The sequence below is a fragment of the Nicotiana tomentosiformis genome, chromosome 7 (genome assembly GCF_000390325.3).
Source record: "Nicotiana tomentosiformis chromosome 7, ASM39032v3, whole genome shotgun sequence".
Taxonomy (NCBI): Eukaryota; Viridiplantae; Streptophyta; class Magnoliopsida; order Solanales; family Solanaceae; genus Nicotiana; species Nicotiana tomentosiformis.
Genome location: NC_090818.1, coordinates 39,301,473 through 39,373,561, shown reverse-complemented (window position 1 = coordinate 39,373,561; position 72,089 = coordinate 39,301,473). Strand labels below are relative to the sequence as shown.

At 38.6% G+C, this 72,089-nt stretch overlaps 3 protein-coding genes across 4 annotated transcripts; 2 read left to right on the top strand and 1 right to left on the bottom strand.

Moving 5' to 3' along the window:
• The first annotated feature begins 26,978 nt into the window (after positions 1-26,978).
• Positions 26,979-40,058, top strand: LOC104111689 (increased DNA methylation 1). Of its 2 annotated transcripts, none has more exons than XM_033660133.2 (9): positions 26,979-27,269; positions 28,499-31,244; positions 34,173-34,296; positions 34,597-34,679; positions 35,568-35,809; positions 36,286-36,372; positions 38,245-38,344; positions 39,196-39,397; positions 39,513-40,058. In XM_033660133.2, the coding sequence occupies exons 2-9, from the start codon at positions 28,602-28,604 to the stop codon at positions 40,040-40,042; spliced, it is 4,011 nt and encodes a 1,336-aa protein (XP_033516024.2). In that variant the 5' UTR covers positions 26,979-27,269; positions 28,499-28,601; the 3' UTR covers positions 40,043-40,058. The 2 variants fall into 2 exon arrangements, with proteins under 2 accessions (XP_033516024.2, XP_009619736.2); XM_009621441.4 differs by having other exon boundaries at positions 28,433-31,244.
• Positions 40,059-40,623: 565 nt separating this feature from the next.
• Positions 40,624-62,380, top strand: LOC104111688 (probable beta-1,3-galactosyltransferase 14). Its single transcript, XM_070181460.1, has 7 exons — positions 40,624-41,445; positions 42,231-42,383; positions 42,458-42,540; positions 42,659-42,758; positions 55,866-55,979; positions 56,342-56,484; positions 61,839-62,380. Exons 1-7 carry the CDS (start codon positions 41,075-41,077, stop codon positions 61,928-61,930), a joined length of 1,056 nt encoding a protein of 351 aa, XP_070037561.1. The 5' UTR covers positions 40,624-41,074; the 3' UTR covers positions 61,931-62,380.
• A 3,505-nt stretch (positions 62,381-65,885) lies between these two features.
• Positions 65,886-71,136, bottom strand: LOC104094701 (ubiquitin-conjugating enzyme E2 35). Its single transcript, XM_009600675.4, has 8 exons — positions 70,939-71,136; positions 70,784-70,811; positions 70,469-70,555; positions 69,431-69,489; positions 66,815-66,856; positions 66,662-66,735; positions 66,411-66,508; positions 65,886-66,280 (listed from the first exon to the last, which is right to left on the bottom strand). The coding sequence occupies exons 1-8, from the start codon at positions 70,972-70,974 to the stop codon at positions 66,243-66,245; spliced, it is 462 nt and encodes a 153-aa protein (XP_009598970.1). The 5' UTR covers positions 70,975-71,136; the 3' UTR covers positions 65,886-66,242.
• Positions 71,137-72,089: the final 953 nt, after the last annotated feature.

The following is a 72,089-nucleotide window of genomic DNA, read 5'->3' as shown; positions in this document are numbered from 1 at the left end:
ACACCCAAGAATTACTTGGATTATTACTTATTTACAATTAAAATTACGAAATTGAGGGCTATGGAGTAGAACCTTACCTCTAGGATGGAGACCTAGTGAATTCTCCTTGCAAATTCTTCAACTTGAGCAAGAATTAATGGACTATGAGCTTAGCAACTTCCTCTCTCCATCTATGTCGCTCCCTCCATTTCCCCCCTTTAAAATGATCCCTAAGGATATTTTATAAGAATGAGGTCGAGTTCAAAAATTAGAAAAATAGGAGCCATGTCACAGGTATGTTGTCGCATATGCAACCGCATAACGCTTCTGCGGTCCTCACAATGGGCCGCATAAAGGTCCTGGAACTGGGCACTTCTTCCCCACTCTGCGACCGGCCTGCGGTCCGTAGACCCATTTTGCGGTTGCATAATGCCCCACAGAACCTCCCTCCGAAAATTTTTGAGCTGGGTGTGCGATAGGTTATGCGGCCTACACAATGAATATGCGGCTGCATAATAGACCACATAATGGTCCAAAAAATTTTCCCAGATTTCTGCCTCAGTCTGCGGCAGATCTGCGATCCGCAGAGCAGTTTTGCGACCGTATAATGGATGGGAGAAAATTCCCTCTATTTCTAAAAAGTATGAACTGAATCTCTACAATCGCCAATACACCACGAAACCCCGGGTTTTAGGTAAAATTTTGCGGGGCCTTACAAGTTAGTGGAAGTACAAGATTTTATGTTAGTATGGTCGAGAGTGTTTGAATTGTTTCGGACACCTGCTCCTTCAACTGTTTTTGCTTCGGAATAAATGAATGGTTTCGACCACATCTCCCATGCATTCAAATCTTGATTAAAATATGATAAGTGCAAAATAATATAAAAACTGTATTAAATACTACCACTCGGATCTGGAGTCACAATTCACGAGCATTCTAGAATTTACTACAAGTAACAGTCTGAAAGAAATACAACTATTTGGATGAAAGAAACATTAAAATAGAAAAGATAGACGGGGACTTCAAGGTCTGTGAATGCCGACATATCTACCTTGAGTCTCCGGATAGCGGGTCCAACATCTAAAATCTCGATCAACTCGAGCCGGCACCAAAATCTACACAGAAAGTGCAGAGTGCAGTATCAGTACAACCGACCCCATGTACTAGTAATTGTCGAGCCTAACCTCGACGAAGTAGTGACGAGGCTAAGGCAAGGCACCTACAAATCAATCTGTAGAATTTAACAATGTATATACAAATAACAGTAATTAAGAACTAGACAAGAATTATCGGGAGGGAATACATGCTCGGGGGAAATACGAAGTAAAGAGCTACAACAGAATGAGAACTGAAACAACCAATATACTATAAATAAACAAGTCCATAAATACAGTAAAGGAAAAATGCACGGCATACACCTTTGTGCTTTTACTCTCAATCTCACCATAAAATTAATAGAAATGGCACGGAATCACCCTTCGTGCATTAACTCTCATATCATGGCACGACATCACCCTTCGTGCATTAACTCTCATATCATGGCACGACATCACCCTTCGTGCATTAACACTCTCCCTTACCATAATGCAATGCATAAATAATAACATGGAGATAAAATAACAAGTTCAAACCTTACTTCAACATTCAGTTCCACAATATCAATCTCAACTTTGAAATAAATACTCAATTATCACCAGAAAATCCGTAAACATGATAAGAACGATAAATTGAACAACACTAGTATAACACATGGCAATTAGGCATAGGAAAGAGACAACATAAGAAAAATAAAGAAACATGGAAAACAAGTAAATTGGCGGCGAATAAGTACTCGGCATCTCACATATACGCCGCTCACATGAATTTCACATAGCAAATAGTCTAAGGTTCCTAATTCCCTCAAATCAGAGTTAGACACAACACTTACCTCGCTCCGAAGGACACTTAATTCTCAATCACAGCTTTCCCTTTAGAATTCACCTCCAAACCACTCATATCTATTCAAAAATGACTCAATAATATCAAATATCGCTAAAGGAATTAATTATATTGCATAAATTAAATTCCCCAACTTTTCATCTAAAAGGTCAAAAAATTGACCCCGGGCCCTCTTGGTAAAAACTCGAGGTACGGACCAAAATTCTTTTACCCATTCAGACCAAAATCCCTATTTTCTACCCTAACCCCTAATTCTACCATGAAAACTCTAGCTTTTAGGTTGATAATTCATGAAATGTAATGGGTAATTGAAAGGAAATGGTTTAGAATCACTTACCAACACTTTGGGGAAGAAATGTCTCTTGAAATATCACCTCTCACAGTTTGGTTTTTGAGAAAAAATATTTTTTTGGCTAAATCCCTTGTTTGGATTCTGTTAAGTGCTGGGCGACAGTGTTCATCGCGTTCGCGAGAGCACCGTTGCATTCGCGAGACAGTATTTGCGTTAGGCTACCCCCTGGCCTTCGCGTTCGCGAGGCATTGCTCGTGTTTGCGAAGAAGGAAAGGCTGACCCCTCCCCCCCATTGCCTAACACTACGCATTCGCGAAGGGTCATGCCCCCATCGCTTCGCGTTCGCGACCAACCCTTCACGTTCGCGAAGAAGAAAATTTTGGCCTCATCAGTTTACTTTTCGCGTTCGCGAGAGGACCTTCGCGAACGCGAAGAAGGACATGCTAGAACACCAGAATCTGCAGAAAACCAGATTTTCAAAGTCCAAAACATCCCGTGGCCTATCCGAAACTCACCCGAGCCGTCGGGGCTCCAAACCAAACATGTACACAAGTCTAAAAATATCATAAGAACATCCTTGCATGATCAAATCGCTAAAATAACACCTAAAACTACGAATTTAGCACCAAATCACATGAAATTCTCAAGAACATTTTAAAATTTCTATCTTCTCAACTGGACGTCCGAATCATGTCAAATCAACTCCGTTTCTCACCAAATTTCACAGACAAGTCTTAAATATAATAATGAACCTGTACCGGGCTCCGAAACCAAAACACGGACTCGATACTCACAATGCCAAACATCAATCAATTCTTAAAATTAATTAATTTTCAGACTTTTAATTTTCATCAAAAATTCATAACTTGAGCTAGGGACCTCCGAATTCGATTTCGGGCATACGTCCAGGTCCCATAATTTGATACGGACCCACCGGGACCGTCAAAATATGGATCCGGACCCATTTACCAAAAATATTGGCCGGAATCAATTAAAATCTACTTGTAAAGCAAAAATTCTTATTTTCATTAGCTTTCAACATAAAAACTTTTCGGAAACATGCCCGGACTGCGCACTCAAACCGAGGAGGGTAAAAATGATATTTTTAAGGCTTAAGAGCGCAAATTCGAGTTCTAAATCATAAGTTGACCTTTTGGGTTATCACATTCTTCACCTCTAAAATAATTGTTCGTCCTCGAACGGACGTAGAAAAGTACCTGGGATGGTGAAAAGGTGGGGATATCTACTCCGCATATCGGACTCGGACTCCCAAGTAGCTTCCTCAATAGGCTGACCTCTCCACTGCACTCGAACTGAAGGGTCACTCTTTAATCTCAACTGGCGAACTTACCGGGCTAGAATAGCCACCGGCTCCTCCTCGTAAGTCAAATCCTTGTCCAACTGGACAGAGCTGAAATCTAATACATGGTACGGATCGCCGTGATACTTTCGAAGCATGGACACATGGAATATTGGATGAACAGCTGCTAAACTAGGTGGCAACGTAAGCCTGTAAGCCACCTCTCCCACTCTTTCTATAATCTCAAAAGGTCTGATATACCTAGGGCTCAACTTGACCTTCTTTCCGAACCTCATTACACCCTTCATGGGTGATACCCGAAGCAACACTCTCTCTCCGACAATGAATGCAACATCATGAACTCTGCGGCCGGCATAACTCTTCTGCCTGGACTGAGCTGTGCGAAGTCGATCCTAAATAATCTTGATCTTATCCAAGGTATCCTATACTAAGTATGTGCCCAACAACCGAGCCTCTCCCGGCTCGAACCACCCAACTAGGGACCGACACCGCCTACCATATAATGCCTCATAGGGAGCCATCTGAATGCTCGACTGGTAGCTGTTGTTGTAGGCAAACTCTGCAAGGGGCAAGAACTGATCCCACGATCTTCCGAAGTCTATAACACATGCTCGGAGCATATCCTCCAAGATCTGAATAGTTCGCTCGGACTGCCTGTCCGTCTGAGGATGAAATGTTGTGCTCAACTCAACCCGCGTACCCAACTCACGATGTACCGCCCTCCAAAAGTGCGAGGTGAACTGCGTACCTCGATCGGAAATGATAGACATGAGCACACCGTGAAGACGGACGATCTGACGAATGTAAAATCTTTGCCAACCGCTCCGAAGAGTAGGTAACTGTCACATGAATGAAGTGCGCTGACTTGGTCAGCCTGTCCACAATGACCCAAACAGCATCGAACTTCCTCTGAGTCCGTGGGAGTCCAACAACAAAATCCATAGTGATACGCTCCCACTTCCACTCAGGAATCTCTAACCTCTGAAGTAAACCACCAGATCTCTGATGCTCACAATTTACCTAGTGTCAATTTAGGCACCGAGCTACATATGCAACTATGTCTTTCTTCATCCTTTTCAACCAATAATGTTGCCGCAAGTCCTGATACATCTTGGCGGCTCCCGAATGAATAGAATACCGGGAACTGTGGGCCTCCTCAAGAATCAACTCACGAAGTCCATCCATATTAGGCACACAAATACGACCCTGCATCCTCAAAACTCCATCATCTCCAACAGTAACCTGCTTGGTACCACCGTGCCGCATTGTGTCTCTAAGGACAAGTAAATGAGGATTGTCATCATGCCGATCTCTGGTGCGCTCAAACAAAGAAGATCGAGCAACTGTACAAGCTAGAACACGGCTGGGCTCGGAAACATCCAACCTCATAAACTGATTGACCAAGGCCTGAACATCCAATGCAAGCGGTCTCGCACCAACTGGAACATATGCAAGGCTACCCATACTAGCTAATTTTCTACTCAAAGCATCGGCCACCACATTGGCCTTCCCGGGATGATACAATATAGTGATATCATAGTCTTTCAATAGTTCCAACCACCTTTTCTGCTTCAAATTGAGTTCCTTCTTCTTGAACAAATACTGCAAGCTCCGATGATCCATGAATACCTCGCATGGCACGCCGTAAAGATAGTGCCTCCAAATCTCCAACGCATGAACAATGGCTTCCAGCTCTAGATTATGATCAAGGTAATTCTTCTCGTGAACCTTCAGCTGCCGCAAAGCATATGCAATAACCTTGCCACCCTGCATCAATACCGCACCCAGACCAATACGGGATGCGTCACAATATATTGTATAAGATCCTGAACCTGTGGGTAACACCAATACCGGTGCCGTAGTCAAAGCTGTCTTGAGCTTCTGAAAGCTCGCCTCACACTCGTCTGACCACCTGAACGGGGCACCCTTCTGGGTCAACCTGGTCAACAAAGCTATTATGGATGAAAACCCTTCCACAAACCGACGGTAATAACTGCCAATCCCAAGAAACTACGAATCTCTGTAGCTGATGTGGGTCTAGGCCAGTTTTGAACTGCCTCAATCTTCTTAGGATCCACCTAAATACCCTATGCTCATACAACGTGACCCAATAAAGCAATTGAACTCAACCAAAACTCGCATTTTGAGAACTTAGCATATAACTGGTTGTCTCTCAGAGTCTGGAGTACGATCCGAAGGTGCTGCTCATGCTCCTCTCGGTTGTGGGAGTAGACCAAGATATCATCAATAAACACAATCACAAAGGAATCTAAGTAGGGCTTGAATACCCGATTTATCAAATCCATGAATGCTGCTGGGGCATTTGTCAGCCCAAATGACATCACTAGAAACTCATAATGCCCATACCGAGTCCGAAAAGTTGTCTTAGGGACATCAGATGCCCTAATCCTCAACTGATGGTAACCAGATCTCAAATAAACATTCGAAAACACCTTGGCACCCTGAATCTGGTCAAATAAATCATCAATCCTCGGCAATGGATACTTGTTCTTGATGGTGACATTGTTCAAGTGCCAAAAATCTATACGCATCCTCATCGATCCATCTTTCTTCTTCACGAACAACGCAGGTGCACCCCAGGGCGAGACACTAGGTCTAATGAAGCACTTATCAAGTAAATCTTGCAACTGTCCCTTCAATTCTTTCAACTATGGCCGGGCCATGCGGTATGGTGGAATGGAAATGGGCTGAGTGCCCGGGGCCAAATCAATACAGAAATCAATATCCCTGTCGGGTGGCATCCCCGGTAGGTCTGCAAGAAACACCTTTGGAAACTCACGAACAACTGGCACTAAATCCATGGAAGGAACCTCCGTACTAGAATCGTGGACATAAGCTAAATAAGCTAGACACCCCTTCTCGACCATATGCCTAGCCTTCACATAAGAGATAACCCTACTGGTAGAATGTCCAAGAGTCCCTTTCCACTCTAATCGAGGCAATCCCTGCAATGCTAAGGTAACCGTCTTGGCGTGACAATTTAATATAGCATGATAAAGTGACAATCAATCCATACCCAGTATGACATCAAAATCAATCATATCGAGAAATAGAAGATCTACACGAGTCTCAAGACTCCCAATGGTGACCACACACGAACGATAAACACGATCTACCACAATAGCATCTCCCACTGGTGTGGACACATACACAGAAGCACTCAAAGAATCAAAGGGCAGAACCAAATAGGAAGCAAAATAGGATGACACATAGGAATAAGTAGACCTCGGGTCAAATAGAACTGAAGCATCTCTACTACAAACTGAAACAGTACCTGTGATAACAATGTCAGATGACTCGGCCTCAGGCCTGGCTGGGGAAGCATAACACTGGGGCTGGGCCCCACCACCCTGAACTACATCTATGGGACGACCTCTAACTAGCTGGTCTCCACCTCTAACTGCCTGACCTCCACCTCTAACAGTCTAAACTCTACCTCTGGCTGTCTGACCCCTGCCTCTGGTTGGATGAGCAGGTGGTGCAACAACTGGTGCCGAAACCATGGCACGAGAACTCTGATGCTGTGAGCTGCCCGTTTCCCGAGGGAAAAATCTAGTAATGTGCTTCGGATCACCACAAGTATAACATAACCTCGACTGTTATGACTGCTGACCCTGAAACTGACCATGCCGACCTGAATAACTGCCCCGATAGCTCTGGAGTGGAGGTGCACTAATAGGAGCTGGTGGTGCATTGTAGGCTAGCTGGTCGGAATAAGGCATATGAGGACCACAACCAGCTGAGGCACCGCAGGATGCCTAGAGTGATAAATGAAACGACCTGGGAGGATGGATTCTACCAAAAGTACCCATGCCTCTAGATGGGGAACCGCTGAACTCACCGGAATAACGAGGTTTCTTGTCAGACCCCTGACCTCCCTCAGTAAGAACCATCTCGACTCGTCTGGCGACATAAGCAGCTGCCTGAAAAGAAATCTCACTCCCAGTATCCTTAGCCATCTGCAATCTGATAGGCTAAGCAAGTCCATTAATAAACCTACTCACCCTCTCTCTCTCTCTCTCTCTCTCTCTCTCTCGGTGGGAAGCAGAAGAATAGCATGACGGGCCAAATCTACAAAACGGGTCTCATACTGAGTTATAGTCATACTGCTCTGTTGGAGATGCTCAAACTGACATCGACGCTCCTCTCTCAATGTGATAGGCAGAAACTTCTCTATGAAGAGCTGAGAGAACTTGTCCCAAGTAAGAGCAGGTGACCCAACTGGTCTAGTCAACAAATAATCTCTCCACCATTTCTTGGCGAAACAAGTCATCTGAAATGCAGCAAAGTCGACCCCATTGGTCTCCATTATTCCCATATTCCGTAGAACCTCATGACTGCTGTCAAGATACTCTTGGGGATCCTATGAAGTAGCACCACTGAAGTGAACTGGGAAGAGCGTGGTAAACATAGCTGACTCATCACTGGTATGTGCCGCAACAACCGGCTCAACTACTCCGACTCACTGAGCTGCTGGAGCCTGATACTGGGGAGCTATCTGCTCCAGAGCAGGAGTAGTGGGAGTCTGGGCTCGTCCTCCAGCATGAGAGACTGTTGGTGCTATGGGAAATGCGTCAGTCTGGGCCACACTCTCTATAAGGCCCACCAAACAGACCAAAGCATCCTGAAGTACTGGGGTGGAAATGAACCCCTCCGGAACCTGAGATGGTCTGGCAGGAACAATCTTGGTTGGAAGCTCCTCATCAAGATCTATCTGAGGCTCAACTGCTAGGGCTGCTGCTCGGGTCTGGGTTGAGCCATACCCCTGCCTCGGCCTCTGGCATGGCATCGGCCTTGACCTCTACCCCTCGTATGAGCTGCCACTGAAGGCTCTGGCTGCTGCTCAGCTGAGGAAGTGGTACGTGTTCTCGCCATCTACGAGAGAATAAGAGTAGAAGAGTTCAATCAGTATTGAGAAAACAACATCGCACGACATAAGAGAATAAAAGTGAAATTTGTTCCTAAACTTCATAGCCTCTGGAAGATAAGCACAGACATCTCCGTACCGATCCTCCAGACTCTACTAAGTTTGCTCGTGAATCATGAGACCTAGGCAACCTAGTGCTCTCATACCAACTATCACGACCCGGAATTCCCATCGACGGGGCTGTGATGGCGCCTAACATTTCACTTGCTAGGCAAGCCAATGTTAGAAAATCATTAAACCAATTCCTTATTTCCATTCAGTAAATAACAATAATTAACTAAGATAAAATATGATAAGTGCGAAATAATATCAAAACTGTATTAATTACTACTACCCGGATCTGGAGTCACAATTCACGAGCATTCGAGAATTTACTACAAGTAATAGTCTGAAAGAAATACAACTGTTTGGATGAAAGAAACAGTAAAACAGAAAAGATAGACGGGGACTTCAAGGTCTGTGAACGCCGACAAATCTACCTTGAGTCTCCGGATAGTGGGTCCAACAGCTAAAATCTTGATCAACCCGAGCCGGCACCAAAATCTACACAGAAAGTGCAGAGTGCAGTATCAGTACAACCGACCCACCCCATGTATTGGTAAGTGTCGAGCCTAACCTCGACAAAGTAGTGACGAGGCTAAGGCAAGGCACCTACAAATCAACCTGTACAATTTAACAATGTATATACAAATAACAGTAATGAAGAACTAGACAAGAATTATCAAGAGGGAATACATGCTAGGGGGAAATATGAAGTAAATAGCTATAACATAATGAGAACTGAAACAACCAATATACTATAAATCAACAGGACCACAAATACAGCAAAGGAAAAATGCACGACATCACCCTTCGTGCTTTTACTCTCGATCTCACCGCAAAATCAATAGAAATAGTACGACCTCACCCTTCGTGCATTAACTCTCATATCATGGCACGGCATCACCCTTCGTGCATTAACACTCACAATATGGCACAAAATCACCCTTTGTGCATTAACACTCACAATATGGCACGACATCACTCTTCGTGCATTAACACTCACAATATGGAACGGCATCACCCTTCGTGCATTAACACTCTCCCTTACCATAATGCAATGCATATATAACAACAGAGAGATAGAATAACAAGTACAAACCTTACTTCAACATTCAGCTCCACAATATCAATCTCAACTTTGAAATAAATACTCAATTATCACCAGAAAATCCGTAAACATGATAAGAACGATAAATTGAACAACACTAGTATAACACGTAGCAATTAGGCATAGGAAAGAGACAATATAAGAAAAACAGAGAAACATGAAAAATAGGTAAATTGGCAGCGCATAAGTACTCGTCACCTCACATATATGCCGCTCACATGAATTTCACATAGCAAATAGTCTAAGGTTCCTAATTCCCTCAAGTCAGGGTTGGACACAACACTTACCTTGCTCCGAAGGATACTTAATTCTCAATCACAACTTTTCCTTTAGAATTCACCTCCAAACCACTCCTATCTATTCAAAAATGACTCAATAATATCAAATATTGCTAAAGGAATCAATTATATTGCATAAATTAAATTTTCCAACTTTTCATCCAAAAAGTCGAAAAATCGACCCCGGGCTCGCTTGGTCAAAATTCGAGGTTAGGACCAAAATCCGTTTACCCATTCACCCCCGAGCCCAAATATGTAATTAGTTTTGGAATCCGACCTCAAATTGAGGTCTAAATTTCCAAATTTCCGAAATCCTTAGTTTCTACTCTAATCCTAATTCTACCATGAAAACTCTAGATTTTTGGTTGATAATTCATGAAATGTAATATGTAATTGAAAGAAAATGGTTTAGAATTACTTACTAACACTTTGGGGAAGAAATGGATCTTGAAAAATCGCCTCTCACCATTTGGTTTTTGAGAAAAAAATAAATTTTTGGCTAAATCCCGTGATTGGATTCTGTTAAGTGTTGGGCGACAGTGTTCATCGCGTTCGCGAGAGCACTGTCGCATTCACGAAGAGTATAGGATGCCAAGCCTTCGCGTTCGCGAGATAGTGTTCACGTAAGCTACCCCCCGTGGACTTCGTGTTCGCGAGGCATTGCACGCGTTCGCGATGAAGAAAAGGCTGACCTCCCCCCCCCCCAGTGCCTAACACTACGCGTTCGCGATGAGCTCGTCGCGTTCGCAAAGGGTAATGCCCACATCGCTTCGCGTTCACGAAGAAGACAATTTTGGCCTCATCAGTTTACTCTTCGCGTTCGCGAGAGGACCTTCGCGAACGTGAAGAAGGACATGCTAGAACACCATAATTTGAAGAAAACCAGATTTTTCAAAGTCCAAAACATCCCGTGGCATATCCGAAACTCACCCGAGCCCTCGGGGCTCCAAACCAAACATGAACACAAGTCTAAAAATATCATACGAACTTGCTCGCACGATCAAATCGCCAAAATAATACCTAGAACTACGAATTTAGCACCAAATCACATGAAATTCTCAAGAATATTTTACAATTTCTATCTTCTCAACTGGACGTCCGAATCACGTCAAATCAACTATGTTTCTCATCAAATTTCACAAATAAGTCTTAAATATCATAATGAGCTTGTATCGCGCTCCGGAATAAAAATACGGACCCGGTACTCACAATGCCAAACATTAATCAATTCTTAGAAATAATTAATTTTCAGACTTTTAATTTTCATCAAAAGTTCATAACTTGAGCTAGGGACTTCCGAATTTGATTCCGGACATACGCCCATGTCCCATAATTCGATACAGACCCACCGAGACCGTCAAAATATAGATTCGGGCCCGTTTACCAAAAATATTGACCGAAGCCAACTAAAATTAATATTTAAGACAAAAATTCTTATTTTCATTAGTTTTCAACATAAAAGCTTTCCTAAAATATGTCCGGACTGCGCACGCAAATCGAGGAGGGTAAAAATAACCTTTTGGGTCATCCCCCCCTACGTGTGATCGTTTTACCATGCCACGTGGCAAGGCCGAATTTCACCAAATACATTCATAGCTAAGCATGTTAAGTGAATTTGTTTTTCTTTTTTTACTACCACTTATTAGTTCTTACTAAGTTTTAATCATTCACATATTATGCAGATTAGAGTCTTAATTAATCAAGACATTCACGTAAAGACTTTTATTATTATTATTATTATTATTATTATTATTATTATTATTATTATTATTATTATTATTTTTTTTGTTGTTGTTGTGGTTGTACTTATTCTTAATCAATCATTACCATAGCCAAACTACATCCACCACTTGCCACTTTCATAATCTCTTGTCACTATTCATATTTACGGCTAGCGTCTGTGCCAGTCATTGTCATCAACCACCACCATCCACTACCTACACTACATATCAATACTATAAATATCCATCACTAGCTTTTATCTTACAACTTTTACCGTCAATCATTATCACCAAACATCTATATCACTAGTCACCATTACTAACAACTTCTATAACTAGCCCCCGCCTTCTACCACAACCATACATTTATCACCTACGATTTCTACTGTATATCTACTGTCAACTATCAACACACATTTATCATCTCTGACCATTATTGCACAATCACCATCGAAAACCTCCTCCTCAACCACTATCGCCACCAATCACCACTTTACAATCATTATTACAGACCACAATTATCATTACTTATTGGAAAAATTGGTTAGGGAGAATATAAGATAGCTTGAGGCGTGTCAAGGATACTGTCCTTAAGGATATTTCGCTCACACAGTGATAAATAAAATTAGGCGTATATCCCATGATTCAACAAGCTCGTCCGGTTATAAAATTGGGAACAAAACTAGCAGAAAATTCAAGAAAGAAACCCAACATATATGAGAAAAAGATGATTCAGAAAGTTATATTAAAAAGTGTGTCTTTAGCTCTCAAATACCATGTTTATATAGGCGTTGCTCAAACGTCTACATAACGGCTAGTAATGGCTAGTAACGGCTAGTTTGACTCTATTAAATGTAAAATAATTTACTAACTAATAGGTAGATGTAAATAATATTTCAAAGAGAAAAAAAAATTCAAACCAAGATGGACATTACATTTTCAGATATCACTACTTTTACAACAATTCCCCACATATCTCAAAAGGGACATAGAAAATAAATAGTAAATAAAAAATTAAAGAGAGTATAATTTGCTGAGTTCTGGGTATAATAAAATTCATCTGGTGTCTTATAGACTATGAACCAGATATAGATAAAATAAAATTTAAATTACAGAATAATTAATGAAGTTGATAATTTATATGAACCAAAACTTCTCGTTGTAAGCAAGGGATCTTATTCATCATATTACAACTCCACAATTGTTGTTATTATCGCAGTTTTGCATTAATAGGCCATGCGTGCGCCTGGTTTTCATGAGTGCTCTAGAAATTTTGCTACAAAATTCATAGGAGCGGCCCCACTCCACACTTATATAGGTCCATCCATCAGGTGCATTTTGCAACACAATGCACCACCTACAACAGGCTATGGATTATTGGATTAAGAGTTTAATAACTCAACTTGACATTCCTTGCAGTCTTGCACTATATACACACACCAAAGGAAGAGACATAATTTAATAATGCACTTTTTATCAACTAATAATTTATTATTACCCATATGAACCTACTTCATGGGGTCTCCAATCACATAGGTTAGGTTACCATCATTGTTGATATATCTCAAATTGGCAAAAGTCTCAACCCCTCGATGTTTCACTTATAAGTCAAAGGATCGACCAAATCCTTTTTTGACTACACATAATATGTATAAAAAATTCTCATCTCTAAGCAATTGCTTTATGACATTATATCTTAAGAAAATGTATCTACTCTTCCCATTGAAAGATTTATTTTCTTATAATGGTTATTGCGCCTTGGCAATCATAATTCATTGACATAATTATTGTCGGTTTAACTCACCAAGATGTTGCATAATCAACCTCACTTTCAGGTAATTTTAATATCACAGCACCTACCAAAAGCTGATCACACAATCACTATTGAGCTTTTCTCATATAAATCAGAGATTCAACATCATCACTGCATCCTTCTAATACAATGGAAAATTCACATACAAAATACTAACTCATAGTATCTCTCAAGTAAGGCAAAAAATCATCTCAAATGAAATAAAACTTTGACTTCTGTACAAGTGACTTTTGAAACATCTTTCAACACATAAGAATTTATTTTCTTTTTGTATATTCCATAGTCAAGTACCAAAGTAAAATTTTCTAAACATAAAAGCAACTTTAACTTTCAAAATAAATCTCAAATTGGTAGGAAATGGGTCATAATTCAATGATTTATTCACCCAAATTACTAAGAGACCCAAAACAAGATAAATTTTCATAGCCAGAAATATAATTTATTTTTTATCTTTCAATACAATTTTTTATCACAACAAATCTCAATTTTGTAAGGCTTCATTACAATAATTTTAATAAATATTTTTCCTCATTATTCCCAGTATGATTAGGCTACATAACCGTGGCAATACATTCTCGACCCCCGCACTTTCGTAAATTTCAGACCATTAAGGAGATAATCTTTTCACAACTCATAAAGAGTTTCATTTTATAAATAACAAGCTAATAATATAGCTTCACCCAAATCCAAATTAGAAAATATGTTTGTCGAGAGATATCAAATTCATGACAAAAGGTCACAACCTTTAAATAGTTATCACAACCCCAAATTTCTTCCGTAGGAGGTCGTGATGGAACCTAGTCTCTAAGACTAGGTAAGCCTAACAATGCGAAAAAATCATAAATATCTGAAATAAATAAACAACAATTCAAATAATTACAACTCCCAGAACCCGGTAGAAATAAGTCACAAGCTTCTAAAAATTTATTCTCAATATTTCTATGTATCAAGGTCTAAAGAAAAATAAGAAAACAACATAAAATGATAGAAGGGGACTCTGGAGTCTGCGGATGCTGGCAGATATACCTCGAAGTCTCTGTGCGCAGGTAACTCACTGACGTCTAGACTCGTAAGATGTACCTGGATCTGCACAAAAAGATGTGCAAAAGCGCAGTATGAGTACACCACAACGGTACCCAGTAAATGCCAAGCCTAACCTCGGAAGAGTAGTGACGAGGTCAGGTCAGGCCCTACTGGAGAATAGATAATGACATGAAAAAATGTTTAAATAATTTAATAAGATAAAATGACTATGGAAATTAATCAAATAGTATATCACATTTAATGACACCAAATAATTTCAAATAATATCTCGTGAAATCATAACAGAATTGCTTTCAACTTTATGAAAATCACAACAATTAATCGAAGGCAACTATGGCCATAAATCAATATAAACAAGGGCACTACCGAGGTACCGCCTCGTAGTCCCAAATCATAAATAAATTCACAATATCTCATTTCTTTATATCACCGCGGGAGCCTTCACAATTTATTTAAAGAAAAATATTTTTTCCGAAATAGCTTCCCGCGTTTTAGCCACCCTTGTCGCACCGCATGACTTCTAGTAGTCACCCCTACTAGCCACGCGTATCAAGCCACCCTTATCTCACCGCATGTGTTTCAATACCCAGACCTTATACCACCGCATGCGTATCAATATCACAATATATCACAATTTGCATCTCAAGTGCCCAATATTTTAATTTTTTCAAAAATAAATCAACAACAATATTTTTCAATAATAAAAAGCTCACGGCTCATGCCAAAATAATCCAACAATAATATTTTCCACAATAAAGAGCTCACGGCTCCATCACAATGAGTGCCAAAAATTTTAAAAAAATATTCAGAAAAATAATATTTTAAAACCTTTAATACGTTGCTTCAATATCAAATTTAAAAATATCAAATACTTCATATTAATAATATTTAATTTAACGAAAATCAACCTTCAAATAATGCACAGTATAAAAGAAATCAAGTTTCAATTAAACAGGTAAAACAATTAGCAGGAAAAGGTCAAACAAATTTAAAGTATATATCTTAGATAAACGATGAAGAATATAACAAGATAAAATAATTTAATAAATGTGCAACAATGATCTACACAATTTAAAAATATAATCTTTCATATTTAGCCCGTGTATATACTCGTCACCTCGCGTACACGACTTTCAACATATTTCAATAATCACATTCATATTAATTCTAAGGAAAATATCCCCCACACAAGGTTAGACAAGTCACTTACCTCGACTTGCTCCAATTTAACCAAGTATTATGCTTTTTCCTCGATTTTTCGGCTCCGATCGACTCGTATATAGTCATAATTAATTTGATACAGTCAACAAAAATTATAGGAATCAATTTCATAAGAAAATACTATATTTTTCAATAAAATCCGAAATTAGCTCAAAAATCGCTCGTGGGGCCCACGCCTCGGAATCGGGCAAAACTCACAAAATTCGATAACTCATTCAATTACGAGTCCAACCATACCAGTTTCACTCAAATTCGACTCCGAATCGATACCGAAATCTCAAAAATTCGTTTCTATGAGATTTTCTAAAATTTTCCAAATTTCAATCTCAAAATACTAATTAAATGGTGAAAATAATGATATATTTGTGTATATAGACCAAATCCGAGTTGGAATCACTTACCCCAAATATCTTTCCTTGAAAATCTGTCAAAAGTCGCCTCTGTTCAAGCTCAAGTTTGTCAAAAATGGCAAATGGGTCAAATGCCTATGTTTTTATAACTTACAAATCTGTCTAGTCCGATCAGGGAGCTCGATCTCGGGAGCTCGATCTTGGGAGCTCGATCTCGGGAGCTCGATCTTGGGAGCTCGATTTTTGGGAGCTCAATTTTTAGGAGCTCAATTTTGGGCCTCGATTTTGGGCCAGAATTTCCAGCATAAATGAAAAATTGCAGCAGCTGTTTTAAATCCAACTTTTGATCCATTAACCATCCGAAACTCACCCGAGGCCCTCAGGACCTCAATCAAATATACCAACAAGTCCTAAAACATCATACGAACTTAGTTGAACCTCTAAATCACATCAAACAACGCTAAAACCACGAAGCATACCCCAATTCAAGCTTAATGAAATTAAGAATTTTCAACTTCCATATTCGATGTCGGAACCAATCAAATCAAGTCCGATTGACCTCAAATTTTGCACACAAGTCATAAACGACATAACAGAATTGTGAAAATTTTCAAAACTGGATTCCGACCCCGATATCAAAAAGTCAACTCTCCGGTTAAACTTCCAAACTTTAAATTCTTATTTTAGCCATTTCAAGCCTAATTTCACTACGGACTTCCAAATAAAATTCTGATCACGCTCCTAAGTCCAAAATCACCATACGGAGCTGTTGGAATCATCAAAATTTTATCCCGGGGTCATTTGCATATAATTCGACATCCGGTCGCTATTTGAATTTAAACTTTTAATTTTTCTTCAAAATTCCATATCTCGGGCTAGGGACCTCGGAATTTGATTCCGAGTATACGCCCAAGTCCCAATTCATGATACGGTCCTACCGGAACTGTCAAAACACTGATCCGAGTCCGTTTGCTCAAAATGTTGACCTAAGTCAACTCAATTGAGTTTTAAAGTTCTAATTCATATTTTAATCTATTTTTCACATAAAAACTTTCCAGAAAATTTTACGGACTGCGCACTCCAGTCGAGGAATGATAAATAGTGCTTTTTGAGGTCTTAGAACGCAGAATTAATTATTAAATTTAAAGATGACATTTTGGGTCATCATATTCTCCACCTCTAAAATAAACGTTCGTCCTCGAACGGAGTTAGAAAAAGTACCTGAGCAGGTGAATAAGTGTGGATAACTGCTGCGTGTATCATGCTCGATCTCCCAAGTCACCTCCTCGACCGGATGACCCCTCCGCTGAACCTTCACGAAATCAATGTTCTTTGACCTCAGCTTTCGAACCTCCCTATCCAAAATAGCCACTGGTTCCTCAACATAAATTAGATCGTTGTCCAACTGAACCAAACTGAAGTCTAACACATGAGACGGATCGCCGTGATATTTTCGAAGCATGGAAACATGGAATACCGGATGAACCGCAGAGAGACTAGGTGGTAGTGCAAGTTTATAAGCCACATCTCCAACTCTCTCAAGAATCTCAAAAGGCCCAATATACCTAGGGCTCAACTTGCCCTTCTTACCGAACCTCATCACCCCCTTCATAGGCGAACCCCGGAGCAATACCCGCTCACCAACCATGAATGTAACATCACAAACCTTCCGATCCGCATAACTCTTCTGTCTAGATTGGGTTGTACGAAGTCAATCCTGAATCAACTTAACCTTTTCCAAGGCATCCTGAACCAAGTCTATACCCAAAAGTCTAGCCTCGCCTGGTGCGAACCAACCCACTGGAGACCGGCACCGCTTACCATACAAGGCCTCATACGGAGCCATCTGAATGCTTGACTGGTAACTGTTGTTGTAAGCAAACTCCGCAAGTGGTAAGAACTGATCCCAAGCACCCCCAAAATCTATCACACACGCACGAAACATATCCTCCAGTATCTGAAAAATGCGTTCGGACTTCCCGTCCGTCTGAGGATGAAATGTTGTACTCAACTCTACCCGAGTACCCAACTCACGCTGTACTGCCCTCCAAAACTGTGAGGTAAACTGTGTACCCCGGTCAGAGATGATAGATACTGGTACACCGTGAAATCTGATAATCTCGCGAATATATACCTGAGCCAGCTGCTCTGAAGAGTAAGTAGTAATCACATGAATGAAATGAGCTGATTTGGTCAGCCTATCCACAATCACCCAAACTGCATCAAACTTCCGCTGAGTCTGTGGGAGCCCAACAACAAAATCCATAGTGATCCGCTCCCATTTCCATTCTGGAATCTCTAACTTCTGAAGTAATCCACCCAGTCGTTGATGCTCATATTTCACCTGTTGACAATTTAGACACCGAGATACAAACTCCACTATGCCTTTCTTCATCCGCCTCCACCAATAGTGTTGTCTCAAGTCCTGATACATCTTTGCAGCACCCGGATGAATGGAGTACCGCGAACTGTGAGCTTCCTGGAGAATCAACTCACGCAAGCCATCTACATTGGGTATACATAGCCTGCCCTGTATCTGTAGTACACCGTCATCTCCAATAGTGACTTCCTTGGCATCACCGTGCTGAACTGTGTCCATAAGGACAAGCAGATGGGGGTCATCATACTGACGTTCCCTGATATGATCATAAAGAGAAGATTGAGAAACCACGCAAGCCAAAACTCGACTCGGCTCGGAAATATCCAGTCTAACAAACTGGTTGGCCAAGGCTCGAACATCCAAGGCTAAAGGCCTCTCTGCTACCGGTAAATATGCTAAGCTTCCCAAACTCTCCACCTTACGACTCAAGGCATCAGCTACCACATTGGCCTTCCAAGGATGATAGAGAATGGTGATATCATAATACTTAAGCAACTCCAACCATCTTCGTTGCCGCAAATTAAGATCCTTCTGTTTAAACAGATGTTGGAGACTCCGGTGATCGGTGTAGATCTCGCAATGGACACCGTACAAATAATGCCGCCAAATTTTTAAGGCATGAACAATAGCTGCTAACTCCAGGTCATGTACAGGATAATTCTTTTCATGCACCTTTAACTGTCTGGACGAGTAGGCAATCACCCTACCATCTTGCATGAACACTGCGCCGAGACCAATACGCGACGCGTCACAATACACAGTATAAGATCTTGTACTTGTAGGTAATACTAATACTGGGGTTGTAGTCAAAGCTATCTTGAGCTTTTGAAAGCTCTCCTCACATTCCTCGGTCCACCTGAACGGAGTACCCTTCTGGGTTAATTTGGTCATAGATGCAGCAATAGAAGAGAAACCCTTTACAAATCGGCGATAATACCCTGCCAAACCAAGAAAACTCCTGATTTCCGTAACTGAGGATGGTTTGGACCAATTCTGCGCTGCTTCAATCTTCTTCGGATCTACCTTGATCCCCTCGCATGAAACTATATGACCCAAAAATCCCACTGAATCAAGCCAGAATTCACACTTTGAAAATTTTGCATATAACTTCCTTTCTCTCAAAATCTGAAGCACAGTCCTCAGGTGTTGTTCATGATCTTCCCGACTCCGGGAATACACCAGAATATCGTCAATAAATACAATGACGAAGGAATTAAAATAGGGCTAAAATACACTATTCATTAAGTGCATAAATGTTGCTGGGGCGTTGGTCAGCCCGAAAGACATCACAAGGAACTCATAATGACCGTACCGAGTCCTGAAAGCAGTCTTCGGGATATCTGGCTCCCGATTCTTCAATTGATGATAGCCTGAATGTAAGCCGATCTTAGAGAATACTCTGCCACCCTGAAGCTTATCAAATAGGTCATCAATACGTGGCAATGGATACCTGTTCTTCACGGTAACCCTGTTCAGCTGGCGGTAATCAATACATATCCGCATAGAACCATCCTTCTTCCTTACAAATAAGACAGGAGCACCCCAAGGAGATATACTGGGCCGAATGAAACCCTTATGAAGAAACACTGTTCTTTTAATTCTTTCAACTCTGCTGGGGCCATACGGTATGGTGGAATAGAAATGGGCTGAGTGCCCGGTAACAAATCAATGCCAAAGTCAACATCCCTGTCGGGCGGCATACCCAGAAAATCCGCTGGAAATACATCAGGAAAATCCATCACTACTGGAACTAAAGCCACAGTAGGAGTATCAATACTAACATCTCTCACATAGGCCAGATACGCATCACACCCCTTCTCAACCATTCGTTGAGCTTTAAGAAATGAAACAACCATGCTAGGAATATGATCTGAGGTACCTCTTCACTCTAGCCGCGGTAGACATGGCATAGCCAACGTTACCGTCTTGGCGTAACAATCAAGAATAGCGTGATAGGGCGACAACCAGTCCATACCCAAAATAATATCGAAATCCACCATACTGAGCAATAATAAACCAGCTCTGCTCTCAAAACCACTGATAACAATTAAACACGACAGATACACACGATCCACAATAATATATTCACCCACAGGTGTAGATACAAAAATAGAAGAACTCAAGGAATCACGTGATACGCCCAAATACGGGGCAAAATAAGATGACACATAAGAATAAGTGGAGCCTGGATCAAATAAGACTGATGTATCTCTATGATAAACCGGAATAATACCTGTGATAACAGAATCGAATGCAACAACATCTGTCCTAGCAGGAAGGGCATAATATCTGGCATGGCCTCCCCATTTAGGGCAACATCTACCTACCCGACCTCCACCTCTAGCTGTATGTGCAGGTGGAGTGGAAATTGGTGCAGTAATCATGGCCTGAGAAGCCTGAGGCCCCTGTGGAATAGGTGGGGCCTGAGAAATCCGTGGAGGTGCACCTCTCCTAAGTATAGTGCAATCCCTCATGATATGACGAGTGTCACCACACTCAAAACAAGCCCTCAGAGGACGTGGCTGATGGGACTGGCTCGAGCCTGATCGACTAGACTGCCCGCTGAAAGCATCCTGTACAAGAGGTATAGAAGACACCGGTGGTGCATAATATAGAACCTGAGGTCTGGGAGTAGTCGGAATACCACTGGAAGCTGGAAGTGCTGAATGAATAGGATGGCTCACATAACCTCTACCATGACGGGCTACAACTGGGGCACGAGAATTATTATATTTGCCAGAATCTCGGGGTCTCTTAGCTTCCCTCTCTTCCATCTCCCGAGTCTACATACCTTCCAATCTCCTAGCAATTGACACCACCGGTTGGTATGTGATGTCCATATCTAGCTCTTGGGCCATACTGTATCTGATACTAGGGTGAAGACTCTCAATAAATCTGCGAACCCGCTCTCGAATAGTAGCAACTAAGGCTGGTGCATGCCTAGCCAAATCACTGAATCAGACCGCATATTCTGACACGGTCATAGAACCCTGGCGCAGCTGCTCAATCTCTATGCGCCATGCATCCCTAAGACTCTGAGGAACATACTCCCTTAAGAACATATCTGAAAATTGAGTCCAAGTAAGTGAAGCTGCCTCAGCCGGACTATCCAACTCATATGCCCGCCACCACTTGTAGGTTGCTCCTCTAAACTGGAATGCCGTAAAAGAAACCACATTGGAATCCACAATACCCATAGTACGAAGAATACGGTGACATTCCTCCAGAAAACCATGAGCATCCTCTGAAGCTAAACCGCTGAAAGTGGGAGGGTGGTACTTCTTATACCTCTCGAGCCTGAGCTGCTCCCCCTCTGAAACTGTTGTCCTAATCTCAGGCCGAACTGGGATAACTGGTTTCACTAGTATAACCTATGGGGCATGGTAAACTTGGGCCCGTGGTTCTGGAGTACGGACGGCGGGAGTCTACGCTCCTCACCCAGCCTGAGATGTGGTAGGAGCAAGTGGAATTAATCCTGCCTGAGCTAAAGTGCCAAACATGCTCAAAAACTGGGCAAGAGTCTCCTGAAGTGCATGAGTAGTAACAGGTATCTCAGGTGCCTGCTCTCCAACTGGAGCTACTGGTGGCTCTGGTGCAGCAACTCGCGCAGATGCTTTGGCTGCACTACGTGGTCTTCCTCGACCTCTAACTCGGCCTCGGCCCCGGCCTCTTGCGGCTCCAACATGGGGTGCGGGTGTATAATCGTCAGATCCAGTTGTGCGTGTCCTCACCATCTGTGAGAGAATAGAAAGACAATTGTTTAGAACTTTGAAATCAGCAAAGGCGTACGATAAGGAATCAAAGAAGTGAATATTTCCTAACAGTTCTATAGCCTCTCGAAGATAAGTACAGACATCTCCGTACCGATCCGCAAGACTCTACTAAACCTACTTGTGACTCATAACACCTATGAACCTAGAGCTCTGATACCAACTTGTCACGACCCCAAATTCCCTCCATAGGAGGTCGTGATGGAACCTAGTCTCTAAGACTAGGTAAGCCTAACAATGCGAAAAAATCATAAACATCTGAAATAAATAAACTACAATTCAAATAATTACACCTCTTAGAACCCGGTAAAAATAAGTCACAAGCTTCTAAAAATTTATTCTCAATGTTTCTATGTATCAAGGTCTAAAGAAAAATAAGGAAGTAACATAAAATGATAGAAGGGGACTCCGGAGTCTGCGGACGCTAGCAGATATGCCTTGAAGTCTCCGTGCGCAGGTAACTCACTGACGTCTAGACTAGTAAGATGTACCTAGATCTGCACAAAAAGATGTGCAGAAGCGTAGTATGAGTACACCACAGCGGTACCCAGTAAGTGCCAAGCCTAACCTTGGTAGAGTAGTGACGAGGTCAGGTCAGGCCCTATTGGGGAATAGATAATGGCATGGAAAAATGTTTAAACAATTTAATAAGATAAAATGACTATGGAAATGAATCAAATAGTATGTCACATTTAATGACACCAAATAATTTCAAATAATATCTAGTGAAATCATAACAGAATTCCTTTCAACTTTATGAAAATCACAACAATTAATCGAAGGCAACTATGGCCATAAATCAATATCAACAAGGGCACTACCGAGGTACCGCCTCGTAGTCTCAAATCATAAATAAATTCACAATATCTCATATCCTTATATCATCGCGGGAGCCTTCACAATTTATTTAAAGAAAAATATTTTTCCCGAAATAGCCTCTCGTGTTTTAGCCACCCTTATCACACCGCATGACTTCTAGTAGTCACCCTTACTAGCCACGCGTATCAAGCCACCCTCATCTCACCGCATGCGTTTCAATACCCATACCTTATACCACCGCATGCATATCAATATCACAATATATCATAATTTGTACCTCAAGTGCCCAATATTTTGATTTTTCCAAGAATAAATCAACAACAATATTTTTCAATAATAAGGAGCTCACGGCTCATGCCAAAATAATCCAACAATAATATTTTTTTACAATAAAAAGCTCACGGCTCCATCACAATGAGTGCCAAAAATCTTAAAAAAATATTCAGAAAAATAATATTTCAAAACCTTTTATACATTGCTGCAATATCAAATTTAAAAATATCAAATAATTCATATTAATAATATTTAATTTAAAGAAAATCAACCTTCAAATAATGCACAGTGTAAAAGAAATCAAGTTTCAATTAAACAAGTAAAACAATTAGCAGAAAAAGGTCAAACAAATTTAAAGTATATATCTCAGATAAACGATAAAGAATATAACAAGATAAAATAATTTAATAAATGTGCAACAATGATCTACACAATTTAAAAATATAATCTTTTACATTTAGCCCGTGTACACACTCGTCACCTCGCGTACATGACTTTCAACACATTTCAATAATCACATTCATATTAATTCTAGGGAAAATTTCCCCCACACAAGGTTAAACAAGTCACTTACCTCGATTTGCTCTAATTTAACCAAGTATTATGCTTTTTTCTCGATTTTCCGACTCCGATCGACGTCATAATTAATTTGATACAGTTAACAAAAAATATAGGAATCAATTTCATAAGAAAATACTATATTTTTCAATAAAATCCAAAATTAACTCAAAAATTGCTCGTGGGACCCATGCCTCAGAATCGGGCGAAACTCATAACATCCGACAACCCATTCAATTACGAGTCCAACCTTACCAATTTTATTCAAATCCGACTCCTAATCGATACCGAAATCTCAAAAATTCGTTTCTATGAGATTTTCTAAAATTTTCCAAATTTTGATCTCAAAACACTAATTAAATGGTAAAAATAATGATATATTTGTGTATATAGACCAAATCCAAGTTGGAATCACTTACCCCAAATATCTTTCCTTGAAAATATGTCAAAAGTCGCCTCTGTTCAAGCTCAAGTTTGTCAAAAATGGCAAATGGGTCAAATGCCTATGTTTTTATAACTTACAAATCTGTCTAGTCCGATCAGGGAGCTCGATCTCGGGCTCGATCTTGGGAGCTCGATCTCGGGAGTTCGATCTTGGGAGCTCGATCTTGGGAGTTCGATCTCGGGAGCTCGATCTTGGGAGCTCGATTTTTGGGAGCTCAATTTTTGGGAGCTCAATTTTGGGCCTCGATTTTGGGCCAGAATTTCCAGCATAAAGGAAAAATTGCAGCAGTTGTTTTAAATCCAACTTTTGATCCGTTAACCATTCGAAACTCACCTAAGGCCCTCGGGACTTCAACCAAATATACCAACAAGTCCTAAAACATCATATGAACTTAGTCGAACCTCTAAATCACATCAAACAACGCTAAAACGACGAATCATACTCCAATTCAAGCTTAATGAAACTAAAAATTTTCAACTTCTACATTCGATGCCGGAACCTAGCAAATCAAGTCTGATTGACCTCAAATTTTGCACACAAGTCATAAATGACATAACAGAGCTGTGAAAATTTTCAAAACTCAATTCCGACCCCGATATCAAAAAGTCAACTCCCCGGTCAAACTTCCAAACTTTAAATTCCTATTTTAGCCATTTCAAGCCTAATTTCACTACGGACTTCCAAATAAAATTCCGATCATGCTTTCTAAGTCCAAAATTATCATACGGAGCTGTTGGAATCATCAAAATTCTATTCCGGGGTCGTTTGCACATAATTCGACATTCGATCGCTATTTGAATTTAAACATTTAATTTTTCTTCAAAATTCCATATCTCGGGCTAGGGACCTCGGAATTTGATTCTGGGCATACGCCCAAGTCCCAATTCACGATATGGTTCTATCGGAACTATCAAAATGCTGATCCGAGTCCGTTTGCTCAAAATATTGACCAAAGTCAACTCAGTTGAATTTTAAAGCTCTAATTAATATTTTAATCCATTTTCACATAAAAACTTTTCAGAAAATTTTATGGACTGCGCACTCAAGTCAAGGAATGATAAAAAGTGCTTTTTCGAGGTCTTAGAATATAGAATTAATTATTAAATTTAAAGATGACATTTTGGGTCATCACAATAGTATATAAATGTAAATACCATTTATTCTCGTGATCTCAAGCAACATAAACAAATTGTCCCCCTGACATGTTAGAAAATTCTACAACTACCGACATAACTAATATCACATTGCCTCTTCGAGATGTTAAAAGAGAATATTTAAAACACTCTAGACCAAGAGAACTACAAAATCAGTGCAGTATCTTTCACTTTGCAAAATGCACATACAAAATTGCAAATACAAATTCACATAAGCATATAATGTACAACTATAAACACATCTAAAATTGAAAGGACATTATATGTATCATCCTGATGTCAAAGTTTATCTGCCTATTATATTCTCACGAGAATAATCATGAAAGAATAAATATTGAAGAGATATATATTAGTTCAATTATGCATACCTGACACTTAGATATAATGTTACAAAAAAATATATCAACGGGAGAATATTACCGTATATCTTTAAAGTTCATCAAAATTCCATAAGTAGTATTCTCCATAAGACTATTGTGCAAACTTGAGTGTAGGTCCCATTTTCAAAATTAGAACAATAACTTGGACATCGTCAAATTTGATTCTCCATAATAAAAAAATGTGGAAATATCCTTAAGATTGTTGGAAAAATTGGTTAGGGAGAATATAAGTTAGTTTGAGGCGTGTCAAGGACACTGTCCTTAAGGATATTTCGCTCACACAGTGATAAATAAAATTAGGCGTATACCCCATGATTCAACAAGCTCGTCCGGTTATAAAATTGGGAACAAAACTAGCAGAAAACTCAAGAAAGAAACCCAGCATATACGAGGAAACGATGATTCAGAAAGTTATATTAGAAAGTGTGTCTTTAGCTCTCAAATACCATATTTATATAGGAAACGTCTAGATAACGGCTACTAATGGCTAGTTTGGCTCTATTAAATATAAAATAATTTACTAACTTATAAGTAGATGTAAATAATATTTCAAAGAGAATTTTTTTTTTAAATTAAGATAAACATTAACTTTTGAGATATAACTAATTTTACAATATGCTGCCGCCATTAATTTTTAGAGCGTGATTCATGGAAGAAACAATCTATACAACATCATGTAAATTAATACTTATTCTATACTTTGTGAATATAATATTTATTATTTGAATTATTTAGTTATTACTTATTTCCATTACGTATTATTTAATGTATAGATCAAGATACAATATCTTATAATTAGAGACATATTAATACAAATAAAAGCCTTAGAAAATCTATATATTGACTATCACATTTAGATTCAGAACTCAAACTGGATTTAAAGAAAATAATTTTCTTCTTCTTGCTAAGTATAAAAATAGAACAGACATAATGCACAAAGTCAATCTATCTGCCTATCTTTTATCCATTAAGAAGAAGAAAGATTGCCCATGCAAATATGCAGTTAAAAGAATTCGATATTCGTAAAAACACAAAACTCAAACGGAGAAAAAATGGAAAAGTGGTAGATTTTTTTTAAAAAATAATTGGGCAGTGTAAAATTGAAGAAACAGACAAACAAATGCAAAGTGGGTAAACAGTATATAATGTCACTCACGCACATGGCGGAAGGAGTAGAGAGAGAAAGAGAGAAGAAAGTGGATGCAGCTGTTAATGGTGTCTATCTTTTGTACTTTGGAGCGCGATTCGGTCTTCCCGAAGCGAAAGCCAAATCCTTTCACACCTTCGCTCCTCTACTCGTGACTGGTATGGCAATATGAAGCTAAACGGCGTTGTACTGTTACCTTTAACGACCTTATCTTCAGATCTTCTTCGTCCTTAACCGCAACGGACCGTCCAAAAACCCTAATATGCTTCGCCGAAATGCTGTGACAAGGTCATTTTCACCTTTTTTCCCTTTTTCTCCTGCATGTGACGCGATGGCCGATGGCGGATTTGTTATTTTTGCGTATCGAGCACTTGATATCTATGTAGATGCGCCTTTCTGGATCCGGAAACTTTCTGAATTTTGTGCCTTTTTACATACAATTTGCTGAATTACAGTTGAAATTGTTACTTGTTTGTTTCCTTTTCGTTCATTTTCGTTTCTGTTAGCTTACTCTTAGCGGTTTGCTCCTGCCGCCTCTTTTTGTTGTTAGATTTTTTACTGTCAATGCGCATTTTGTTAGATTTGAGTTATAGTTCCACGTGTTTTTCTGTTTCTGCGGATGTATATAAAGGCGAGGTTCCAATTCTGGACAGCTGTGTACACTTATGATGTAAATGCATCAAATTAGGAAATGTACTAGTATCTAAGTATTTTTCCTGATTATCAAATTCTCTAAAGTCCTAACACTTCACCAAAAAAAGGAAAAAGGGTCTACTTTTGATTTCGAAGCCACTGCTCAAACAGAGAAAGCTTTGATTTTGATGCACTGATTCCATGCCATGAGTTGATGCTAGATCTATTATTAGGAGATAATAAGTTTTGCTTAACCCGACTGTTTGTTAAACCTTTAATGTTGCCTCATTTGGCTTCAAATGCATCCTGCTCCTCCAATGTTTAATTATTACCACAGCTGGCCACCTCTCACAGGACTAAGCTTGTTACACTATCTAGTTTTTCAAGAAGTGGAACACATCTTAGATGACATCCTTTGCTTGATAATGATCAAGCCTTGTTTCCGTAACAGGTGAGGCTTGCACGTCCACTGTGGTCTATAATAATTCTGAAGAATCAGATAGCAACACCGTATCCCTTGGTCCCTGTAACTTTGCTCCATACTAATTATAACCCCCCCCCCCCCCGGTATTTTGTATCGTGTCTTTGGACTTGGGGATAGAAATGATGATTTTATCTTTGATATTGCGGGTAACAGTCATGCACTAGTCATTGTGGCCAATAAGTTTCTATACTTCCTTCTGAAAAAGCTATTGGAATTTGATTTTTCAGAAGTACATTATTGTAGTGTGGGAATAGAACTGCTTGTTGCCTCATTTGTCATGTATATGAGTTCTTGCATTCCTACGACTTTCTGAGAATTTTGTGTTTCTGTGCAGAAGCATACAAGTGGATATTGTAGGTCCAGACTATAGATCATTCTGACGATGATATTTATTTTGTAGCGAGGCTCGGTGCTGGTCTTCCATTCCTTTATTGATGGTTAGCATTTGACGAAGGATAGGCCAAAGAACTTTAGGATTGTGAAGAAGTTATAACTCAGCAAAGATGCTGTTCAACAAAGACATTGAAGGTCTGCGTGATGATGGATTTGATGGGTCAGTTAATGAGACGCAGATATTTGCAGACGTGTTCTTCGGAAATGAGAGCAGTACCAATAGGTGTCCTGTGGCCGGAGTTATCAAATTTGAGGGTGACGTTACTAACCAGACAGATGAACCTGGACATTTGTGTGGTGAGAATTCTGCATTGACACTACTTCATGATTCTCATGACGTAAAGGAGGATTCTAGAGAAGACCCATGTGAAAAAGAGCTAACCAATAGTCATGTGGAAGAGGAATCTGACCCATTAACTTCTTTGGATAGAGTACCTGCAGATATATCACAGCAACCCTCTTTCTGCCCTTCTCAGAGTGTGTTATGTCATATAGTTGAATCTTCGAACCAAGGTGTTAAAGCAAGTTCGTATTTGCAGAAGCGGCACGCTGTGCTGGACCAAAGTCACATGCTTGGTGAAATGGATTCATCAAAATTAAGATCGTCTAAAATAGAAGGAAATGGATGGAAGGATGTAGCTGGTAAAGCAATTGCATCACCTGCTTCTCAGGAGAGCTATGCAACTAAGTTGTTGGTTGGCAGTGCCGCAAAGCCGTCAGGGATTCGTCGACCACCCAAGCCAAAGTGGAGGGACCATTGCTTTGTAGAATTGGATGAAGCTGAATTGTCAACGATTAAGGGTTCTCCAAATGACCCTCGCCCTCTTCTTCGGTACCACATCCATCGTTTGCTCAGAGCAGCAGGATGGGTAGTTGGAAGGCGTAAAAGAAATAATAAATTTCATGGAATTGGTGAGTATGTTTACAAGTCACCTGAAGGAAGACCAATCCGTGAATTCTGGAGGGCCTGGACCTTGTGTGGGCAGAGTGTGTTTACTTATGCAGATTGTATTTTGCCAGAAATGGATTGTAGGTTGTGGTCTGATATGCATCAATTTTTGGGTGACCTATCTGGTACAGTGATGGAGATTGAAGAAAAACTGGATACCTTGGAAACAGCTTCTGCATTGGCTCGTCTTTGGTGTCTCCTCGATCCCTTTGCAATTGTGGTGTTCATTGACAAAACATTACGCTTTCTCAAAGAAGGAAAAACGGTTAAAGCCAAAATGACTTTGGTCACCACTCCTATTAAAAATGACACGTTAAAGACTGTGGGCACTGCAGGAAACCTGTTTGCTGAGAGGTTGTTGCAGAACCAGCCTTGCAGCTCTTCTTTAGTCTCAGATAGTGCATTGACAAGTCTTGAGGGAGATAAATGGATCCACAAGGAGTATGTTGATGAAAGTTCCCTCAACTTAACAGACTCACAGATGAGAGAAGGAAAATATCTGAATGGCGCATCTTATTATTATCCTAATGAAAGATCCATGTGCTTAAGTGATACTGTCAGTGGCGATGCTAATAAATACAGGAAACTCTTGGAAAATGGTAAAAATGTCCTGGATTTAGCTCCTTTACCAGCTTGTGGGTCTGAAAGCACCAGTGAGCATGCTGGATCTTGTTTGTTTGAAGTTCCTATTAGTTCAGGAAATGCACTAAGCTCGCTTGGGGGATCTAATAATGTTCTTACTCAGCAAGATAGCAACAGTATACCTCATGCAGCAAGTTCAGTCTTGAAAAGGAAGGCCTCAAAGAAATCAAAAAAGTTATCAGAAATGGAATTTACTAACGGCTGCCAAGATGAGAAGTTTGGTACATCTTATAATAAGAGTGGATTGCATGAAGTCAGTGGATCTGGCTTACAAATACATTCAAGACCTAAGGGATATTTAGTAGACTACCTGGGGAGAGCTAGAGGTCATCAAGGGCAGTCCTTCCGTAGTTCAGAGTTTCAGGACAATACTGAACAGAACAATTTTAAGAAGTTTAGGCAGACATTGGCTAGTTCTAAGCAATTGAGTCAGTTTAATGTGCACATGAAGTTCAACTCTGGGAATATTGACAATGATAACTCTCTGCGAGGAAATATTGAATTTAAAGCAATTACAAGTAAGCGCAAAGTTGGGTCAAAGAAACTTAAGACATGTCGTCTTAGTGATGACGATCTCTTAATCTCAGCTGTAATTAGAAACAAGACATGCAGATCTGGCAACAAAAGGGGTAAAACTAAACCGCTGAGGAAAAGAAAGAGCCAGAAAAGCGGTTGCAAGTTGCTATTACGTAGCCTCAACAAGGGTGGAAAGCACTTCATCGAAGCAAAATGGCCTACCTTTGCCTCAAGAACAGTGTTATCCTGGTTAATTCATTCTGGGGTTGTTTCCCCAAACGAAGTGATCCAGTACCGGAACTTGAAGGACGATTCTGTGGTAAAAACCGGCGTAATAACTAGGGATGGAATATTCTGCAATTGCTGTGACAAGCTGCTATCCATCTCTGAGTTCAAAAGTCATGCTGGTTTTAAGCTCAATCGTCCCTGTTTGAACCTTTTCATGGAGTCTGGTAAGCCGTTTACCTTATGTCAGCTTGAGGCTTGGTCAGATGAATACAAGGCACGAAGAGCTGTTCCTCAAACTGGCCAAGCTGAGGAAAGGGACCAAAATGATGACAGTTGCGGGCGATGTGGTGATGGTGGCGAGTTGATATGTTGTGATAATTGTCCAGCTACCTTTCATCTAGCTTGTTTGTTCACACCGGTTTGTCTTCTGACCCTTTTCACTTGGTTTACCATCTCTAGCCAGTTTGGTATTTTATCTTGCCTTGAGTGCATTCTTTTCTTGATCAACATTTATGTTTAACCCATTTGTAAATTGTTAAATGTCAAAGATCCGTCCTTATGCTTTATGCATGCGTTTCATATATGGTTTAGCTGACATTATATTATGAAAGTATTTTTCCCTAGGAAGAAACTATACTTGTCTGAAACAGTTTTCGATCTGTCTTATTCTTGAAAAGTTCGGTTGTGTTTTATCATAGTGCTGGTGAACAACCAGCATCAACTTTCTAAATAGGCTATCCCATATGTAGCAACAGGTTCCTTAGACACCCTCAGTGACCAATGTAGAGTGATGGCTAAGTTTATTTTAAAGAAGACAGTAATTGACCTCTCAAAGTTGCCGTTTATCTGTTGAAGGTGAAGCAGTATTATATGCATTTCAGAAGAGTGCGGAAGCCCAAAACTAGAACTACTAAATCTTTAACAAAATTCTTCTCCATGTTTTTTTGCTAGCTTTTTTAAAAACTGTTGAAAGTGGTCTTGGTAGCCCTGATCTGATGGATTATTGATCTGCCGATCTTTGGCAATCAATGAAGTTTAACATGTTCAGTGTCAATTGGGTCTTCAAGACTTCGGTTGGCCTCTTTTTAAGAATCTGACAAGTTTATTTGGCTGTCCCAACTTGTGTTTATCTACAGTTCACTTGCTGGCAAAATTGAAGTGTATTTATGAGCCCTTGCTTAATTAGAAAGTAAGGCAGTTCTATAGAACTCTAGGAGTATGCACTTTTTCCTATTTTATCCCAATTCTAGATTTGATCCCTCTCACCATTGTGGTAGATTCAATTTGATCTAATTATTAAGAACATCCCAATTTTGTTCCAGGTTTCAATCTACTATCTTAGACACAAAGAAAAGTTCTAAAAAATAAGTAGCATACTGATGAACATATTAGGCCATTGTTGTTCGAGAGGAATGAGAAGGATTCAATTTGGCCTAAATGGGCTTTCCTTTCCTTGTTATTTGCTATTCCAATCTTCTGCTTTAATGCTTGTCTGCGAGTTTCTTGAGAGGTATCACAATAAGTTAATTGGTCGTTCTATTGGATCTGATACTGTATTTGTTTCCGATGATATAAAAGCAAATTAATAGCAAAGAGTCAGCTTAAATTATTGACTTATCAAATGAAATAGCTAAGAGATGGCGTGTATGACAACTATTATTTCACACCTGACACATTTATCATAGATATGGTGATCTGGGACTTGGAGGATGAGTTATTGGCTAGAGACGTAGCCCGCTTCAAATGCCAAAGCCTGTGTTCTACATTTCGGTCTTATAAGATTTTCCAAAATTGTGTCTTCAAGCCCTATATAGTGATAATCTAGGTTTTCCTGATTGAGTTCGTTTTCTGACCCATATTCTGTTGTTTCAGCCAATTTTGGGCCAAATATCTTATTTTCACATGTTTTCCTATTCTATTGGTACTTTACCTAGTCATTTGGGGATTCGTTTTTTTTCCACAATATGAACTGGTCCACTTGTTAGTTTGGGCATATTGATGCAAATTCAGTTTATTTAAGAGTTTCTTTTGATTTTTTGGATTTCAAGAAGTTTTCATGTTTCAAATGGATAACTAAAGAGGGTGGAAACCTATTTTTGCATCAGTCTTTACTTATACTTAATTTATTGACTTCTCAGTTGGTTGACATATTTACCATGTTTGAAGTCCAACTGAATTATCTTTGTCCAGCTTTTTGGTACGTTTCTTAATTCCTAATTATGACGGTGTTTAACTTTTGGTTGTGATGTAAATCACTTTGTTGATCTTTAGCAAAAGTCACTATCTTAATGATCAAGAAAAATCAAGTCATTTTGTTAAAACTAACAATCACATATTCTGTCATAATGGTGGTAATTATGAATTAGTTAAAATCAAAATCAGTCTCGTAGAGCGAGCATAAAATGTTAGCTTGCATAATGTGTGGACCCACTCTTGGCCTATATATAGGCCTTAAACTTCAAGGAAGACGGCTTAACTTGTTTGTTGCTATAGGTAAAAGATACTTTGGCTAGTATGATTTTGCTTATGTTATACTTTATCATATAGAAGACCATCTCCATTCCTTGTCAAAAAAAAAAAAGGAAAAGAAATCTCTGTTATAAATTGAATCAAACAAAAAATAATGGACCTATATCACCATGTCTTCCAGGTCCCAGTATATGATCGTTTCTGTGAAATCAGTTAACCCTCTTTTTTCTTACTGGCTAGTATCTAAGATGATTAGTGTATTACTCATGTTGCTGCGGTAGTTTTTTATGCCCGTAATGCTCCATTGCTTTTGAACTGGTTTTGACGAAATCGATGGTAGTGATTTGATGTTCTGATTCAGATTTGCTTGGTACCTTGTATTGTCTTTTCTGCTTGATTATTTGTTTTACATTGTTCTTCTTGCTTTTTTTTCCATTCTCGTAAATCGTACCATGTTTTTCTCTACAAGCCTGTGCTATATTCATTTTTTCATGACCGTGGTGTCCGGGCCAGCTTGCGCGCACCTTAACTAATTCTACGAGATACCTGCTATCTCCACCAGCAACAGGTACGAAGAATCACCTAATGTTTTTTGTCTCAATTGGGTTTTGAACTTGAGACCTCATGATTCTCAACCCACTTCATTGACCACTATGCCACACCCTTGGGTGCTATATTCATTTACTGATGTTGTGGTTTCTGTTTTTGCACAAGGCATGAATTTACTATATTCCTTCTAAAATATCATATCCATTCATATGGCCTGGTTTTCCTTTGATTTTGTTACGTATGATACATTGAGTACTTCATTTTGTTTGAAGATACTGGACATGAGATATAGATTCTAGTAGATTAACTTTATCATTTCTTGTTTCAGGAACTTCCTGAAGGGAGTTGGTATTGTCCACAGTGCACTTGCCGGAAATGTGGGGACGTGGTTAAATATAGTGAAGCATCGAGATCCTCCAGTGCATTAAAATGTTCACAGTGTGAGCATAAATGTGCGTACTCCCATGAACTTGACTTGATTGGTCTTTTTTGGTTTCTGTTCTTTTCCCGTTGTAGGCCTTCAAATGTCCGAATATTGCTATTGGAGCTTTGTGTTCACTTCTTACCATAATGCACGGTCCCAAATAATACTAAGATTTTGAGTTTGGCATACTTCACAAGCCTCAATCAGAGAGTTGTCTTTTTCACATTTAGTTGTGTCATTTTGGGGGGGGGGGGGGTTTATTTCTTCCTTCCCAAAAAATTTCCTAGTTTTTTTTCTGTTAGTAAATGCCTTGATGATTTGTGAACAGATCATGAAGCATGCAGTAAGCTAAGGGTTACAAAAGGTGGAGAAGCCTCTGATACATGGTTCTGCAGCGAAAGCTGTCAGGAGGTGAGGTCGACATCTCAGCTTTACATCTGCTATTATAAAACAAGGTTGCTCAGTGATGTAGGTCCTGAATGCAATTAGCGTACATCAAATGAATCAACTTTTCATGTTTTTGTCTCTTTGAAGGTTTTAATGTGGAGTTTTGAAATGCTATCTGATGGTTATTAGTTCCTTATGCATGCGATATGACTTGGTGGAGAATGTGATATGACTGTTATCTTGTTAATGTATCATCTCAGTCAGTCTATACTCTACACAGAAGTAACAGCTAAACTAAGAACAGGAATTCTTGCACCATGTACAGTAATATTAGAAAACCTCTGTTTGTTTACTGCCAGAGTACTATTCTGTGGCTTTGAAACATCAGTTACAGGTCTGGCCTTGGATTAAGTTCACTTGCTAGATCTTTTCTTTGATAAGTGAATTTAATTTTATCATGAAAGAACTTCACCCAGTTTAGTCTTCTCTTCTTTCATGGTTTCCCTGAGGTTCTGAAATACTTGATCATGTTCATGTTTTTGGAGTTCTCCTAGTGTCTGAAAGTTTTTCAGTATGCATTAGCAAAATGCTTTGAATGTGGCCCCACTGTTAATTGGAGTCATTAGGGATGGCATCATGATGGAGTAATATTATTCAATCTGTTGACCCAAGATTTTGATTAACGAGAAAATATGACAAACCTTATGTGAACTTCTTTAGAAAAGGAACATTACGAAACTTTAACATGGTTAATCTATAGTTCGTTTAAGTAATCCGTCCTCTAGGCGGTGCTGTGTTTGATGAGAACACAAAATCTAGGAATGCCGAGTACTGCTGAAATAAATACTAACTTCATTGCAAGCTTGATTATGAATTATTTTGGTTGTCTTTTGAAACTTAGGGTTTTTGCAGGTATATGAAGGTCTTCGCTCTCGAATTGGGCTCATTAATCTTCTGACTGATGGCTTGTCATGGACTCTTCTGAGGTGCATTCATGGTGACCACATAGTTCATTCTGCTCAGCGGATTGCTTTGAAGGCAGAATGCAACTCAAAGTTAGCAGTTGCCCTTACGATTATGGAGGAGTGCTTTCTTCCCATGGTGGACCCGAGAACAGGCATAGATATGATACCCCATGTAATATACAGCTGGGGGTGAGTAATTTCCGTTTGACATCAATTTTTATTGTGCTTTCCTGTGTGGTGTATCACTTATTTATCCACTTTCTTTTAAAGCAGTTTGTGGAATTAGCTATAAGTGGTTTTTGCTGAACTCCCTGCACTTGATAGCTGAGGCATTGTGCCTAACTTTTCTTATTCATTTAGTTCTCATTCAAAATAATTGAATGGAAGGGTTAAATGGCAGGTTTAACAATAAATTTATGAATAATATATTTTATATTGAAATGATAGAGAACAAATTTATAAGGAATTTTTTATCTGAAGCATTGTGTTCTAAGGAGTTTGGCAATATGCAAACAAATGGATGGAGTTTCATCGATTCAGCGAGCCAAAACAGATGGAAACCTTTTTCCTGTATCCATGGTGTCATTTGACTAGTTCATATCAATGTTACACAATACAATGATACTTAAGTGGTGCTGTCAGACTGATCCTTAAAATCTTTACAGATCACAACTTGCACGATTAAATTATCATGGATTCTACACAGCGATCCTGGAGAAAGATGACATATCAGTAGCTGTAGCATCAATAAGGTAACTCTTTACCATCTTGAAAGAAATTGCCCTTTATCTTGCTTATTCTATGAACTCCGTACCTCTAAGGCAATGTAGATATTCTCGGTGCATATGCATCTTTTTTCGTTTTGCTATGTGTTCTTTTACCTTTTGATTGCAGCATGTTTTCCTCTGTTCATTATTAAAAAAAAGGACAAAATGAAGAAAATTAGACATTATTGGAATTGAAACTTTAGAAGGAAAAAAGTCACATTTCATTTTCAGTGTTCCATCTTGATCTGATCTTTCGGTTTGTATGCTATGTTAGTGTTTCTTACTGTAAACCTTTCAATTCAAAATGTATTAAGTCTTGTCTTGTCTTGTGAGTATTAAAAGTGTTTTCTCCTATCGGCTGCTTAAATAGAGAGATTAGACAGTGGTTTAGTATCAGATGCTTATACACATATTGCCCACACATTTTAGGTTGTTTCTTTTGGTTGTTGCTTGTTAGAAAATTAATTCTTTTTGGAATTTCTTAGAAAAAAATGTTCAACTTTTTTCATCTGGAGGTTTCTGTATAACTGGTGCCTTCATGTCTATTAGGAAAGGTGCTTTGAAGAGAGATATTAATAATTGTTGATTGAATTCCTAAACTATCACTATCCAATTCCTACATTTACTATATGGGGATGCCACAAGGAGTTATAGTTACGACTTTGTTCCCAGATCCTCGATCATTGATTATGACAACCCGTGGCCAATGGTGGATCTATGTTTTGGAGGTATGGGTGCTTCAGCACCCATTGACTTTGGCCAAATTGTCTTATGTATGCATAAATAATACTTTAAAAAGTCTATAAAGTGACCAACAGCACCCACTATGATGAGGTCCCAGTGGGTGCTCATAGTGTGGAAAGCTTTTGCAGAGCTCTCTTCTACAAAGGTCTTGGTTCAAATCCCTCTGGAGGGGAATTCCTTTCCTTATTCTCACCTCTGCTTGTTCAAGTCGTTCCCTCTATTTTTCTCATGCTCTATTCAAAAATTTCAAGAAGTAAGATCTTTCCTTTTCTGTTTCACTTTACAAGCAAATTCCTTAATCAAATTTATTGTCCATAGTTAGGAGTGAAACACATAATGTGTAATATTAAATGTTTAAGGTGAAACTTTTTGTTTTATACTTTTATTGAATATCTTTTTTTAACTTTGTACTGTTGTTTAGTTATTAAATGTTAAGTAAACTATTTTAAATAGAGCAATATAAACTTAGTCTCATCTTATTGTAAATAGTTGCATCGTGAAATCAAACTATTGTATTTGGAATACATTAATCTAACGTAACACTTCATAAATTTGGCTATTTCCGTATTTACTTTGTATGTCTAAACCATTAATTTGTTGAAGTTGTTATTAAGATTGAGATAGAAAAAAATCCCAAGAAGTTTAAAGGTGAATAATTGAGTTAAACAAAGAATATTTTTAAAATGAGATATTCTTTTCACCAAATTATCTATTTGACAGGCCATACTTGTTTCAATGTCTTTCATATTTTCTTCTAAATTTACTCAAATATAATTTGAATGAATAAAGTGAAAAGCTAAAGTAAACAGAACTTATTTAGTTTTGTGATCGTTTGTCTAGTTATAACATAAAATCCTAGTAAATCAATCTGATTTAACTCAAAAACTTACCGATCCGACCCAAATGAATACCCATGTTTAGTTTTTGTGCCACTGTGAATTTACACTAATATCGGTGAAGTTCCCACGATTTATAAATTCTGAATCTGCCACTGTCCGTGGCTACCCTGCTGGCTGTTTGAAGAAACTGTCACTAAAATCAGGACAAAACTTTCTTATTTTTTTCCCATCAGGCCAAATCTTTCTCTGAATCGGAATTTTGGTTCTTATGCAGGATCCATGGAGTAACAGTTGCTGAGATGCCCCTTATTGCAACATGCAGTAAATACCGTCGCCAGGGAATGTGCAGGCGCCTACTGAATTCTATACAGGAGGTAATTTGACCACATAAGCCCTTGGGAAATGGGCGTAAATCCCATGAATTTTTTAATAATACTAATTATTAGTAGTATGAAAATAAAAAATAACAAAAAATGCATTAAAATTGTGTATGATTTTAAAGATTAAACAAACCGTTGAATTATTTAACATAAATGCTTAACATGCTAATAAACATATGATGGTAGAGAAGTGTATAAGATATCATGAGATACGAGTCAGCTAGAACATCTTAGCAACCCAAATATCAGAAGGAAAAAAATATCATAATTTATAAAGAATATGAGATTTGTACCTTCTGACAAGTGAATAAATCTAGAAGCATTTTTATTATGGTAATTTAAAATATTTTTCTTTTCAAAGACTACTCTCATCATTATTAACTTTCTGATTTGAGACGCAACCAAGTTCCGAATAAATCAGAAAAATGACATTTTGTCTAATAGGAATAATTTGCAGTACTTAATATGACTCTAGCATTGTTCTAAGTTAAGAGTTGTGCCAGAATTCTGACTGATTTTTCCTTTACTGATGAAAGTTTCTTCTGATCTCAAGTAGTTCCTGGTATAGCTGGATGTGATAGATAGTAGGTAATCTTGAGTCTCATTAAGTTGCTAAATCTGGTCTGTAAAGATCATCTATCTTGACATGGTAAATCTCCTTATAAGAGAGAGAGAGAGAGAGAGAGAGAGAGAGAGAGAGAGAGAGAGAGAGAGAGAGAGAGAGAGTCTAGTTTATCATCCCTTGCTTGTTACATACACTACCTTTTCCTCGACTCTGTGGCTTTCAATGAATATCATGTTTTATCCATGTATGCTTATCAGTTTCCCTTGATCATGGCTTCTAGATGCTAAAGTGTTTCAAGGTTGAGAAACTTGTAATATCAGCTATTCCAAGTTTAGTGGAAACATGGACTGCTGGCTTTGGCTTTGAACCCTTAGAAGATAGCGAGAAACAAAGTCTAAGTCATATCAACCTCATGGTGTTCCCGGGAACTGTATGGTTGAAGAAGTCCTTGTTTCAAGCTGCTGAGGCAGATCAACTGAGTGGTGAGTGCTTAGTGTTTATTGTTCTTCAATTTCACAGAAATCTTCTCATTTTTAAACACAACAATCTGGTGAGATGCTAAAAACTGGAACTAATATGTTTCATCCCTGAAAGCAGTTCATCCGGGAGAAACAGCATCCTGCCACGAAAATGGCGTCACCATTATTGAGCCGATTCAACATCATTTGCCATCTCAAGATGTCAATGCAGGAGCTGATGTCAGACACCTACCTCAGTCTGAGAGTTTGCAATTCAATGAAGATCAAGGTGGTAATAATCTTGATGGTCAATTTTCCATGACTTCCCATGAAGAATCAGCTGTATGGTTTATGGAAAACAAGATTTGTGATATAGAAACTCATGAGCCCGGTCAAGATTGTGAAGGAAACATCTCTCATAAATATTTAGAGCCTGAAACTGAAACCAGGAAGTCGGACTCTAATAAATTGCAAGTAGAGGAAGTCCCAGATGTTCATGCGCTGCGTGGTGAGTGCTCAAAACTCTCTCAGGAATTAACGGTCGTGACGTTTAGCAGCCACCGGGAAGTAGGTTGTAGAGTAGATACTTTGCAGATACACGAAGAAAGACAATTTTGTTTAGATGAAGTGTCACAGAGAATTAATGTATTGCAAGGGAACGGGAAATGACATTGATTATTTTTTAGTTTTTGTGCATAATGCTAGTGGACTTTGTCAAAGGGAAAATGAAAATGAGGAAAATGAAAGAATTACTACGAGATTAAAGAATAATTTCAAGACCGATGAACAAAACTTGAAGAGAAAAAGCAGAAATAGCCCCCAAAAAGAATCAGCTAGCTCTCCCTAGACGCATTGGAGACTAGTTTAACTTGTAGAATACTCCATCACGCTATTCCTAGTAATCTAGTACTTTTTATGATAATATTACTTTGTCGTTCTCTAATTATCAATTTTAACAAAACATAATGTATTTATCTTCGTCTAAAATGAGAAGGTTGACTAATAAGCTCTATGAAAAGGTTAACCTCACTCACTAATAAGCATTTCGTTTAGAATTTTACCCTGCATCACCAAGTGTACGGTTTCCCCTCCACCACCTCTCTGTTAGTTGTAGTACGTAAGTATATTTTTTCTGACTCTTCATAGCCTACTTGTAGCATCAAGTTTACGACTTCTATCACTAGAATTGTATGTTCTCATCTCACCAAATATTTCTCCTCTCTCTTTTTCTCACTTTTCTCTAGTCTACTCTCATTCATTACAAAAGGTGAAACAACAAGAAACAAACAAATAAATGAATAATGTTGGATAATTTTTTTGTCTCAAAATGTAAAAGAGGTTAGGAAACTAAATAAATATATGCCAATTCGAAGAAGGAAGAAAGAGAAAGACGACCCAACATTGGCAGAACAACAAACAGAACAGAGGTCTTAATATAACTTCCAAAATGAGAGCTTACCCCAACTCCCAACACCAATTTTGAAACGTAAAGTTTGCTCTTCTTCCCTCTTCTCCCCCCTAAACCCCCCACCCACTGAACCTTTAACTTTCAATCTCTGTAAACTGTACCTCCATTGTCCCATTAAACTTCTTAGTAATTCACACATCACTATCCAACACTTTAAAAACTCATAAAATCTCAAAAATCACCATTTTTTTCAACTTCCAATTCCCAAAAAGGCAACAATTTTTCTTCTTTCAATGCCTTCATCTCCTAAATCATTCAATGCTTGGCCATCTTCCTCTCCCCTTAACTCCCGTAGATCGACGGTCCTGATCCTTTGTTCTCTTATCGGTCTAGCTGGCTTTGTATTCGGTTTCATTGCAATTTCGAGGCAAGGTTTGGGGCACAAATGTAAATATGCTGAACCTCGATCTGTTTCTGTTGTGTGGGATAAAAGTTCCAGTAAAGCTAGTGGAGCTACGGGAAAAGATACGGGGCTTTTAGATGAAGGGCAAAAGAGGCATAAAGTTATGGGCTTTGTTGGGATCCAAACCGGGTTCGGATCCACTGGCCGTCGCCGGTCTTTGCGGCAGACTTGGTTCCCCTCTGATCATCAAGGCCTTCAAAGGTATTACCTATTTTTTTGTTGTAAATTGTAATGAATGTAATTACATTAGTATTTTTTTTTAAGTTTATTGATCTGCTGTTAATTTTTCTTAAAACCTTACAGACTTAGCTAAGAAAATGACAGAATGGAAACACTTGTATATATAGCTGGGATTAAACTAGGTATGTTTGTAAGGATACGCGTGTGATTTAGAGAACCTTTAGTTTTACTTTAAAATACAGAGTGTTTGGTACTCAAATGAAATTGACAAGAATAGAGCAGAATATAAGTTGTTCGTTTAATCATCAAGATGAAAATCTTGTTTAAATGACTTTAATAATCAAAATGACATGTTAGGAGTATTTATTTATAAAAAATAACTTAATGAACACTCTTATCTCTTTTTACTTTCTGGATAGCACTACTCTTATAAGCACTGTGATATTATCTGCTTGTGTCATGAAATTTGACTAGCAAGAACTCATGGGGAACAAAGCGATGTGTATGACATGCAGTTACATAAATTATCTTAATTTAGCATGTTCAAATTGAGCTATTCATAGAACAACATTATCTTGGTATTGTTGAATTGAATTGGAAGTTTCTGGCCATCTTTATCCAAAAGGTGGGACATTTTCTGTTCCTTTTGCAAAAAGCTGTTTTCACTAAGCGTCTCAGAGTGAGATGTTTCACTAATGAACTCTATGCAATTCCCTTATTCATTATGTGTATATGCAGTTGTATTGCCTGGTCTCTATGCATTTATGAAACTATTCTTTGCTAAACCGACTGAAATGGAATTGCAGGTTAGAAGAAGCCACTGGCTTGGCTTTTAGATTTATAATTGGTAGAACAAGTGATAAATCCAAAATGGCAGAGCTTAAGAAAGAGATAGCGGAATATGATGATTTTTTACTATTAGACATTGAAGAGGAGTACAGTAAGCTCCCATACAAAACGTTAGTTCTGGCTCTGTTATATAATTCATACCCCTCTTTTTTGTCATCTATACTTACTCAAGTTGTTCTTACAGCATAGCTTTTTTCAAAGCTGCCTATGCGCTTTATGATTCTGAGTTTTATGTTAAAGCAGATGACGACATATATTTGCGGCCAGGTGACTATAACTTTGAAGCCTTTTCTATTATTACTGTTCTTTACTTATGGTTCATACTATGCATTTACCATGTTCTATAATTTTGATATACTCAAGTTGCTTTAATTTTCCATCACAGATCGCCTTTCACTTCTTTTGGTCAAAGAGCGTTCTCACTCACAAACATACCTTGGATGCATGAAAAAGGGCCCAGTTTTCACGGACCCCAAGCTCAAATGGTGAGTCTTATAAGTTGCCTGGATGCTGATAATTCCCAGTGTGACGTTATCTAGTTCATTTGCTCTATACATGTGAAAACTTTTTCTCTCCATTCCATCTTGAATTGCTTTGTACTGTTTTGGAGGACTAATAAGATCAGAGTTGGGATATATTTTGGTTGATACAAGTAATTATTACAATATAAATTTAAGCTATATTGCTCGGACTCGGGTGCGAGTACTGGATCGGGGTGCGGATCTAGAGGTTGGATCTTTCATAATCTAAATTTTAGGATTCGGGGGTATGAATCAAGGTACGGATACGAGTGCAGGGATTCGATTAAAAATAGATCTATAAAAATATCCAAAGGTACGAGAGATATTTTGTATCGGAAAACAACCTCTCTACCTTCACAAGATAAGGGTAAAGTCTGCATACACATTACCCTTCCTAAACCCCACTTGTGGGACCGCACCGGGTATGTTGTTGTTATTATGAGAGATATTATGTGAAAATCTTATAGGTAATAGAGTGCAGCCAATAATTCAATCTTTCATTTAGAGAATTTCTCAAGTTGTAGGCACTAGGCAGTAGGCACTAGTAGGCAACAACTAAAATTCAATCTTTCATTTTTCGTCAAATTTGTCCATGGATTGTGGTCAAAGTACCTGATCTCGATTGACCACATCTAGTACGAATCCCACATCCTTACCAATAACAGTGTCGATAGGGGTGCGGTGGCTAAATTGAAGAGTCCATGCAACATAGAATTTAAGTGGCCGATCAAACTACTACACAAACTCACCTTTCTTAGGGTTACAACTTGACTCTTAAATAGGCCGTGGTAGCGGATCCGAAAGATTGGAATAAACACTTGCCTAAAAACTGAGAACTATATAAATGGTTAAGGGATGAAGTTCAACTGGTATTTTGCATTCGGAGGTGTGGCCTAGTTGTTAATGAAGTGGGTTGAAAATCACGACATCTCAGGTTCAAATCCTAGCGGAAGCAAAAATAACTATGTGATTTCTTCCATCTATCCAAGCCTTGGTGGACAGAGTAACCCGGTACTTGTGCTGGTGGGAGGTAGCAGGTATCTTGTGAAATTAGTCGAGGTGCACGCAAGCTGGTCAGGACGCCACGATTATCAAAAAAGAAAAATCAAATGGTTTTCTATTGACTTAGTAGTTTTTTTTCCTGTTCAAAAAAAGAAAACCAGTTACTGAATCTGAATTAGAAATTTACAGATTTCTTTGCTGTTTGATTTAGAAATTTGAAATGGTATTTTTAACTTGATTATTATGATATTTATTTCATATATTTCACTTAACTGTTGTTCTTCTAATTCTCATATAATTATTGTTTTTGTATTTATTTTTTCTTATAATACTTAGATTTTTTTTTATTCCTTGTATTTTTTTTCAGAAAAAATAAATAAATTTCTTCATTTGATTTTCTTCGTTAAAGTCGGTGTATTAATTGTGCTTTGTGCTTAGAGCCCCCAACAGGTCTTGGTGCTTTTTAACACTATCTTAACTTAGAGACTAATATAAGGTTTTGAAAGGAAAAGCTAACTTGATTTTGAGAGTCTAAAAGTAAAACCATTAGTGCTTACTTTAGTATTTGGTGGACTGCCTAAAAATCCAGTGGGTCTTCTTTGTGTATTAGGAATGGCAGGCGGTGCGGGTGCGGGGCAGGTTCTGTCGAACCTGCGCAATTTAAACCTGCCCCGCCCCGCATAGGATTTAAACCCGCGTTCACCCGCCCTGCACTCCACCCGCGTTCACCCGCCCCGCCCCGCCCCACAATTTTTTTTAATAAAAATTCTTTCTTTTTCAGAAAGCTAGACTTAAATTTGATTTTTTTTAACAAAACAATTAATTATATCCAAATTGTTCTCTCTCTCTTTCATATACTTAGCTTTTTTGAAGTAGCCTTTTTACTTGTCATTGTTTTTCAGTGCACAAGAAAGGGATTATATCTCATTTATATATAATCTTATTTTCTTTTCTGTAGATTTCCAGAATAATACCAATGCCTCAGCTGTCAATTAACCAATGTTTAACAGTAACATATGTTTTAATTCGTGAAAAAAAGATCACCAAACTGATCATTAGGACAATGCGGTAGCAATCAGTACACACAATTGAAATCCCCACCCGCGCCCCGCCCCGCCCCGCTTTATTTTTTTTATTTAAAAATTGAACCTGTCCCGCCCCGCAACCGCAAACTCTCAAACCTGCACCGCCCCGCTAACGTTCAAACCCGCACCGCCCCATTGCCATCCATATGTATGTTAATATTGAATCCTGCTCTTTCTTTTGACCTCTATTGAGAAGAGCCTTCCTTTTATCCCTACTGATACACGTTTTTGGATAATGAATCGAGCAGAAGAGCAGTAGTTAGTGAGCAGAGGAGCAGTTAGTTAGGAATTCAAAATGTCGTTGGGGTTAATTGGAGTTAGTTGGAATAACTACCTACTGTTATTTAGAGGATCTGTCAGTAGGGTCGTTAGTTAGAGAATCTATCAATAGGAGGGGAATTCAATCAATTGTAATAGATATAAATACATTTGTCATGTACAATTACAATCTTCTTCTTCTGTAAACTCTAACCATAGCTGAGTTCTCGAAGCTTCTTCCTGAGTCAGCATTACGATCCTCTAGTTCAATCTAGCTCCTGCAATCGTGTAACATTGGTATAAGAGCATTTGATCCTCGGAATCATGGCAAAAGGCACTCGATCAACTGATAATTCGATTGAAGAACCCATTGATCTGTGCGAGTTGATGCAGAAATTAATAGCAGATGTGGGGGTTTATCAGGTGAAGTCTCACATCTGAAGCAATTGGATCAAGCAATCCTTGAATTGAAGGAGCAATTCACTAATTCAAGGGAGCAACCAAAGGATAAATCACCAGTGCAGAATGAATGTGAACCCTCTGAAGGAAGATATCATCGAGAAAGGGGCCCTACTAGTTGTAATCACCTCAACTCTAACTTCTCGAGGTGGTTTAGAATGGAGTTCCTACGATTTACTGGTGAAGATTTGAGATCGTGGTTGTTCAAAATTGAACAGTTTTTCTCTATGGAAAAAGTTGCTGTTGAGGAAAGAGTTGAAGTAGCTGCAATGCAATTGGAAGGAGAGGCTATTCAATGGCCTCTTTACTTCATGAGGTACAGACAGTATCTACAACCAGCTACTTGGAATGAATATGTTATGGCATTGGTAGAAATGTTTGGGGCTGATTTTGATGATCCAATGGAGGAGATAAAAAAGATAAAACAGACTGGAAGTGTGAAAGAATGCCAAGCTGTTTTTGAGAGGAATCTGAATCGAGTGAGGCTATCTCAAGAAAATGCCATCAGTTGTTTCATTGGTGGTTTGAAACACGAGTTGAATATTGCAGTCAAACTCACCAACCCAACTACTCTATCTCAGGTGTACAGAACTGCCAGAATGCAAGAGGCTTACCTAGCTGCAACTAGATAGTCCTCTTACATACCTAATTCTTCAATCAAGAGATATACTAGGACAAGGAACTACTGGTAAGCCCTTACTACCTACTCCTAACTCCAGTGGTTCAAATTATACCAAGGGATTCAATAGAAGGACATTCAGTGTAGAAGAAATAAATGATAAAAGGGCAAGGGGGCTGTGCTACTTCTGCAATGAGAAGTATGTACCTGGCATAAGTGCAGGAATTCCAACCAGATATATGTATTGGAGTTAGAAGAAATAGAGGAAGGACATGACATAGAGGAGGAGGATGGTGAACTGATACTGCAAGAGGAAAGAGTTCAAGCAACTAGAACCAGCTCAGCCCATAGAGCAAATGGAGATTTCTATCCATGCTTTGAATGGCTCTCTAGGCTACAGAACTCTGAAAGTGACTGGTTATCATGCTAAAAAGGCATTGAACATACTAATTGACACTGGGAGTTCACATAATTTCATAGATCCTGATTTGGTTCATCACTTGGGATGTAAGATCAGTTCAACTACTCCTCAAATGGTGGCTGCTGCTAATGGAAATATGATGGTGGACAGAATGTGTACCATCACATGGTTGTTACAAGATGCTGAGTTTTCAGCAGAATTCTTACTACTACCACTAGGCTCATGTGGAGTAGTCTTAGGAGTGCAATGGTTGCTGACTCTGGGAGATATAAAAATGAACTTTAGGAAGTTAACTATGGAGTTTTGGTACAAAGGAAGAAAGCATCTTCTGAGAGGAGCTGGCAACCAAGTCAAAGTTCAAGAAGCTGGAAAGATAGCCAAACATACAGGTAACACTTCTCAGTTATGCATGATTCAAGTAGTGCCTATGGAGAGTGCTAGTGAACAATGGCATGCACTTAAGGCTAAAGAAGAACCTAAAACAGATGCTAGGCTAACACAATTGTTATCTGAGTATTCTAAACTGTTTGAAGAACCTACTGAACTACCTCCTTCTAGAGGTGTATTTGACCATAGAATTGTGCTGCAAAGTGGTACTGAACCTGTGAATAAAAGGCCCTATAGGTACCCTTTTGTGAAAAAGGATATCATTGAGGGTCTAGTACAACAGATGCTTGATCAAGGTATCATACAACCTAGCTGTAGTCCCTTTGCATCTCCAGTTGTCTTGGTTGAGAGAAAGGATGGTACATGGAGACTTTGTGTGGACTATATGGATCTGAATAAACATACTATGAAGAACAAATTTCCCATTCCAATTGTGGAAGACTTGTTAGATGAATTAGGAGGATCCAAAATCTTTTCTAAGATAGACTTGAGGTAAGGCTACCATCAACTTAGAATGGCAAAGGAGGATGTGCCTAAAACTGCTTTCAGAACTCACTCAGGTCATTTTGAGTACCTGGTTATGCCATTTGGCCTCTCAAATGGCCCTGCAACCTTCCAAGGATTAATGAACTATGTTTTTCACAAGTTCCTTAGGAAGCATGTGTTGGTTTTCTTTGATGATATCCTATTCTACAGCAGCACTATGGAAAATCATTTGATTCACTTAAGGTCTGTCTTTGTGGAGATGAAGAAGCATCAGTTGTTTGCTAAGAGGAGCAAGTATTTCTTTGGAGTCCACAAAATTGAATATCTAGGCCACTTTATTACAGCAGAAGAAGTCTCTACTGATCCCCACAAAATAGAAGCTGTGAAGAATTGGCCTACACCAACTACTCACAAACAGTTGAGAGGATTCTTAGGCCTAGCTGGCTACTACAGGAGATTTATCAAAGGCTTTGGTGTTATTTGCTAGCCATTAATTGAATTGACCAAGAAGAACAATTTCAAATGGTCACCTGTAGCTGAATCAGCCTTTGTAGAACTGAAGAAGGCACTTACTCAGGCTCCTGTCTTAGCCTTGCCTGATGCCAACAAAACATTCATTGTGGAGACTGATGCGAATGGCTTTGGGATAGGGGCAGTACTCATGCAAGAGGGGCATCCAATAGCTTTTATTAGCAAGGCTCTATCACCTAGACATGCTGCCTTATCTGTCTATGATAGGGAGCTATTGGCTGTTGTTCATGCAGTTTCTAAATGGTCTCAATACTTGCTGGGACAAAAGTTTATCATAAGGACTAATCAGAAGGCTCTGAAGTTCCTTATGGAGCAGAAACTGCACACTAATTTTCAACTGTTATGGTTAACAAAATTAATGCAAGGTGAAGGAATGATGGACAAGCTACGGGGTATCAGGGTCACCTTCATACCATCTTTCGAAGAAACTCAAATTGCTCAAGAGAGATATTATTAGGTGGAATAAAGAGGTTTTTGGGAGGGTAGAGGTTAAAATGAGGGAGCTTATGCATGAATTGGGGGATTTAGAAAGAGGGGAAGGAGCGGGGGAGTTAGACGAATCTGAGAAAGAGAGATTGGGGGAGGTTAAGAGGGAAATAGTCGAGTTAGCAATAGCTCAGGAGATTAGTTGGCGGCAAAAATTGAGGGTGCTCTGGTTAAAGGAGGGGGATTCGAATACCAAGTTTTTCCATAGGGTGGCGGTCGCAAATCGAAGGAGAAACTTCATAGAGTCCTTAGTTGTGGATGGGGTGAGGATTGAGGGAGAAGAGGAGGTAAAAGGGGCGATAGCGGGGTTTTATGAGAACTTATATAAAGAGAAAGTTAGTTGGAGGCCGACTTTGGGGGGAATAGAGTTCAACCATATAGGGGAGGGAGACAACGAGTGGCTAGAAATGGCTTTCGAGGAGGAGGAGGTGCACGAGGCTGTGTCGAGTTGTGCTGGTGATAAGGCCCCCGAGCCTGATGGTTTCTCCTTGGCTTTCTTTCAGTTCTTCTGGGACACTATCAAGGGGGAGTTGATGGAAGCCATTGAATACTTCCATGCGAATGATGTTTTCGAGAGAAGTATCAATGCTTCCTTTATTACTATTGTGCCTAAGAAAGAATGTGCATCTTGTATCAGAGACTACAGGCCTATTAGTCTCGTGGGGAGCATTTACAAGATTATTTCTAAAGTGCTTTCCAACAGATTTAAGAAGGTACTTGACATGACTGTTTCGTCCTCCCAGAATGCGTTTGTGGAAGGTAGGCAGATACTGGATGCTGCCTTGGTGGCAAATGAACTTGTAGACTCCAGAAGGAAAAATAGAGAACCCGGCTTACTATGCAAGTTGGATCTTGAGAAGGCTTTCGACCATGTCAATTGGGAGTTCCTGGACTTCATTATGATGCGGATGGGGTTTGGGGAAAGATGGAGGGGATGGATAAAGTTCTGCACTTCCTCAGTCAGATTCTCTGTCCTGGTTAATGGTAGCCGGTGTGGTTTCTTTGGCAGCTCCAGGGGTCTCAGGCAAGGTGACCCCCTATCCCCCATGTTATTCATTTTAGTGATGGATGCTCTGAGCAAAATGATGGATCGTGCGGCGGGCGGAGGTTTCTTGAGAGGATTCTCAGCTTCGATTGGGGTGCTAAGTGCCCAAAGAGTCTCATATTTGCTTTTTGCGGATGACACACTGGTTTTCTGTGATGCCGACATGAATCAGTTGACCTACCTGAAGCAGGTCCTGCAGTGGTTTCAGTTAGTATCAGGACTCAAAATCAACATCGGCAAGTGTGAGATTGTCCCGGTAGGTGAGGTTACTAATATTGATGCCTTGTCTGGTGTTCTCAGATGCAAGGTGGGCTCCCTTCCCACTACTTACCTGGGCCTCCCTTTGGGCGCTTCATATAAGGATACTACGGTTTGGAATCCAGTGATCGAACGGGTTGAAAAAAGATTAGCAGGGTGGCAGAAACGGTATTTATCAAAAGGAGGTAAGGAAGTGCTTATCAAAAGCACTTTATCGAGTATGCCCACCTATTACATATCACTGTTGCAAGCACCGGTGAGCATCACAGAAAAACTGGAGCGACTTCAAAGGAACTTTTTGTGGGATGCGGCGGATGGAACTAGAAAGTTTCATCTAGTGAATTGGCAGACAGTCACTTTCCCAAAGAAGTGGGTGGACTTGGAGTGAAAGATCTTAGGGTATTTAACAGAGCTTTAATGGGAAAGTGGTTATGGAGATTCGGGGTAGAAGAGCATGCTCTATGGAGGGAGGTCATAGTAGAAAAGTATGATTCAACGGGAGGGGGTTGGAGGACCAAGGCGATCACAACACCTTTCGGGTGTGGCATGTGGAGGAGCATCATGAAGAATTGGGAAGCATTCAGTGGCAACATCACTTACAGGGTGGGAGATGGAAGGAGAATCAGCTTTTGGAATCATAGGTGGTGTGGAGAGGATACTCTGAGGGTCTCCTTTCCCCACGTCTTCAGAGTTTCAAACCAGAAAGAACTGATGGTCCAACAGATTCGCAAGGAGCATGAAGGGGGGTAGTATGGGATCTCTCATTCAGGAGGAACATGCAAGATTGGGAGATTGCGGAGCTCCAAGTTTTGTTGGCGCTGCTATACGGGCAAGACAGGCTTCAGCCATCCTGTGACTCTTGGAGATGGGGCTTGCGTGGCGATGGTTTGTTCACCGTAAAGTCCTTTTACCAGAGTATGTTGGTGAGAGAGGAGACCACTTTTTCATACTCCTCGATCTGGATTCCTAGGGCGCCCACGAAGGTGTGCTTTTTTGCATGGCTAGCGGCAAGGGGAGTGATCTTGACTGCTGAAAATCTCCGAATAGAGGGGAATTACACTTGTTAGTTGGTGCTACATGTGCAAAAGCTCAGGGAAGAAGTTGATCACCTTATGTTGCATTGCCCTGTGTCCTCTACTTTGTGGAGGGCAATCCTGAATCTTTTTGGTGTTCAATGGGTGATGCCAAGCACTGTAAAGGAAATGTTACATAGCTGGGGCGGTTTTCGTAGAAGAAGAAAGCAGAAGGCGTGGAAGTTCGCCCCGTTAGCTCTCATGTGGGTAGTATGGGGGGAGAGAAATAGGAGAGCTTTTGAGGAGATTGAGTCTCCTTTTTCACATCTTAAGAATAGTCTTTTATCTTTGATCGCTTTTTGGTGCACTCATTTAGCCCCTACTTGTATAGAAGATTGAGCGTTTTTTATAGAGAATCATGTTCTGATGTAAATTCTCTACGTCTTTGGTATACTTCGTGTATACGGGAGTTCTCTCCCTTTTGATTAATACAATTTATGCCTTTTGACTACTCTATAGAATACAAGAAGGGTGGAAAACAAAGTAGCTGATGCTCTCTCAAGGGTCACTGGTGCTGAACTATTAGCACTAATGCTATCACCTCATGACACTCATCTATTCCAAAACATAGTATCCAGTTGGAATTCAGATTCTGAGCTTAAGCAACTTATTGCTGAACTTCAAAATAACCCTGCTGCTCATAAACAGTTCACTTGGACTCGAGACCAATTAAGGAGGAAGGGCAGATTGGTGATTGGAAAAGTTCCAGAACTGAGAAGGGCAATCATGACAGCATGGCATGCTGGTCCTCAAGGTAGTCACTCCGGTGTTGAAGCTACATTAAGGAGGCTGGTGACATTGTTTTATTGGAAAAATATGAGGAAAGACATAAAGGAATTTGTCCTGAAATGTGATGTCTGTCAAAGAAACAAATCAGATTTAGCTGCTTATCTAGGCCTATTGCAACCACTACCTATACCAGATGTAGTTTGTTCACAAATCAGCATGGACTTCATTGATGGTTTGCCAAAGTCAAAGGAATGTGAAGTTATTTTAGTAGTAGTAGACAGGCTAAGCAAGTATGGCCATTTCATTCCACTTAAACACCCCTACACTGCTCAGTTAGTTGCTAAGGTTTTTCTTGACACAATAGTTAAACTACATGGGATGCCTGTTGCTATTACTAGTGATAGAGATGCTGTTTTCTTGAGTTCCTTCTGGCAGGAGCTATTCACACTCCAAGGAGTACAACTGCACACCTCATCAGCCTATCACCCCCAATCTGATGGGCAGACTGAGGTCCTGAATAGAAGCCTTGAAACTTACTTGAGATGCTACAGTAGTGAGGATGCTACCAACTGGTTTTCCTGTTTACCAATGGCCGAGTATTGGTAACACTTCCTTCCATTCTGCCATTCAAACTACTCCTTATGAAGCATTGTATGGCAGACCACCACCCTTGCATTTACCATATATACCAGGAGAATCAGCTTCTGCTGAAGTTGACAACACATTGATAAATAGAGAGCTAAAACTACAGCTGCTTAAACATCATCTGAGAAGAGCACAGCTTAGGATGAAGCAACAGGCAGACTCTCATTGAAGTTGGAGACTGGGTCTATTTGAAGGTCCAACCATACAAACAAGTAACCATTTCAAATCATTCATCACGCAAATTAGCTGCCAAATATTATGGTCTATTTTAGATTATTAAAAGAATTGGTCTAGTTGCCTATACTCTATAGCTACTTGCTGGGGTGAAAATTCATCCTACAGTTCATGTTTCCTTGCTGAAAAAGTGCCATGAAGTTCCCTCACAAATCTCTTATCCCCCTGTCGTTGATTTGGCAAGCCCCTACTGCCCTGATCCTGAGTTAATTTTGCAAAGGAGGATGATAAAAAGAGGTAATAAGGCTGTCGCACAGGTTTTAGTTAAATGGCAAGGATTGCCTGCTGATGCTGCTACGTAGGAAATTGCTACTATTTTACAGACCAGATTTCCCTTGTTTGATCCTTGTGGGCAAGGATCTTCTATTGGAGGGGAGTACTGATACACGTTTTTGGATAATGAATCGAGCAGAAGAGCAGTAGTTAGTGAGCAGAGGAGCAGTTAGTTAGGAATTCAAAATGTCTTTGGGGTTAGTTGGAGTTAGTTAGAATCAGTGTTGTGAAAAGCGAGCGCTTCCTCGCTTAAAGCGAGAAGCGAAGCGAAGCGAGCCATCGAACGCTTCTGTTAGCTGAAGCGTAGCAGGTTTAAAAAAGCGCTCGCTTCCCATTAAAAAGCGAGAAGCGACAATGCGAAGCGATGCGGAAGAAGCGAGCGCTTCTCTGTATTACAGGGCTGCCAACCTATTTAATTAAAAAAGCTGTTCTTTTTTTAAAACATCATCGACCAGCAGCAACAAAGAAAGAAAGAGGCGACCTAGGGTTCAAGTTTTCTACAATTTTCAACTTCAAGATCATCAAGTTTGGTCCAGGTATGTGATTTCTTCTTCCTCCTCCCCCTCCTCCTTCTCCCTCTTCTTCTTTCACTATTTCAGTATCCAAATAGCAGCGAAATGCTGGCGAAATTTTTTTTTTCCCTTCAGTTCTTCTTTCTTATTCTTCTCCTCTTCTTCTTCTTTATTTTCTTGCACTGTTTTTTTGTTTGAAATGCTGATGAAGAAGAAGTTGAAGAAGATGACGAGCAATATAATAATGATAGTGGAATACAAGAATTTGACAATCTTGTATAAGAATAGGATGCTCATTTTGTGCTTTAATTGATGCTACTCTTTAGTTTTTACATTGAAGTATTAAACATTTGCTTACAGTTACATGTGTTGTCTATGCAGTATTTATTTTAATATTTTTTTAAAATTCCGCTTCACTTCAAAAAAGCGAGCGCTTCTCGCTTCTCGCTTTAAGCGAAAAGGGACTTGTCGCTTTTCCTCGCTTCACGCTCTTCACAACACTGGTTAGAATAACTACCTACTGTTAGTTAGAGGATCTGTCAGTAGGGTCGTTAGTTAGAGAATCTATCAATAGGAGGGGAATTCAATCAATTGTAATAGATATAAATACACTTGTCATGTACAATTACAATCATATATGAAATTACATTCTTCTATCCTAATCTCTCTCTCTCTTCTTCTTCTTCTTTTGTAAACTCTAACCATAGCTGAGTTCTCGAAGCTTCTTCCTGAATCAGCATTACGATCCTCGAGTTCAATCTAGCTCCTGCAATCGTGTAACACCTACCCAAATCTCCCTGCAGATAATCATTTTATAAGAAGGATCAAGACTATTTAAATTTATGTTTTTTTTCGAGTTGTATCTGACAAACAAATTGCACTGATAATGATGTAGCTAACAAATGCCTAACTGCACTTGTGCCTTCCAGTTCCCAATATACTTCCAGTAAATAAGGGGCCTTTACCCACTTTTCCTCAGTCATTTACTTGTAGAAGAAAGAGAAGAGAATTCCTAGAAGTATTACTTACAATACATGCTTGTACAAGTAAATGACTTTCATTGAGGAAAAGCGGGTAAAGACCCGTTATTTACTGGATTACTTACAATTGATCATCAGCAGAATATATGTCTTGCAATACATGCTGTGAAGCCTGTGATGATGGTAGATAAAGAACCTAAAGTTTGTTTGGTTCTGTGGAGAGAGAAATCAGAGTAGCTTTGAAGGGAAAGTTGAGTTTAATACTTAACCTGAAATGCAAAAGTTGTACTTAATTGTCAATGCGATGAAATCTGAAAAGTCTGAATCTGCAAACAACCACCGCCGTTACAGGAATGGTTCAATCTCATACCAGTTGGCAATATGAATCCTCTATATCCTTTCCACCTTTTTTGGGCCCGTTTTATTCCATACTTAGTATTATGTCTCTTAAGACAAATTAAGGATTCTCTAAAGTTGGAGGTTTTCTAATCTCATACTTATCCATATACTGACAAAAAAATCCCTAAGCAAACTAAAAAGACTCTTGGAGAATAGTGAACTTAATTTGCAATTATACATGTATAAGGATCATTTGTTTAAGTATTGTCTATTTTATGCTACACTGGGTGGATCTTGAGATATATATTACCTTATATTTAATACATTCAATCATCATAGTATTGCACTTTGCACCTATATACCGAAGCATTTTAATGTTAACGTAGGACATGATTAAACCATCTCTAATGACATTCTATTGTTCTATTCTCTATATGTGCTATTTTGGACATGTCGGAAGTGATCATATTTGAAATTGTCTAATTTTATATGACCTCACATCCATCTCTAAGATCAGTATTTCAACAATATTATCTTGTGAATATGTCAACTCTTAGAGCCTCAACATTTGCTCCAGTATAAACATTTCTGGTTTCACAATCATACTTACCTTTCTCTTTGGTAGGTATCTTCCCACTTCTGTAGCACTCCTTTATTTCAGCCATCCTATTTTAATTTTATTAGGATCTCATCTGCTAATAACATACAAAACTGAATCTATCAATCCAAAAAAAAAAAAAAAAAAGAAAGAAAGAAAGGAAACATACAATAGTGGATCTCATCTTATATACTATTGGTTTGCTCAATCACAACTGGAGTAAACAACTAAACAAGTACCGGCTCAAGGCAGATCCCTGGTGTAAACCTACGTTATGTGAAACTCCTCTGTATCTTCTCGGATATTTTTTTCCTGTGACAATTTCAGCATACATACCCTTTGTGGCATTTATGGTTTGATATGAATCGTAACACCACTAAATATTTGGTGACTCTCTATCATATGCTTTCTATAGGTCAATAAATATCATGTGAAGAGCCTTATATTTTCTTATGATAAATTCCCATGATCTTCTTAGCAAATATATAACCTCTGTATATTATGAAATTTTGTTCTGCTTAATTATTGAAAAGACAATAAGGAACATAGATGCACTTTTATGATGACTACAGACTACTAAAGAATTTATTGTCTATTACTGGTAGTTTGGTTGTTGTTATCATCATTGTTGTCTCTGTGAAACCGATGCAGGTATGAACCACTTGGATATATGCTTGGAAAGGAGTATTTTCTCCATGCGTATGGTCCTATTTATGCTCTTTCTGCTGATGTTGTTATGAGTTTGGTTGCCCTCAGGAATAACAGGTAAGTTGGCTTTGTACAAGATTTTCTGTAACTGATCTATTCAGAAGTGCACAATATCACCCTTTTTATTTTAAAAAAGCTAGTAATAGGTCATATTTATAGCTGTTGAGTATATTGCATCAGGAATATGCTCCTATTGGCCTGCCAGGTTGACTTAGGAGGACCTTTTTTTTCTCAACATATAAGATCCCAACTTCATTTATAAGATAGCATAAGATCTTTATTATAAAAGCTGGATACATATTACACATCAGACTGCTTTTAGACCTGTTTCTTTGTTTTTATTCGACCTTTTGTCTCCGCTTATTCTAGTCAAAGCGTAATAGCTCATTACTTATCTCCTCTTACTGTAAATTTTTCAGTTTCCGAATGTTTAGCAATGAGGATGTTACTATTGGTTCCTGGATGCTTGCGATGAATGTCAATCATGAGGATAATCGACAACTATGTGAACCAGAGTGTACCCCTTCATCCATTGCTGTGTGGGATATTCCCAAATGTTCAGGTCTGTCCTATTCTTTCGTAAAATCAGTGCTTCACATATGTTCCCCTGTTGAGCTTGTGTAAGGACAAATAGCAAATGAGCTTTTTGCTGTGATGCATTTTGGATCTTGAATTTGAACATGCAGCATGGGGACAAATGGCAAATAAACCTTTTTATTGATGCGTGCTGGATCATGAATCTGAAATGTGCTGCATTGTCAATGGGAAATTTTGGCGTTACCTTCACATGATACATATATTAGTAAAAGAATATCTGATACATAGTGTCACGACCCAAATCTCAACATGTCGTGATGGCGCCTATCACATTACTAGGCAAGCCAACAATCACAAAATAACTACACATTTTAAATTAAAAACAGGCAAAATACATAAGTAGCCACCTGAACTATACACCAAATCCCCGTTACACACTTTCTGGGAACGAATATTACTTTACACACCCAACCTTTCCAAAGTGTATCTAGGACACCATTTTTTTCTTAACCAGTTTTTTAGAATGTGTAATATCACGCATCAATAAGGTCGTGACACGTGTTAAAAAATTTAAACAATAAAATACTTAAATTTATAATTATACCCATAGCACCTTCTCTCGTCTCTTTCTCTTTTGCAAGGTATGTACAACCAGTGCTACAACAATGGCAACCACCATAAATCAGAAACCACCACAACAATGGCAGCCACCATAAGATTCCTCCTTCTACGCCCCAAAACCAAACCCACTTTCCCCCGTTTCTTCTCTTCTTCATCAAATATTGAACCCCCCATGCCCCAACCACCCCTTCAGAACCACTCCACCACCAATAATAAACACAATCTCTACCCTCTAAACCCTTCTCGTTTTCCTCCATCGCCAACCAAAATCTTTCCTCCATGATTAACATGTCATAATAGTAATGAATCTTGAAGATGAAGGAAATAGAACTGAAGAAATGTATAATTTCAGCCATTTTCAAGAAATATAATTCTTTTTTCGATTTATGTAAAATGGGTCTTAGTGGTAGAAAAAGAAGCAAAAGAATTTTTGTAGCCACTCTTAAAGAAAATTTACAGCAAGTTATTTGATTAATTCTTTATGACGGGTTTAATAGATTAGTAGATTACATGTTAAGAAGATAAAAAAGAAGGAAGGGGTTGGGAGAAAACAGAGAGGAAAACGGGGAGAGGGGGTATGCGAGGAAGAAGAAGAGAAGGAGAGGGTGGGGTTATGGGGACCCACTAATTAAAAAAAAGAAGAAAATATATAAAATTTTGACACTTGGCACTTAAACATATTTGGGAATGCTTTTTTAAAGGGTTCACGCTCTTATCTCTGTTGTTACACGCGCGTGACACGTAGCAAAAGCGGTGTGTCTTAGACACACTTTAGAAAGGTTGGGTGTGTAAGGTGATTTTTGTTCCCAAAAAGTGTGTAACATGGATTTGGTGTATAGTTCAAGTGGCTACTTATGTATTTTGCCTTAAAAGCATGATGTAATAAGTTTAACAGTGAAAATCTCATAAATAACCGATAAGAACAATTGCGGCTCAACTACAAAATCTCCCAAAATCCGGGTGTCACCGATTACATGAGCTACTAAGTGTCAATACAGTCTAAATCTCTAATACAACTGTCTGAAAGATAGAACAATACAGAATAAAACTGACAAGAAGGAGAGTCGAGGTCTGCGGGCATCAAAGCAGCTACCTCAATAGTTTCGTAGCAGATACTGCTCCGAGTCTAGCAACCACCAGGTCCAGATGTACCTGGATTTGCACACGAAGTGCAGAATATAGTATGAGTACAACCGACCCAATATACTCAATAAGTAACAGGACTAACCTTGGGCTGAAAGCAGTGACGAGCTCAGAAAGGCACAGTCCAAATCCAGATAATAACAGTACAGATATAGCAGGGAAATGACAGTAATAACTCAAAGAAATCCCATAATCAATTCGTACACAGTACAAAAATGTAGATATACTCTCAAGTTCAACAATTTAAGCTCAATGCTGATAAAATATGCCAGGTATAGCCAGCATAAGGAATGTTACGTCTCTTTGCCTACATGTCAAATATGCATATTACATGTAATGCAACACAGTAATAAACTCATGTACTCACTCTCAGAGTACTCAACACGCTCAATCGCTCAGCAGTCTCACTCGGCACTCGCACTCAGCACTCAACGGTACCTGCGCTTACTGCTGGTATGTCAGACTCCGGAGGGGCAGATCCTGCCAGAACGCTAATATAAGCCAACATGGCATGCTGTGGCGTGCAGTCCGATCCCATAAATGTGTCAATAAAGCCTGTTGTGGCGTGCAACCCGATCCCATAAATATCACTCACAACTCGACCCTCAGGTCCAACTCAGTCATCAATCTCTCCAATCTCTCGGGCTCACAAATCTCATGCCAATCAGCCCAAACAATGATAACATGATGTAACAATAAATGATAACAGAGACTGAGATATGATATGCTAATTATGAATGCGACTGAGTACATAATTGCAATTTAAGCAAATAACTCAACAACAGAAATGACCTCAGTGGGTCCTAACAGAATAAGCATAAAGCCTAAGCATGATTTCTAACATGGCTCGCAACTCAATTACTCTAACACGTAGGGATTACATGAATAGCAACAAGATTTGATAACTACACAGTTCCACGGAATCAACCGAGTCACATTTACCACGGTGCACGCCCACACGCTCATCACCTAGCATGTGCGTCACCTCAACACCAACCATATAACATGAAATCCAGGGTTTCATACCCTTAGTACCAAGTTTAAAAGTGTTACTTACCTCAAAACGCGCAAATCACAACTCCAACAAGCCCTTGCCTCGCGAATCGGCCTCCGAACGACTCGAATCTAGCCACAAACAACTTAATACAATCAATACATGCTATAGGAATCGATGCCATACGATAAAGCTAAGTTCTTTAACCAAAGTCAACCCAAAAAGTCAACCCCAGGCCCACGCCTAGGAACCCGACAAAATTCACAAAATTCGAACACTCCATTCAATAACGAGTCCAACCATACCAAAATCATCCAATTCCGACCTCAAATCGCCTTTCAAGTCCTCAAAATATAGCTTATGAAGTTTCCACAAATATTCCCAATTTTTCGAACCCAAAATACTAATTAAATAGTAAAAACAATGATAGATTCATGTATACTAATCAAATCCGAGTTGGAATCACTTACCCTAATCAACTCCTTGAAAATCCCTTCAAGAATCGTCCAAAACCGAGGTCTATAGCCCAAAAGATAAAAAATGGGAGAAAAACCCTCGATTTCGAAATAATATACTGCTGCCCAGATGCCCTTCTTCGCTAACGCGGAAAGTGCCTCGCGTTCGCGAAGCAGAAAATCTTAAGCTACCAAAATTCCCCTCTTACGCGAACGCGATGACCACTGAACCAATGCCTACGCGAACGCGACCCATCTCCCCCGAACGTGAAGGCTTACAAGCCTGGTGCCCCACCTGCCTTATCCTTCTACGTGAATGTGAGTCCCCTTTCGCGATCGCGATGCACAAACTCCTTATACCTTCGTGAACGCGAAGAACAAACTTCATCAGTCACCCAGATACACTTCGCGAACGTGAGACCTCTCTTGCGAACGCGTATAAAGAAACCAGACACCAGAAATTCTGCAGCTCTACAAGGCCAAACTCAATCCGCAATCAATCTGAATCTCATCCGAGGCCCCCGGGACCCCATCCAAACATACCAACACATCCTAAAATATCATACGAACTTAGTCGAACCCTCAAATCACATCAAACAACCTTGAAAATACAAACCGCACCCCGATTCAAACCTAATGAACTATTGAACTTCCAACTTCTAAAATCAATGTCAAAACACACCAAATCAACTCCGATTGACCTCAAATTTTGCACACAAGTCATAAATGACACAACAGACCTATTCCAACTTCCGGAACCAAAATCCGAGCCCGGTAACAACAAAGTCAACTCTCGGTCAAACTTCTCAACTTTCCAACTTTCGACAATTCAAACCAAAACGACCTACGAACCTCCAAATCAATATCCGGACACACTCCTAAGTCCAAAAGCACCATACAGAGCTATCAGAGCCATCAAAACTCCCTTCCGGGGTCATTTACACATAAGTCAACATCCATGTCAACTCTTTCAACTTAGGCTTCCAACCTTGGGACTAATAGCCTCAAATTTTGCACACAAGTCATAAATGACACAGCAGACCTATTCCAACTTCCGGAACCAAAATTCGAGCCCGGTAACAACAAAGTCAACTCTCGGTCAAACTTCTCAACTTTCCAACTTTCGACAATTCAAACCAAAACGACCTACGGACCTCCAAATCAATATCCGGACACACTCCTAAGTCCAAAAGCACCATACAGAGCTATCAGAGCCATCAAAACTCCCTTCCGGGGTCATTTACACATAAGTCAACATCCAGTCAACTCTTTCAACTTAGGCTTCCAACCTTGGGACTAATAGCCTGTTTGACCAAGCTTCTAAAATCTGCTTATTTTGAAAACAAAAGCGCTTTTCAAAAAAGCACTTTTGGTGAGAAGTAGTTTGTGTTTGGCTAATTAATTTGAAAAGCATTTTTGAGCAACACAAGCTTTTAAAACGTACTTTTAAGTGTATTTTTTTCAAAAGCGTTTTTCAAAAAAGTGCTTTCGGAGAGAAGCTACTTTTTTCTGCTTTTCCAAAACAGCTTCTGCTTCTACTCAAAAACACTTTTTTTCCTTCAAAAAGCTTGGCCAAACACCTTAATTTTGACAAAAAAACACTTGAGACTAAAAAAAGCACTTTTGGCCAAAAAATAAGCTTGGCCAAACAGGCTATAAGTGTCCCAATTCATTCCGAAACATCCCTGGAACCAAACCAACCACCCCGGCAAGTCACATAACAACAAACGAACATAAAATAAGCAATAAATGGTGGAACGGGGCTACAATACTCAAAACGACCGGCCGGGTCGTTACACATACTATTACGTGTGAGTTATATACTAACTGATAATTTTAGTCACAGTCTCATTATATGATTTTGTTCCAAGGCTATGGAATCTGTTGGCTATCTGTTTCTTGTTGCAGCTTAACACTTGATTTCTTGATCTCCTTGTGTAAATGTGAATCTCGGCTGTCTGAAACAGCTTCGCTTGATAATTTTAATAATATCCCATATCTTTGTTTGCATAATACCTTTTACATCTTCTATAACAGATACTTGCCCTTTTACTGGCAATTAAATCACCACTGCTCCAGTGTTAGATGTCTTTACAATTTGTTTCATCTCACTACTTATTCTTGCCGACTAGCTGATACCATTCTTGTATTAACTTTATCCTCTAGGTCTGTGTAACCCTGAGAAGAAAATGTTGGAACTTCATGCAAAAGACATGTGCTCAAAGAGTCCCACTCTGCCATCAGATGAGGATGATTAGAGCTCATTGCCGTCAAACACAGTAGGCTGGCAGATTGTTTACAGATTGATTCATTCCTTTTGGTTAATGGGCTCAGTCAATGTTGCTGCTGGAAGTTGTTTCCGCTAAAAGTCACGCCCATTTTGTAAGTTACCTGTATTTTTTCCAGTTGTCGCATTTAGAGATCAAATTTTTGTAGCAATAGGAGATTTATGGGAGATTATGGGGGACTATGGGGGTAGTTTGTAGGAGCAAGAGATTACCTTAGTCCTCCTGTTAATAGAGTGGCTGTAAGTGTAAGGTGACCGCTTGGAATTTAAACACGGGGTCAGTTACTTGACATTCTGTGCAAATAGTGTACTCTGTTGATTACATTACACAGTTGTTATTTTGAGGTCCTAGAACAGTTCGATACACTGTGGAGGAAAAGATGGTCATAACAATCTATGAACAATTCAAGATTTTTTAGAATTCACAAGTACATTATGGTATGATGATTCTTAAGTAAAACAACTCATGGAAAGAAATGTTCTTTTCCCTGTGCATTGCAGGTAGTTATTATTTAAGTTGTTGGTACTTGAAGAAAAAAGGGACTTTCTTACTAACTACTAAGTGAGAACCGAAAGCCTCTTTTGGGATTTCTTCGTAAAAATGGCGATCGCCAATTTTCGGCCATTTTTGGACCGCTTGTTAGTATTTATCTACCGTTTGAAATGTAAATTATCTTTTAATGTGAAAATAAAATTTGGACAAAAATATTTCTAGTTAAAATACGAAAAAAAATTTGTACAATGTGTTGGAGTTCGAAATTTTTACAAGTGAAATTTTAGCACTTTGTGCAAGAATGTAAAAAAATATTTGGAGTTTAAATGTGCAGTTCGAACTCCGGAATTTTCATGTTTTAGCTAGTCCCTTGATGAGCCATACAAATGTCTATGGCATATTATGAACTTCAAAAGTCTTCTTTTCTTCTGTAAATTTCGTGCAAATCAAATGATGCCGCATAAATTTGGACGTAGGGTAGTATTATTAAATTGACTGCTCAATTTGAACAATCTCGTATACCTGTGGCAAGAGCTACATTTTGCAAACGCCGGGATTGAACAAGTTCAATTAGATATTGGCTCTATCCCTCCAAAGTTCAAACACGTTGCCTCTCCTATCCTGTTATCTATCCTATGAACCAAAATATACATGTTTCATATTATACAATCAAATTTCTTTGATCAAAGAATTTAAGATGTTAATTTAATCTTAATTTGATAGACTAAATATCATGTTGAAGCTTAGAATTGAATAGCTATATTAATTCGAACTCTTGTAAAGAATGAAAGTGATATAGTATGATATTAATCTTATTAGTTAATACTCATAGTATCAAACAATTTGATATGTTTCAAAATGAAAATTAGGTGAGAGTACATGATTACTTCTCACCATGCTACTACGATGATAATTGCAATCCATAATTGTCATTATAAAAATTAAAATTTTAGTAATGAATATTATGAATTTTAATTTAAATAATTAATATTACGAATTAGCTGCGGAAGATGTGGGGGGAGGGGGGAATTAATAGCCTGTTTGGCCAAGCTTCTTTCAAAGCCAAAAGTGTTTTTTTCTCAATAAACTCTGTTTTTTCTTAACTTAAGGTGTTTGACCATGCTTTTTTTTAGAAATAAGTAGCTTCTCCCTAAAAGTAGAAACAGTTTTAAATTTTCTTCCTGCCAAAAATACCCTTAGCAAAATATTGTATATACCAAAATAATCAAACTTAGTTTAGACCATTAAGTAATATATAATGACTTTTGGGGGGTGAACTTTCATATTTGTTGAATGATTTTTTGATATATTTAAATCATCTTGAAAGAATAAAGTATTGTTTAATTTTATTTAAATAAAATAAAAAACTTAATTATTGTCTTTAATTACAAATATTTGTGATTATTTATTTACTTATATAATACTCCCTCTGGTCCACTTTAAGTGATTTTTTGGCCTTTTTTTGTGGTCCATAATAAATATCAAGAAAGAATTAACTTCTTTTTTTCAAAGTTGGCCTCGGAGTAAAGAGCCTATGAGTATTTATTGTATTTTAAACAAAAACAACAACAACAACAACAACAACAACAACCCAGTGTAATCTCGCAAGTAGAATTTGGGTTGGGTAGGATGTACGCAGCCTTATCCCTACCCTAGAAGGGCAGAAAGACTGTTTCCAATAGACCCTCGGCTAAAGAAAGGAATTTGTTGTATTTCCAATGAACAAAGTAAGGTTAACATGGTCAATTACATTGTTAATTGATGCTAAAAGATGGATTCCTTAATATGTATGAAAATAGCCAAAAAATCACTTAAAGTAGACCGGAGGGAGTATTCTATTAAGTACATCTCTTCATGTTCTTATTCGTAATTTAATACTTAAAAACACTTTGAAAAGCTTGGCCAAAACATACATTGTTGTTCAAAAGCACTTTTTAAATTAATTAGCCAAACACAAACTGCTTTTATCCAAAGTACTTTTTCGAAAAACACTTTTAAAAATAACACTTTTCAAAATAAATTGATTTTCCCAGCTTGCCAAACAGGCTATGATTAGTCGAGTAATTGTGATGCATTATTAACCTTGCAGTTGCTTGTAGCCAGGGATGGCAATGGGGCAGTGCGGGTGCGGGGCGGTGCGGGTTTGAGATCATGCGGTGTGGGACGGGTGCGGGGCGGGTTTGAACATTCTTTTAAAAACTAAAAGCGGTTGCGGGTTGATAATCATGTGAGGCAGGTTCGTAAGTTTCAAGCAAACTTTTCACTCACTGTACATACTGTTGGAGCATTTCTTCTTATAGTTTTTCCTAAAAAGAGATTTTGTATGTTTAATATTTTAAGGTTGTGGTTATTATTAACTGGAAAAATCTGATTTTCCCTTTTTGTCTTTTTGAAATAAATTTGCTCATGTTAAATAAAATAATAATGACAAGAAACAAAGTTAATCCAGTAGCCAACCTGGAAGTATGAATTTATTTAAGACTAAATAATAATAATAATATATAATTAACAGAACTAAAAGAAAATTTCAACGAACATTTAACAAATGAAAAGATTTGCTAACTGACTTAAATAAACAAACTTCAGTAAATTAAAGGTACAGAGAACAAAAACTTTCAAACGAACTTGCTCACAAAGAGCGTATAGAAGAAAACGGAAGTTTTTTAGGTGGGGCGGGGCGGATTCATGCGGGACGGGTTGAAAAAAAAAAAAAAAAAGTGCGGGACGGGATAAAATTTTGCGGGTTAAACTTAAATCCACGCTGCAACCGCCCCGCTGCCATCTCTACTTGTAGCTAGGCAAATGTCTCACAAGCTTCTTACCATGTCATGGATAATGGAGCCTAAGCACTTGAAAAGGACAAGTCACATAAATAGTCGTGCCAGAAATTAACCGCAATTATTGGATATAGAGCAAAGATGCTGGACCAAATCATGGAATATACGTATAGATAAAACATTTACTTCCTCTGTGACAATTTATGTTCGATCATATTTGACTAGACACGAAGTTTAAAAAAAATAAAAACTTTTGAAATTTGTAATCTTAAACAAATCAAAAAAAATCCATAATATTTGTATGATTATAAAAGCTTTCTCATTAAGGGTAGAATTGAAAGTCTAAGCTAAATTGTTTCAATATTTAGAAAGAGATTATTCTTTTTGAACGGACCAAAAAAAAAATAAATTCACATAAACTGAAATGGAGGGAGTGCGCTTCTGATGGAGAAACCTAGTTGTCCTTGAGAATAAATGGAACCGACGCATATATTTAGTGTTCGAATTATCTTCGTTTAGTATTATAAAAAAATTGTTTTGGGTTTTTCTAACCGTGCCCACAATAGATTGGAATGGTAGGACAAAAACAAGCAAACCTACGCACGCGATCCAGGATAGGGCAAAAAAGAAAATAAGAAAGAAAAACAGGTCAAACATTGATCTCTAGGTTAGCACATTCATTATCTTGAAACAAATCTATGGAGGTTCATACCAGCTGCAGCAACATTAGTTTCCAATTCCAACCACAGATCTGAATCATTAACTACCCTTGCAGTGACATTATCCTTTTCTCAAAACCATATCCAGTTTTGTTGTAAGAAGTTCATTCCTGAAAACTGGAAAACCAACGGATGTCACATTAAATTATACAATTTCAAGGGCAGGGAAGCAATTATGGGAGGTAATCGAAGAGTCCGGGCATTAACAGCCATCCGAAGTGCCATATTGATACGCAAGTCAATAGAATACATTCCATAATTTTTGTTATTTTTGAATATTTCGTTGCTATGTCTTCATGCACCACTTGCATATAGGCGTGTCCACTCCTTAGCTGGATCATTGAAGAAAAAGGAAACTCAAATCAAAGGATTGAAGAAAAAAGCGTATATCAATTTGCATAACCAGAAGATGTTAATTTTCTATTTAGAGGCAGTAAATAGAAAGACCAGAATACAAAGTACCCGTTTCAACAGCTTCAGCCTCATTTGACTTCCAGTGCTTTGCAATGTTTTCAGAGAGTGGATCATCCGGATTTGGAGCACTTAAAAGTGCTTGAATACTGAAACAGGAGTAAAAAAATTTAAACTTCTAATAACTAAAAAGCTCAAGTTATGTGATCATTTTCACAGTATTCATCAATCTTGCATCTTACGGAGTGTACCTAGAAAAAAGATGAGAAAACTCTTTCAAAACAAGATACAATATTTAATACCTCAAAAGTACAGTTCGGATCTGAAGTGCAGGACTCCACTTGTCTTTAAGAATATCAAGACATATCCTTCCAAGCTTCACAACAATGGCATACATAAGCAAGGTATTTTCTGGCTTATATCCACGTGTAAAAGAGTTGAAAAAGACAACAAACCTTATCAATGTTCGGATGGTAGATTTTGGTAAGGAATCGAACCTGTTAGGATGCAAGTTGATCAATGATACAGACGTTATACAAATAGCAAAACTTCATAGACATGTTAAACGCATAAAGAAAAAGAAACATGCACAGGCAAATAACATCTGCAACTATTAAGATCGAGGCTACACATCATATTTAAGTAGAAGTCTATAATCGTTTGAGAAGTAAGCTTCCTGCAACTACTAAGTGACACCAGGTGCTTCATCTAGAAACCTGCTAAGGAAGTGGACCAAGGGCCTAACTCAACCCCAAAAGTTAGCTCATGAGGTGAGGATCCAAGCCCCCTGCCCCTGCCCCCACCCCAACCCCCGGGCCCGGAACTAGACATGTGGAGCGTGGGTAATATAAGATGGACCCCCAACATCGGATAAACAATGATATTGAAGTGAGCCTGGCTCTGATACCATGTTAAAGAAACGGACCTTGGGCGTAACTCAATCCCAAAAGCTAGTTCATGATGTGACGATTGCCCCAGATCATTTAAAGGACATAAACCCAGACCCACCCAATATGGGATCCAACAAAAACGATTATGAAAAGCACCCAAGAAAAGTTGGAAAATTTCACCCAGACAGTATTCCCAGATTTAGTATCTTTATGCATCTACTAAATGCCTTGCCTTTGCTACACTTCCAAACATTTGCGAGAGTAGGGAATCTTAACATTTTAAGGCCTGAGTAACTGTCCTGCAGGCCAGAACCAAGGTCATGAGATCCTTTATCTTCAATTATCCAACTGCCCCTAAGAGAACTACTGTAAGTCTGAATGCCAACTAAGCATAATATATCCAACAAACCCTCAAAGAGACATACCCCCATCAATCACTGTCTTAAGTCAATTCATTTTTTATTTAATTATCTAAAAAAAACAGCACAAACTTACAGCAGCATATTCAAACTTGACAAACATCTTTTCACAACCTGGGTTTTCTTAGTCCTATTCCTTCTCAGCCACCAGGATGCTAATTTTTTTTTGGGGGGTTGAAAAATCGACTCCCAAAGTTTAATAAAATAGTGTTTGCATAGTTCACAAAAAAGCATCTTTCTTTATAAGTATAATAGAAACCACTGATACAAACAACTGTGGCCAAATGTTGATGAAAGTGTGAATAATAGGATAGGCAACACATTAGTAGATAAGTAAAACAATACTAATACTGAAACCTTTGTTGCTCTATGTCACTTTTGACTAACATGCCAAGCAAGTTGACTGAAGGGGACTGCTTCTTCTACTCCTCCACCGAGAAGCCGTTCTCAAGGGAAGCAAGGGATGTCGTAATGGTAGGAGGTCAGAGAGAACAAAAAGAGGTCCCATCTCATTACTTATAGATAAAACTCTTAAGCTTAGCTTTTACGAATATAAAGATCTTCCATTTTATCAATCAAAAAAAAAAAATCAAACAGAAAGATCCTATTCCAAATAAGAATGACCATCTCTCACATTTTAAATAAGGATGAGCATCTTTAAACTGGATGTGCCAGTTGGCTTGATTTCAACGATTGATATATATATATATATATATATATATATGAGAGAGAGAGGGAGGGAGGGGCAGAGAGGGGGGAGGGAGTTTCCTAAAACTTTAGATCAAGTTTTTAGGTAAAATTTTGCAATAGTATTTGTAAATCGCCACTACCACATAGAAACAAACTTTAAACATCAGAAAATTTTGATCATTAGTACTTTATTTCTTCCAGCACTAATATGTATCTTGACTCATAGTTCCAGTAAGACCAATATCCAGGTAGCCCAAGTACACCATTTTTACAACCCGACAGTGCATATAAATGGAAGAATGGGACAAAAACAGTCACCTATAATAGTATTCCTAGAAAAGCAACCAACATGTACAAAGTTGTGAAACATGGTCACGGATCGATAAGAGTATGTCCCTTAATATTTTGATTGTCGCAAGCTTCTTTATCTAGACATCTCACATCAAACTTTGTTTATTAACAAATATCATGATCAAATTACAAGGTAGCATAAATTTTTATCTTTTTTTCCTTATCCAAAAAAAAGGTACAAACTGCATAAACACTTCACCTAACATGTTCACTTAGGTACCAGTATAGCTATTAACATGGTAAAAGGAAGCAGCAAAGCTTTTACAACTAAGTTTCAAACCTGGAAAGAAACGTCAGGAAGTTAAAATGTAGCAACATATTGCCAGACATAAAGACAACAGACTAATGCCTAATATTTTCTCACTTCAAATTGAGATATAACACTCCACCAGGACAGAGACTGGCAACATCAACAAAAAGATGAGCCAAAACATAGCTAGCAAAGGGATATCATCGAAACAAACAAAAACTACATATGCAACAACTGCAACAGCCCAATCGACTACAAGACAAGTTTAACTGTAGCTTTATATAGGAACAGAAATCAAAGCACTATAACAACTGATCCAGCATGCATAAGGTGACAGTCAATGCTTGAAGAAAGATTAGTCAAAAAGAAATATTCCTTTATCCGTTATAAAGCTTTGAGATACCATTTCAAGAACGAATGTTGCAGAATATCAACTGGAATTTGTCAAACGTCCTTAATGTGTTTAAATACCTTAGGAGCAGCCATCGGGTACTCTTCAGGCAAAAAGAGTTCGAGCTTGAAGACACCTCCTACACAAAAAGGCAAGAAGAGGAACTCAGTCAAAAGAGAAACCAGGCAATCAAAACATACATTATTCAAATACAACTGTAGACATATCATCCACATTACTACCAGATAGAACAATAATGGTAAACTGGACGAGTTTTTTTTTTTTTGATGACCGAGAAATCCGTCTGGGGCCGATCCTTTGGACCAACCGCAGCCTTCGAAACTCGGTGGATAATGGGCCCGCCCCTCTACCCTTCTCCACTTAAATACCAGGCTTTGCTTTGCATGGTGTGGGGGCTTGAACCTGTGACCTAAGACACAAATCCACCACCCTTTGCCACTTGAGCTAGGCCCTGGGGGCATAAACTGGACGAGTTAAAAGAGAAGAATGTCGCATACAAACATATCAAGAAAACAGAACAAGGTGGTTGATGGGTGTCTTAACTAATACTAACCACGAGCAACATGTTTGTACTTCACACCAACATTCAATATTTTATACTAAGGACAGCTAGCTTTCTGCTATGCTCCAGAGAAATAAGACAGTTCATAACAAATTACTGGGAGTTGCGACATGTTAGACAATGAACTATATCAATTTGCCAAACGCAGCCACACATCTCACAGTCAGTGTTATCAACTAGTCAAGTTAACTTTACATTCTGCAGGATTAATTAGTGCAGTGATCTTAGTTATTTTTCATGTTTGGTCCGTATAGCACACAGCAAATGAAAAGGAAGATAAATGCCCAAGATTTTAGAGGACAATATGGAACAAATTGGAGGGGACAGGGTTCAGTTTAGGCCAATTAAAGCTCAAGTATGAAACCGGAAAAAACTAGCAACAACTACAGACCTTGGCTAGACAGTACATCAGTGAAGAAAACCAATTCACCACGAAGATTCAATTTAAACATATATCTGACACTCAACACAAACAAGTAAATGACCTAAGCATATTTAACCGGTTGCAGTAAAATCTTAAAATTGAGCTCATTACCTTCATAAGGAGACTGTGTAGGACCAAGAATCATGACATTAAAGTATCGCATATTATCTTCCGATGGAGATGCACTTATTCCTGGTGCTGCACTCAAAGTGAAATGACAGTAAATCTCTCTCTTATTTTTAATTAGTAACATAGCTTAAATATATCAATACTAAAACTTGCTGCTTCAATAAGAAAAATTCGTACATACTGAGATCAACAATCCAAATCATATCATCGAGTATTCCAAAATTAAATATTGAGCTCAAAATTTCATCACAGCTAAAGGAAAAGAACAATATAAAACAAAAAATCGTGAAAATTTACCAGGTTCACTGAGAAGCCGTTGAGTTTCCTATAAGATAAGAAAGTAAGAGCACAAAAATTATCAGTTAAATCGAAGTTATAAAAGCGATCAGTAGATCAAAAACCCTAATGGATCGAGCGAAGAATAGAAAGATCAAGGTTGAATAAGAAAGGACCTTGATAATTCTACGAGGAAGATTGCTGTTCGCCATTGGAATTGAATTGAAGGCTGCCGGAGTGCGGTTCTTCGGTCGCAGAGAGTTTACGCTAAGGGTTCTTCTTTTTTCTAGAGAGAGAAATGGAGAATTGAGTGGAGATAGTTTAAGAATTTGACAACTCTTTCTCACTAAAATACATGTGCTACAATGGTTCAGTTGAGATTCTTATAGGGGCTTTTTTATGTTTCTACCTAGTAGTGGTGTACGGGTGCCAATACTCGAAGAGTTTTTATTTGACTTTTTAAATAATACTCGTAATTTATATATATGACATTCTTTGCTTAATGTCACATTTTATTATTTTAAAATAATTTATTTTTAGTATTTTCACTTTATCTTCAATGAATTAATTTATCACATAAATATTTATATTTTATTTTAGATCACAAATTTTAAAAATCTAATATTTTTTCTAAAATTTTATATCAAGTCAAATACCGTCAATTATGACAGAGGGAGGAGTAATAATAATATAAACGAGATGTATATTTTAGCATGTTGGAGCTCTTACTTGGTTTTGATTTTCTTGAATCCGATAGTTAAATTTATAGGCATAATAAATCTGATATTTGTTACTTATTTTATTAAGTGATCAAAATATCCAATTCAAACAGCTTAAATGTAACTTATTTATTTTTCAGGTGGTATTTTAGTAACTAATTTTCAACTCAACAATATTTTTTATTAGTGTCGTCAATATGGGTTTGGCCCAACGGGCCAGCCCAGCTTAGCCCGTGATTTAGCAAGGTTGGGCTTGAATTTTTGGAGCCCATTTAAAAATGAGATTTTTAAGCCCAGCCCGAGTAAGTCTGTGACCCGTGAAGCTTGATTTAGGTTGGGCTGGGCCGGCCCGTGGGCCTAATAAAATATTTTATTTAAAATATATAAAAAAAATTAAAAGTATAATGCCTCTAGAGATGGAAAGTGAGAATTGGATCTTTACTTAGAGGAACCAAAACTTGATCTTGAGAAGTTTCAAGAGATAGATGTTGTCATGTATTGGAAGGACCATTCTAGAAAATATCCCGATCTTTGAGTGATGGTGCGTGATCTACTTAGTATTCCTATTACCATTGTAGCATCGGAATCAATATTTAGCATTGGTGGCA

Coding starts and splice junctions, on each gene's coding strand:
- LOC104111689 (XM_033660133.2), top strand. CDS start 28,602: ATGCTGTTCAACAAAGACATTGAAGGTCTGCGTGATGATGGATTTGAT. Junction 34,297..34,596: donor TTCACAGTGTGAGCATAAAT/GTGCGTACTCCC, acceptor ATTTGTGAACAG/ATCATGAAGCATGCAGTAAG. Junction 35,810..36,285: donor CATGTAATATACAGCTGGGG/GTGAGTAATTTC, acceptor AAATCTTTACAG/ATCACAACTTGCACGATTAA.
- LOC104111688 (XM_070181460.1), top strand. CDS start 41,075: ATGCCTTCATCTCCTAAATCATTCAATGCTTGGCCATCTTCCTCTCCC. Junction 42,759..55,865: donor ACGGACCCCAAGCTCAAATG/GTGAGTCTTATA, acceptor AAACCGATGCAG/GTATGAACCACTTGGATATA. Junction 56,485..61,838: donor GGATATTCCCAAATGTTCAG/GTCTGTCCTATT, acceptor TTTATCCTCTAG/GTCTGTGTAACCCTGAGAAG.
- LOC104094701 (XM_009600675.4), bottom strand. CDS start 70,974: ATGGCGAACAGCAATCTTCCTCGTAGAATTATCAAG. Junction 70,556..70,783: donor ACGGCTTCTCAGTGAACCTG/GTAAATTTTCAC, acceptor CTTTGAGTGCAG/CACCAGGAATAAGTGCATCT. Junction 66,736..66,814: donor ACCATCCGAACATTGATAAG/GTTTGTTGTCTT, acceptor ATTGTTGTGAAG/CTTGGAAGGATATGTCTTGA.